The sequence below is a fragment of the Rutidosis leptorrhynchoides genome, chromosome 2, assembly GCF_046630445.1.
Source record: "Rutidosis leptorrhynchoides isolate AG116_Rl617_1_P2 chromosome 2, CSIRO_AGI_Rlap_v1, whole genome shotgun sequence".
Taxonomy (NCBI): domain Eukaryota; kingdom Viridiplantae; phylum Streptophyta; class Magnoliopsida; order Asterales; family Asteraceae; genus Rutidosis; species Rutidosis leptorrhynchoides.
In genome coordinates this window covers 628,107,111-628,179,199 of record NC_092334.1, presented here as the reverse complement: position 1 = coordinate 628,179,199, position 72,089 = coordinate 628,107,111, and the positions used below count along the sequence as shown (strand labels likewise).

Here is a 72,089-nt window from a genome sequence, read left to right as displayed (position 1 = left end):
CAAATCACAAAGACTAAATCAGCCTTCAAAGAATCCTGATGACTCTGTTTCTGATGAAATCTTTAGCGAATACCTTACTTCTAAATTGCTTTAAATCATTGAGAATGAATTTCTTCATCACACTATGATTCTAAAATTCTAAGATATCATCGTATCTTTCATTATAAATATCCTCGATATTTCTGAAGATATTTTCATAACTATTCTTATCTGAAACTATTTACCTCTTCGCGCTATCTGTGTTACATCATAAAAGAAACTGTTTTAGTTTCTAAATTTTGAAACCTTCGGGTTTAAAGTATGAATGTTCTTGAAGTAGTGTTAGGAACTGAAGCATGAGTTAGTATAATATAATGACACTTGATCAACGTGATTATATTACAGTAAATCATGCTGAGTTTCTAATAAAACGTGATGATTCACAGACCATAACGTCATCACGTGCCATGTTACATAACTCTTTCATTCTGCTTAACTTCTTAACATATCAAGAAAGTATATTTCTATTCTCAGTGATTCAGGTAATTTGACAAATCAAATCGTGCGATTACGTTCTTTCTTGTTTAGAATATTAAGTTCATTCGAGGTTCCATACTTACGAATTCTGGACCGTTACTCGCTTTACTAGAGATCGAGAAGATAATAAAAAGGCAAAGAGCTCCAAAATATAAGGGAAAATATAAAGCCCAACAACAACACCGAAATTACAAACCGTGGATATTAGTGCGTATAGCAATATAAAGACACGGAAGGATTATAAATACAATAATCCCTAGGGCATAGTAGAAATAAACAGATTCTTCCGGTGGGAGTTGGAAAAGAATAACGATCATTACGATAGTCATAATAAGAACAAGGATTAGAACTGGATTAAGCATTATTATAATCTTTTTGATATATGAACTGAGAAAGAAGGTATAGAAATAGTAAGAATAATGGAACGGAAGAGTTTAATTTATAAGGGAAATATCAGACAGAATAATCGAAGCAGATCACCGTATTTAATTATAGAGATCTTAATTTCCTTACTCGTCGAAGAATCAAATCTTTTAGATTTCAAAGATTTTCTTTAATCCCTTGAATGCCGGAATTCAACCCTGGCTACGTCAAAAGCTAAGACGAATCTCTATTTCTTCATTTCACTCTTTTGTGATAACTTCATTCGTACTCTTCGAATACTCGAATTATTTTATCCTTATTACTCTATGGTAATAATACTCTAGTTATCAACTCATAATCATCATGAAAACATTATTATTGTTAGCCATGACGACCTCAATCAAATTTCGGGACGAAATTTCTTTAACGGATAGGTACTGTGACGACCCGGAAATTTCCGACCAAATTTAAACTCTATTCTATTATGGTTTCGACACGATAAGCAAAATCTATAAAATTGAGTCTCAAAATGTGGGAACAGTTTACATGAATGCATTTACCCTTTGACTATTTCCGACGATTCACTAACAATTATTTGTAAATAAATATATATATATATACATAAATGTAATATATATAATAATTTTATATTATAAAATATAATTTAAACATTTAAAATTAAATATGTAAAATAAGATATAAAATAATTAAGTTGTACTTAAAATGAATTTATATATATGTATGATTTTTATAGATAATTATTATAATATGTATATATGAAAGAATTTAATACTCAATGTAAGTTACTATATATATAATTATTAAATATTACATAATTAATAAATTGTATATATAAAGTGTAAATACAAGTTAAGAATATAACCGTTATAATAACCATGTTATTACTTTCATTATTAATACTAATACTAAAATCAAAATAAATATCAGTTTTATGTCTATATTATAATTGTAATCTAAATATTATCAGTTATTATAATTGTTATCATTATGTATTTGTATTATAATTATTGTTAGTATAACTATTATTAAGAATTATAAATATTATGATTATTATTACTTCCATTATGATTAAAAATAAATATTGATATTAATATTAATATCAGTACCACTAATATTACCATATAACATATAAATATAAAGTTTAATATATTCAATTACTATTAATATCACTAATATTATTTTTATCTATACCAATATCATTATTATTATAATTAGTAGTAAAATTATAAATTTAAGTTATTATGATTATTTGTTATTATTTTTTTTCATCAATATTATTATTAGTAGTATTAATATAGTTATATTTATTAGAAAATAATATAATTTATTATATTTATCATTAATAATATTATTAATAGTATTATTTGATAACATTAATATTATTAATACTAATTCTATTATTAATATTATTAGAATTTTAATTATTATTATAATTATAATTATTAATTATTAATATATTATCATACGTACAAATGGGATCAAAATCTGTTTAATGTAACTTTCACACTATTTTTGATTGTCAAAATTCGTACCAATCAATTCCACAAAGAACAAATTCATTTACAATCAAGATTACCTTTTTTTTTATTCCTTCCGTACCCGTTTTTTTGGATTGAAGAATAATATGTCAATTTTTTTATATAATGAACGATTGCCTCAGATTATTGAGAAGGAACTCAATCTCCTAATATCATTATCAAATATACAATTTTCCTATTCCTGTAAATTAAACTGATTCATTTAATTTTTTTCCCAACTTGAACACCTCTATTTTGAACTGTGTTAAGCATTAGTTCGAATTCGAAAAACATTTCAAAAAGTAATAATACAGATGATTTTGAAATCTTCCACTCAAACTTTCTGCAAAGTTACAAGTCTCAATTCATGATATCGAGTGAGAATTTCGAAGTCAAAGTTTTTGATAAAAAAAAGTCAAACAATGTTCAACAATCATATTCGAATTTTCTGTTTTGATTAAAGTTTAATTGGTAATCTAGATAGTTTCTAAAATAGTTTTTCAATCTTTTTCATATTGTAACAATTACCTAAAACGATATCTAAAGTGAAAACATTTTTTTTCTTCTTCCCTTGCAAGCAGCAACGACAGCAACTGCTGCATATATACATATATTTTTTTTTAAATCTATTTTTATCACTAATAATCATTTATGTGTTGGATGATAAATCCTAAACGTGATTTGGTAACTATTTTTAAGGTTTAATGTAACGACCCGGAAATTTCCGATCAAATTTAAATCTTAATCTTTATATGTTTCCGACACGATAAGCAAAATCTGTAATTCTGAGTCTAGAAAATTTGAAATCTAAGTCTTGTAATCATTTGACCTTTGATTTTTTTTTCCCGACGATTCACGAACCATTAGATATATATATATAAATGTATTGTCTAAATAATAATATGTTGTATAAAAAAAAAATAATAATAATAAGATTTTATTATAAATATAGTTATTATAATAATGTCACTATTACTTTCAATATTAATATAAATACTAGTGTTATTAATATTATTTTAAATGTATAATCTACATATACGAATTTGACTTACGTAAATTGTAGTAGTATGATATTATTACCATTAATAATATTGATATCATAATAATTATAATTAGTATTATTATACTTAGTATTATTATTATGGTTAATATGATTAAAAATTTTATAGTTATAATTATCATTATCATTAATAATATTATTATTACTAATATATTATTATAAATTTTATTATTATTTATAATATTGGTAGTTTTATTAAAATAATTATATTTATAAGATTATACATATTAATATAGTTAAAATTAATAAAATTATTAATAATTTATAAATATTAATATAAGAACACAGATATGCTACGTATCCCTATCTGTTTCTATTTTTTTTTTTTTTTTTTTTTTTTTTATTTGTTCTATTAACCCGTGATCTTTTGTCAATGACTAACATAATACAACAATCGACTTTACAGCTATTATATTTATCGTTTTGCAATTTCATCTGTTAAAAAGAGGATACAGAAAGCAATTACATGGAACCTGTCTATTCTCTCTGTTCTTGAACAAAATTGGCAATTATTGGATTTCGTAATTAATTCCAAAAATTATAGATGCAAGGATGATAGGAATCGATCAGTGAAACTTTCAGCAAAATCATAAATCCCAGTTTCTAATATCGAATATGAATTCCTGAGTCAATGTATCGATGTTAAAAGCTATCTGTTGTGTTCTTTATGAAAAATTCGAATTCGTTTATGTGATATAGGATCAGTTAATGAATCGTTTAGTTTACATAAACGATTTAAAACCTTTTCCATATTATAATTTGATCCTAAAACTTTCTAAAACCAATAAATCGATTTCCAGTGGGTGAAGAACACCAACGATGCTATTACAAATTTTTTTTATTTTTTTTTTTTTTTTTTTTCATTTTGTTTGTTGTCTCAAATCAATCTTCATTTGTTCCTGGGTTGTTTATTAACCCTAAAATTAGTTAAAACCTGTTAATAAGTGGGATTGATCCCTGGTTCGATTTCTGGGTTGTGAGGAAGAAAGGAATTAGGGTAACAGAAAGAAGGGATAAGTAAATTTGGGGGCGGTTTTAATCAGATATGACAAGTTAGAAGAATGGTTTAAGTGGTGTGTGGTTAAGCGGGTTGACACGGGTTCGAGCCTGTCTGGTGTCATTTTTTTAAAACAGCTGATATGAGGTAGTCTTTTTGAAAATTCTTGTTACTATTATTGTTACCATCAATATTATATGTATTATGCTCATTATTATTATTATCATCACTAAAATAAGAATTAGTTACCACTTATTACTAATGTTATTATTATTATTATTACTAATATTATTATTAAGCAAAAGTATTTTTTAACAAAATCATTATTATTATTAACATTATTTTTTTTTTAAGTTATTTGTAACTAATTAATATCAAAACCATCATTTTTGGAACAAATAAATATTTTGAACCTTAAACCTAATTATTTTACATATTATAGTAATAGTTTATATATTTATATAACAAACATATTAACCTTAATAATATAGATATGTATATGTAACAAGTTATGATTTTTTTTAATCAATCATATATATATATATATATATATATATATATATATATATATATATATATATATATATATATATTAAGATAATTAAATATATAGATATTAATCATTCTAATTACATATATATATATATAATATAATTTACAATATAATATAAGTAATTAATGGAATTTGGTATAACCTATATATAACTAAAAACATATTGATAATATATACTAATAAAGGAAAGTTTATGATTTCATTAAATGTTTTAACAAATATACAATTAATATAGGTTCGTGAATCCGAGGCCAACCTTATAAGTTATCAGTGGTGTTATATGTATTTTACTACAAAATACATTAGGTGAGTATATAGTCCCCTTTTAAACTTTAAATATTTTTGGGCTGAGAATACATGCGCTGTTTTTATAAATGATTTACGTTATGGACACAAGTGACTAAAATTACGTTCTACATGGGTTTGAATCAAAAATCCCCTAGCTTGGTAACTTTAACTATTGGTTTATGAACTGGTAGGCGCGAATCCTAAAGATAGATCTATCGGGTTTTACACCCCCACCCAGATGTTGTTCTAGTCACTACTAAACTAGAAGAACGGGTGTTTAGTACTTCGAGGTTAACGAAACGCACTTGATTCGGTGCACATATTATTATAACTCAGGGGTACACACTCTTGTTAAGGCTAGTTACCGGGTGCCCACTGCTTGGAATGCTTTTCATACACTTGCGAGTGTATTATGTTTTTATATATGAAATCTTGTGGTCCATAGTTATAACGCTGCTAGCATCAAACCTATATATCTCACCAACTTTATGTTGACTTTTTAAAGCATGTTATTCTCAGGTACGAATTAAGTCTTCCGCTGTGCATTAGTTCAAATTAAGGATTTTACTTGGAGTCGATCATCGCAATGGAACCAACTGTTGAAGACTCCGTCCGGGAGGATTAGTCGCGGACATTTCAGTTGGTATCAGAGCGTTGGTCTTAGCGAACCAGGTCTCCCATTAGTGTGTCTAACTGGTAGTTGTTCGGATACATTAGTGAGTCTGGACTTTGACCATGTCTGCCTGTCAAAAGTTTTGCTTATCATTTCTAGTCGGAAATCATCTGCTTATCATCCTTAGGGAATTGTCTGCCTATCATTCTCAAGTCTAGACACGTCCTACTGCATTTAGTGCATCAATAGTGTATAGACAAAATTCATATCTTAGCGTATCTGATAACTCATATTTTAGCGCATCTGTAGACTTGCCTGACAAATGCCGTAGGTTCCTCTGTATTCTATGAAATCTTTAGTGATATATATAGATATTCTATATAGCTGGAATACCATCCGATATCCGAAAATCATTTCACGTCGAATATCCATTCCATCCACCGAATTGCCCTATTGACGATAAACCTGAAGCATTTACCGGCGAACCTGATCGAGAAACCATTTACCCTCTCATTTCTAGAGTATCCCGTTACGATTATATATTATCCTATATTTCGAATCTTACTTAACCGTTAGTTTCAATCGTCAATCATTCCGACATAATATCAGAAGTTAACGAACTACGTGCTCGAGTAATGGTTTCGGAGAATTTGGTGCGGATGATTACAAACACCAGCAGCAGCACCAGCAGCATAATCCGTATTATCGTCATCAACGCCGACAATACTCTTAACACCCCAATCACGTCGTAAATCTCAACATCATGATCTGTACCTCGAATATCAACATCACACGCCTCAATATTACCATCTGTACTTCGAATATGATCTTCGTGACACATATCGTTCTACATCGATTACCTTCGCTTTACGTAACGTTCTACCTCATATATCCTCGTTCGACATGGTGATTATGAAATCTCTAATGTTTTAGAGATCATGTAATTCAGTATTAATGATAGATCAAATGAGTATAATATCTTATTGACTCATTAAATCCATGATTACATCCGATGAAAATATATATGCAAGTATATTTTCATAAAGATTGTAATTAAAAATTATTTCGTACAAACTGTTAATGATGAAAACATTTAACGGGTGGGTAGTACCCGAGGAATATTTGGATTTCACATTAATAAGTTACATTGTACATTCTCCGAATCTGATTCAACGATCATTTACTATCCTACTTACAATCACCGATAAAGGTATTCGTTCACCACAGAATAACCATTTTCATTCAAATTTCATATTTGGATTTTGATCTATCAGAATCCAACAAGTGGCATAACGAAGAAAACAATGGACAAAATAAAAAGTGTTAGAAACAGACGAATTAACTAATTAAAATTTGGTTAGGATTACACGCTAACTGTTCCGGCTAACTGCTCCCAGCTAACTGATTAACATTTAATTTATCGCAATTTACATTCTCGCAATTTTATTTATCGTCATTTAATTTCTGTTATTTACTTTTACGCACTATAAATAACGGGACACGTATGCAAGGTTTCGACTTATCATATCGATCCATCTATATATATATTTCGGAACGACCATAGACACTCTATAGTTGGCTATACAGGGTTGAGGTGGATTCCAAAATATATATATGGTTTGAGTTGTGATCAATACTGAGACCGGTACACGGGTCACGATACGTATTAATTTGAATATTATATATATAACTGTATATGAACCATTGGACTATTGAACTGCTAACTTTGGACAATTAAAATGAATTAAAATGTTGATTATAATATATGAAACTAAATAATTCTTCAAGTTTGCCACTTGATCCTAAACCTCACCTGTATCTCGACAATTACAATTCGTTTTCAAATCTTCCATGATTCTTGAAAACACCTCGATCGAGAAGTTGAACCAGCCGCACCTCGTCTATGGAAGAAAGATTCATGCATACAGTTATGCACCTGAAAAACTTTCGAAACCGAAGTTATAGTTAAAACCTATCCGCGTCGAATTCCTTATCATTCATTAACAAAAACAACCGTACGATTCCTTTTCAAGAAGCTAATTTTGTCACAGCTCCACTGTAACTTCTCAGTAAAACTAGTCTTATTATCACCTCGATATAAATACGTTATCTTTTCGCCGTCGTGACCGGAAAACCTTTTATATTCCGCGACAACAACAGCAGATGTACCAGCAGCTCGTTATCTCTTCGACGGAATCCGCAATTAGTATTTTGAAAATCTCGCAGCACTTCTCCAGTTATATCTACAACGTCTATCCCTAAGAATATCATACCTCGAATGTGAAGTTTCTGAAAAACACCCTGAACTGCGAACTAGTTCTTGAAGTGCTGATGAAGCAGCAAAAACTGTAAACGACTTTAACAAGTTAAAAGTTTACTAAAAAGTATAGTGTGTTGGAAAAGCGCAGAAAAAGGGAAGGGTTAGAACTGGAAAACGGATTGAGCAAAGTATGAAAGAGGTTGTGGATAAATCACAAAGACTGAACCTGCCTTCAAAGGATCCAAATGATTCCGTACCTGCTAAAATCATTAGCAAACACCTTACTCCTCATTCTAAACCTTCACCGACAAATCTTCTTCATCATCCATCGATGATAGAAAATCTAAGATATCATCATGCCTTTCATTATAAATATCCTCGATATTTCTGAAAATATTCCATAAGCATCTGAGATCATGTATCTCTCCGTGATATCTGCGTTACAACATAAAAGAAATTGTGTTAGTTTCTAAATTCTGAAAACTTCAAGGAATGTTTTGAAGTAGTGTTGGGAACTGATGCATGAATTAGTATAATATAATGACACTTGATCAACGTCATTATATTACAGTAATCCATGTTGAGTTTCTAATGGAATGTGATGATTCACAGTACCATCATCATGTGCCATGTTACACGACTCTTTCATTCTATTTGATTTCTAAGCATATCATGGAAATATTTCCTTGATATTTCTGTTCTTCCGTAATTCCAACAGTTGCTAATGATTCGTGCTAATATATTTCCTTTCTATTTAGAAGATTTTCTTTAATTCCATAAATTCCGGGAATCAATCATAATTACGTCATCGGTTAAACGAATATACGATCACTCATCTCACTCTTTTGCGATAGCTTCATTCATATCTTTCGTCTAATCGAATCGTTTTATCTATATCTCTTAATAATGATAAAACTTCATTATCACCTCATATACGTCATGAAAACATTTTTATTGTTAACCATGACGACCTCTATCAAATTTCGGGGACGAAATTTATTTAACGGGTGGGTACTGTAACGACCCGGAAATTTCCGATCAAATTTAAATCTTAATCTTTATATGTTTCCGACACGATAAGCAAAATCTGTAATTCTGAGTCTAGAAAATTTGAAATCTAAGTCTTGTAATCATTTGACCTTTGATTTTTTTTCCCGACGATTCACGAACCATTAGATATATATATATAAATGTATTGTCTAAATAATAATATGTTGTATAAAAAAAAATAATAATAATAAGATTTTATTATAAATATAGTTATTATAATAATGTCACTATTACTTTCAATATTAATATAAATACTAGTGTTATTAATATTATTTTAAATGTATAATCTACATATACGAATTTGACTTACGTAAATTGTAGTAGTATGATATTATTACCATTAATAATATTGATATCATAATAATTATAATTAGTATTATTATACTTAGTATTATTATTATGGTTAATATGATTAAAAATTTTATAGTTATAATTATCATTATCATTAATAATATTATTATTACTAATATATTATTATAAATTTTATTATTATTTATAATATTGGTAGTTTTATTAAAATAATTATATTTATAAGATTATACATATTAATATAGTTAAAATTAATAAAATTATTAATAATTTATAAATATTAATATAAGAACACAGATATGCTACGTATCCCTATCTGTTTCTATTTTTTTTTTTTTTTTTTTTTTTTTTATTTGTTCTATTAACCCGTGATCTTTTGTCAATGACTAACATAATACAACAATCGACTTTACAGCTATTATATTTATCGTTTTGCAATTTCATCTGTTAAAAAGAGGATACAGAAAGCAATTACATGGAACCTGTCTATTCTCTCTGTTCTTGAACAAAATTGGCAATTATTGGATTTCGTAATTAATTCCAAAAATTATAGATGCAAGGATGATAGGAATCGATCAGTGAAACTTTCAGCAAAATCATAAATCCCAGTTTCTAATATCGAATATGAATTCCTGAGTCAATGTATCGATGTTAAAAGCTATATGTTGTGTTCTTTATGAAAAATTCGAATTCGTTTATGTGATATAGGATCAGTTAATGAATCGTTTAGTTTACATAAACGATTTAAAACCTTTTCCATATTATAATTTGATCCTAAAACTTTCTAAAACCAATAAATCGATTTCCAGTGGGTGAAGAACACCAACGATGCTATTACAAATTTTTTTTATTTTTTTTTTTTTTTTTTTTCATTTTGTTTGTTGTCTCAAATCAATCTTCATTTGTTCCTGGGTTGTTTATTAACCCTAAAATTAGTTAAAACCTGTTAATAAGTGGGATTGATCCCTGGTTCGATTTCTGGGTTGTGAGGAAGAAAGGAATTAGGGTAACAGAAAGAAGGGATAAGTAAATTTGGGGGCGGTTTTAATCAGATATGACAAGTTAGAAGAATGGTTTAAGTGGTGTGTGGTTAAGCGGGTTGACACGGGTTCGAGCCTGTCTGGTGTCATTTTTTTAAAACAGCTGATATGAGGTAGTCTTTTTGAAAATTCTTGTTACTATTATTGTTACCATCAATATTATATGTATTATGCTCATTATTATTATTATCATCACTAAAATAAGAATTAGTTACCACTTATTACTAATGTTATTATTATTATTATTACTAATATTATTATTAAGCAAAAGTATTTTTTAACAAAATCATTATTATTATTAACATTATTTTTTTTTAAGTTATTTGTAACTAATTAATATCAAAACCATCATTTTTGGAACAAATAAATATTTTGAACCTTAAACCTAATTATTTTACATATTATAGTAATAGTTTATATATTTATATAACAAACATATTAACCTTAATAATATAGATATGTATATGTAACAAGTTATGATTTTTTTTAATCAATCATATATATATATATATATATATATATATATATATATATATATATATATATATATATATATATTAAGATAATTAAATATATAGATATTAATCATTCTAATTACATATATATATATATATAATATAATTTACAATATAATATAAGTAATTAATGGAATTTGGTATAACCTATATATAACTAAAAACATATTGATAATATATACTAATAAAGGAAAGTTTATGATTTCATTAAATGTTTTAACAAATATACAATTAATATAGGTTCGTGAATCCGAGGCCAACCTTATAAGTTATCAGTGGTGTTATATGTATTTTACTACAAAATACATTAGGTGAGTATATAGTCCCCTTTTAAACTTTAAATATTTTTGGGCTGAGAATACATGCGCTGTTTTTATAAATGATTTACGTTATGGACACAAGTGACTAAAATTACGTTCTACATGGGTTTGAATCAAAAATCCCCTAGCTTGGTAACTTTAACTATTGGTTTATGAACTGGTAGGCGCGAATCCTAAAGATAGATCTATCGGGTTTTACACCCCCACCCAGATGTTGTTCTAGTCACTACTAAACTAGAAGAACGGGTGTTTAGTACTTCGAGGTTAACGAAACGCACTTGATTCGGTGCACATATTATTATAACTCAGGGGTACACACTCTTGTTAAGGCTAGTTACCGGGTGCCCACTGCTTGGAATGCTTTTCATACACTTGCGAGTGTATTATGTTTTTATATATGAAATCTTGTGGTCCATAGTTATAACGCTGCTAGCATCAAACCTATATATCTCACCAACTTTATGTTGACTTTTTAAAGCATGTTATTCTCAGGTACGAATTAAGTCTTCCGCTGTGCATTAGTTCAAATTAAGGATTTTACTTGGAGTCGATCATCGCAATGGAACCAACTGTTGAAGACTCCGTCCGGGAGGATTAGTCGCGGACATTTCATTTAAGGGATTGGGTTAACCAATTATTGAATGAAGAAGATGAAGTTGAGCATAAAATCAATTACGGGTTATATATTTATTAATAGTTTATTAAAACAGAAAGACAGCATTGGAGGAACAGTTTGAGGGGGATGTCGGGGAAGGAGAGGTTACGGGTTCGAGTCTCGTATGGAGCAATTCTTTTTAGAATGATTTTTTTTAAAAAGGGTATACATTCCTATCTTATTTTCTAATTATTATTGTTATTATTTATTGTTAATATTTATTATTATTATTATTTTGATCATTAGTAATGTTGTGTTATTATTAGTATTAAGTATTATAATTAGTAATATTGTTATTATTATTACAAATACAAGTATTAATTATCATTATTATATTATTATGATTATAGTTACAAATTTGAATATTATTATTATCATTATTATTATTATTATTATTATTATTATTATTATTATTATTATTATTATTATTATTTTTATTATTATTATTATTATTATTTTTATTATTATTATTATTATTATTATTATTATTATTATGATTAAGATTAAGATTAAGATTAAGATTAAGATTATTGTTATTATTAATGTATTATCATTAATATTGTTAATATTGTTATCCTTATTAATATCATTAAAAGTATTATTATGGAAATTTTAGAATTATCATTGTTATTAATATAGGTATTAATATTATTACTATGATTATAACTATTAATATTGTTAATATTATTAGGAAAATGATACAAATCATTATTATTTTCACTAATATGAGTATTAGTATCATTTTTATAAATATTATTATTATTATTATTATTATTATTATTATTATTATTATTATAATTATTATTATTAAAATAAGTATCACTATTAACAATATTATTATTTTTATTAGTATTATCATTATTAATAATAAAGTTAGTATTATCATTATTAGTAAAGTATTACTATCAAAAACTATCATATTTTGTACATAAAGTATATTTGTTACATATACTATAATTATATTAAAATTTCACATAACTATATATATCAAACCTATTAATATTATTTATCTAAATACATATAAATAACAAACTCTCGATTTTTAAATATAATATTAGACAATTATGTATATAAATATGGATATATTAATATAACTATATAAATATTAACCATTATAAATATATACACAAATTAAACATAAATAATATATAAATTAAAGATGTAATAAATAAATTTGTTCAGTTACGATTATATGTTTTAATATATATATACAAATGATATAGGTTCGTGAATTCAAGGCCAACCCTGCACTGTTCAGTTTCATCATATGTATTTTTACTACAAAATACATTATGGTGATTTTCATTTGCTCCCTTTTTAAATGCTTTTGCAATATATATTTTGGGGACTGAGAATACATGCGCTGCTTTTATAACGGTTTTACGAAATAGACACAAGTAATTGAAACTACATTATATGGTTGAATGATCGAAATCGAATATGTCCCTTTTTAGCCTGGTAATCTAAGAATTAGGGAACAGACACCCTAATTGACGCGAATCCTAAAGATAGATCTATCGGGCCCAACAAGCCCCATCCAAAGTACCGAATGTTTTAGTACTTCGAAATTTATCATGTCCGAAGGGAGTCCCGGAATGATGGGGATATTCTATATGCATCTTGTGAATGTTGATTACCAGGTGTTCAATCCATATGAATGATTTTTGTCTCTATGTATGGGACGTATATTTATGAGAAATGGAAATGAAAATCTTGTTTTCTATTAAAATGATGGAAATGATCGATTATGATAAACTAATGAACTCACCAACCTTTTGGTTGACACTTTAAAGCATGTTTATTCTCAGGTATGAAAGAAATCTTCCGCTGTGCATTTGCTCATTTTAAAGATATTGCTTGAAGTCATTCATGACATATTTCAAAAGACGTTGCATTCGAGTCGTTGAGTTCATCAAGATTATTGTTAAGCCAATTATAGTTGGATATATTATGAAATGGTATGGATGCCGTCAACTTTCGATGTAAAGAAAGTTTGTCTTTTAAAAATGAATGCAATGTTTGTAAAATGTATCATATAGAGGTCAAATACCTCGCAATGAAATCAACTATTGTGAATCGTTTATAATCGGTATGAACGGGTCCCTTCATTTAGAATTAACTAAACTATATTCTAGTGATTACAAGTTATATTCTTCGAATAAGATAGTTATATTTATATGAATCGAATGATGTTATGAACATCTTTACTACCTCAAGTATAGTAGGTAAACCTACTGGAAATGATGAAAAAATAACTTGAGCTTCAAAGGATCTTTGATGGCTTGGAAGTTCTTGAAGTAAAATCATGACACGAAAACAAGTTCAAGTAAGATTACTACTTGAATTAAGATAGTTATGGTTATAGAAATCGAATCAAAGTTTGAATATGAATATTACCTTGAATTTAAAAGATAACCTACTGTAAATAACAAAGGATTCTTGATCTTAGATGATTACTTGGAATGGATTTGAAAGCTTGGAAGTAATCTAGTAAACTTGAAAGTGTTCTTGATGTGTTCTTGAGTAGTTGTTTTGTAAGTTGTTTTATGTTTGGATTTTTGAACTAGATTGATGTAGATTTTGATGAAGATGATGAAGAACACTTAGAACATGAAGAGAGAACTTGAGAGAGATGTGTTTGATGCATGAAATTTGGAATCAAAATGTGTTTATGGTTGGTGAAAGTTCACGTGAAATTGGAGTCAAGATATAGGCTCCATAAGTTTGTATTTTTGTTAGATATTTCATGTTAGATGTTAAATGATGGTTCCCACATGTTTTGGTGACTCATTAAGGCTGATAAGAGCTGATCATTGAAGTGTATATACCAATAGTATGTACATCTAAAAGCTGGGTATAATACGAGTACGAATACTGAATGAGTACGAGTAGAATTATTGATGTAAACGAATGGGAATGTAATTGTAACCATTTTTGTTAAGTATGAGTGTCTTGATATATGTCTTGAATTCCTTCAAATGTGTATTCATACATCTTAATATACTATATATATATACATTTTAATTAAGTCGTAATCTCATCGTTAGTCGTTACATGTATGTGTTGTTTCGAAACCTATAAGTTAACGATCTCATTAAATGTAATTAATCCCATTGTTATTATACCTAATGAGATGTTAAATTGTTATGTTTATCATGATAACATAGTGTGTTATTATAACTTAACATGGTATATAAAAATTAAGACGTTATTACAACGATAGTCGTTACATATATAACTCGTTTCGAAATCCTTAAGTTAGTAGTCTTGTTTACATATGTAGTTCATTGTTAATACACTTAATGATATATTTAACTATCATTTTATCATGTTAGTCATAGTGTATTAATATCTTAATACAATACATATATATTTATTTTAATTAAGACGTTGTTATAACGATAATCGTTATATATATATATATATATATATTGTTTCGAGTTTCTTAATTCGGTGGTCTCATTTTATGCATATAACTTATTGTTAATATACTTAGTGAGATACTTACTTATCATACAATCATGTTATATATATATATATATATATATATATATATATATATATATATATATATATATATATATATATATATATATATATATATATATATATATATATATATGTAATGTCGTTATTACAAGTTTTAACGTTCGTGAAACGCCGGACAAATTGGGTGTCAATTGTCTACATAAAACTCATTTCAATTAATCAAGTCTTAACAAGTTTGATTGCTTAACATGTTGGAAACATTTAATCATGTAAATACGAATCTCATATAATATATAATCATGAAAAAATTCGGGTCACTACATCTAGAGGGTGTCGGGAATTCGATGGGAGTTTGGTAACCGACGGAAGTACTGAGCTAGTGGGAGTTTGACGACTAATGGGAGTTATGGAGACGGTTATGCAACGTGGGTCTCTGGTATTCACAATATTAGTTCCTATAACACTAGGGTACTTGGATGCTGCAAGTATACCCTCAAATGGTAAAGAGAATTGCAACTGACCATGGTATGAACCAGATTCTTCTCAGATAGCCGCAGTTTATTTCTTACTCGTACAGTGGGAGCGTGCTTGGGATGAGAAGATAGGATTTGTGAAATTCATAGCTATGAGGAGGTCAGTGTACCAGCGAGAAAGTGGAAAGTTGAAAAGGTGGTAGATTTCGAGGTTGTTCTCACACGAGCCTTGATGAATAGTCTACAAAGGCGTCTGTTGGGGTTTTCTGACTGCTGGGAAGGAAAATCACAGATAGACTGAAATTCTGTACGAGTGATTGTTGACACGGGTTTGATAGGATTGTACGTGTTTAGAGCGATGGGTGAGGCGGTGTTGTCTCATGAAAGAATCATGTAATTAAAGTTTCGCATACTTCAATTGATCTTCTTGTGTAAGAAGATGGTGGTGCAAGAAACTGAGAGTACCCTTGTAAGTAACTGGAGAACGGGTTGAAGCTTAGAGGTTTTGATGTCGAAAGACTTCCTTCCCTCTGGTGTGGAAGAGTGGCGTGACCTGGATGTTTGATTCTGGCGATATCAAAAGTCGTAGCTGAGAGGAAACCGGGAGTTGCTATGGGTGTTGAACAACATTGACAGTTGAGGCGGTTATTGATTTCTAGTTCCGACAAGTAGTGTTGAAGACCTTGTATCGAAAGTCTGCTTATCCGAAAAATGTGATAAGAGTGTGAGTGTCCCAAATGGAGTTTGGCGGTATAATGGTGGTTTGACTTTCTTGGATGGAATGGACATTGATGTTCGGGTTTGTTCAAAATCTTCAAGTGGGAGATAGTTGAGTAATGAAGAGTTTGATCAAAGTCTTCAAGTGGGAGATTGTTGAGTAGTGTGAAGAGTTTGATCAAAGGAATAAGTCAAAGAGAGCTTGACTTGGTTAACAAGTCCTAGGGAGCTTGACTTGGTGAACAAGTCGTAGGGAGCTTGACTTGGTGAACAAGTCGTAGAGATCTTGTTGCCTTAATTAAATCTTCTAGTAGGAATGAAGTATGGAGCAAGTAATAGATATTTATGGAATGTCTTTTGCTTAAAGGACAAGTTTAACTTGGTGTACAAGTTTAACTTTTCCTATAAATTGTAACCCCTAGCCTCATTGTAATGTGTGCACAATAATATAATAAAATCTCTGGTTTGCGCCAGTGGAGTAAACCCTTCTCCGCGTTTTGGAGTTGAGATATAACCACGTTAAATACCCGTGTCATTTGTATTTTATTTATCGTTTTAATTCGTTTGTCGTTCGTGGGTTAATGATTGAGATCAATCGCTTGTCTTGTTGGGGCCTTCCTAATTCCTAACAATTCAAACGAATGGTGTATTCGAAAAAGTGTATCTAGGCTAATTTCCCAAAGTTTTATATGGGCACAAGTAGATACAATGCTAGTTAAATTTGTTATTTCTGTAGTTATCCTTGTTCTAAGCTTCTTTGAAGCAACTTTCTAACCATGCTCAAGTCATAATATGTATTGCTCAAATTTACAAAATACAATCTTCAATAGAAAACATTTAAGATTGTGAACACATGTTTCCTATCGACCATACAATATTGTTATTGTCTGTTTATCAACTGATGAAAAAGATTTATGTCCATGAAAGTATTCTTCAGTGAAAAAAGCAGGCTGTTTAGGTTCAGGTAATGTGCTCTCGCTAACCAACATAAGAACCACTGACAACATAGTAGGCCTATCTTCTGCATGATGCTGCACGCATAGTAGTGCAACGTGTATCGATCTTAATACTTCTGAGACGATACATGAAGCGCGTAAAGATTCACAAATTAGTTCAGTACCTTTGTTTTCTTTATACAGTCTCCATGCCTACATTAAACAACCAAACTCATATTTCAAGTATTGACATACTAAATAAAGGGTATTCTTTATATAATCATTTGTATCTAAGTATATAACATTAGTACATTACTTACATGTCCAAGAAGGTTGTCTCCGTGGTTTTCGTGGGTGAATTCTCTGTTTTTCTTTCCACAAATTATCTCCAACACCAAAACGCCAAAACTAAATACATCCGACTTTATAGAGAAACGCCCGTGTACTGCATACTCCGGAGAAATGTAACCACTGCAGCAGAGTTTATAACAAAATAGTTTATAGTTTATAGTATAAATAAAAAGATAATAAGGTTCATGAACTCTTACTATGTTCCAACAACTTTTTTTGTCTTTGCGTTGTCGTCATGGCCTACAAACTTTCTAGCAAGGCCGAAGTCAGATATTTTAGGATTCATGTTACTGTCTAATAGAATATTACCCGCCTTTAAATCTCTGTGAATAATTTGAAGTCGTGAATCTTGATGTAGATATAGTATACCTCGAGCCATACCATTGATAATGACAAAACGCTTAGGCCAGTCAAGCATTAAACTTCTGGCTTCATCTGCTAAAAAGTTTCTACCAATCAAGCCTAGTTATAATTTTATAATAATATTTCAAAATCAAGATACTAATTGAAGTTATAGAGACGAAATCGAACCAAAGAGAGAAAAGTCCAAGCTATTATTAGGCATATATTCATAAATCAAAAGCAGTTCGTATTCATGAATGCAGTATCCAAGAAGCTTCACAAGATTTCGATGCTGAAGTTTGGCAATACAAGTGAGTTCATTTTTGAACTCATCAAGCCCTTGCTGAGATGTTTCTGACAACCGCTTCACTGCTACTTCTTGACCGTCTTCTAAAACACCCTAAAAATATTAACACTTAGAGTTTATGATACTGATAAGCATATCTTCTGTTCAAAAAGCATTTAAAACAACATATTAATACCTTGTAAACAGGACCAAAACCACCTTCTCCAATTTTATTGGAGACATTGAAGTTATCTGTGGCCCTGGCTACTTCTGTTAGATTAAAAAACTGCAAATTATCAAGAAGTTCCATCCGCATACTTGTTTTCTTGTCATCAAACATGTATCTAGTGTGTCCTATAATAAGATGATATGTTGGATTAATCTTATCTTAGTTACATCTATTTTTAGAAATTACTAACTTGTGTTACCTCGTCTTTTCATGTAAGTCCCTTTCTTCATCTTTCTACTTGCATATGCTAACGCAGGCAGCAGTAGAAACAAAGACATCAACAAGAATACAATGACTATCATGTTCCACTTGTTGGGGCCAGACTGATGTACCACCTGACCTATCATTATGAAAAAATACTCGTTAAGTTTGGGGGTGTTTGTGACAGTGGCGAAGCCAGGATTTCAAATCATTGGTGTCAAAAAATAATACCCGTATTAAAATATATCAAGTCGCAAAAAAATTAATTGACTAAATATGATTCACTAAAGATATCAAACATGAAGTTATCATCCGTCGCAAAATTTCCTTAAGACTAGTAAACCCTAAAAATTCAAAGTTGAATGATCAAAAAATTGAGCATATACTGTAACTTAAGTTTACCCAAAAACTTAAAGACTAGTAAACCATAAAATTTTAGGTAGCGCACTAAAAAATATATTAATAAGTGATTAATAATATTAATGGTGATTCACGCTTGACTCTCTCCGGCCTCTACTTCGATGGAAAGATGGATGAAAACTATTTTGTAAACCTACATCAATTTTTATTTACTATGTACGGAGTATTATTTATTCATTCATTGTCCAGTGTAATTGAGGCTTCTGAAAATAACGGTTTGCTTCATATAAAATAGTTGGGTTGTATTTTACAGAGTATTAATTAATTTGGGCTATGTTTTTGATGTACTCCAATTTCCGTCCCCTATAAGTTCCTTGAATGGGTTTTTTAGTAAATGGAATGGGTTTCTTAATAAATGGAATGGGGTCAAATCTAATAATCCTAACTTTCGCCTGTGTTAAACTATAAAACTACATGTTAACAAAACAAATTTTGATGGTGTCAGCTGACCCCATAATACATCATGTGGCTACGCCACTGGTTTGTGACAGTAGACGTGTATACTTGTATATATATTTTGCAACTGTATGGTACTTAATATTAGGAGATCGGGATCATATCACTTCCTATTAGGGATGGCATCGAGTCGGATTGGGTTTAGGTAGTCCCAGACCCGAACTCTATTAAGAAACCTTGTCTCAAACCAGAACCCATACCCGTCGAGTCCCCATTTACTTACTAACTGTTGGGTTATCGGGTTTCTCCACAGATAAACGGGATCCCTATTTACTTACTAACTCTGGAATAACATATTTTTCCTCGAGTATCGAATATCCCTTATTTAGTCATTCTCATTCACCTACTTCCATTTTTGTTTCAATAATGCTGTTAAAATGAATACTAAATTTGAATGACCATATATAAACATCGAACAATAGTTAATAGCAAATTGAGCATATATTATTATTATTTTTATTATTAAGTTTTATTATTGTTATTATTAAAATTGAAATCCTCATCGGGTCGGGAATTCCAGTTTGTATCTAAACCCGTTCCAAACCCGAACCTGCACAAAAAATTTAAATCATCAAATCTTCTTTCTCCTCCTGATACCTTCACCATGACTGATTCAGAGTTTCTTCACTGTGTTCAGTCATGTTTCGGGTGGGTTTGTTACCCATTAAGTTTTCGTCTACTACAATTTACAAACTTATATAAGCAATCTTAAACACCCTCTTTTTTGAGTGTTTATGCCTACTGAAAAGAAGATAAGCAGTTATGTATAAAAAGTAAGTAATAAGCAGATAAACACTTATATAAGCAATCTTAAACACCCTCTTTAGTCCATTAGCTAGAAAGACAAAGGCAATCCAATTCAAAAATTTGAACTCTTAAAAATGTGCAGACTATTCTCACTATAACATGTGTACCTTGTAACTCAGATGCGGCCATTTTTAGGTAAAGATCTTGCTTTGAATCATACTCTCTCGTATCCATAAGCTCATGAAACCACAACAGACAACCACTTCCACCATTGCTAATATCTAAACTTGCGTAGGCTGTACAAGAACAATCCCTTTTACACGTCATCTCACATTCTCCTAAACTCATGCTCACGTTATAATATGACTTTCTCGTATCTGGTACTTTGACTCCTCCTGCAATTTTACGAAACCCGTCCGTATTCCCACAATTTAAAGCCTTTTTACGTTTACACCCACTTGACCAATCGGATGCATCCCATTGTTGTTGGTTTTTTGGTACAAACCCTTCCATACAACTACAAGGTGGATGCGTATTAATGCTGCAGCTACCATAAGGACCACATAATGCAAATCGGCCACAACTATCAACACTTGCATCACCATACACAACCCACTCTTGAATTCGCTCAATCCAATGAAGAACCAGAGTCTTTCCCTCCCATGTCAATACTACCCTCATGATAACCGAACTTTTAAGTTCATATTTATAATACACATCTTTTTCATTATTAACAAACTCAACTGAGTAAATTGCGTTTGATATGTCGGTAGGAAAACCACTAAACCCAAGACCATTCCATGGTCCAAATCTCGCTATTACATCTTCACCCCGCCACGTGAGTATTTGTGGATATCCTTTAATCTCTACATAATAGTGATACACACCCGGTGCCGGATCATCCGGACTCTTCCAAGATGTCAACCGCCACTCGATACCCGTTTCAAAATTCTTCCCAAATTTCATTCCGGGTAGATATGTGTCACCAGGGTAATCAAAACTTTGCCAAATAAGGTTTCGGTTGGGGTCTTTTTTTTTATCCCACACAACAAGATTTCCAGTATCCAAAAGCTGCACCTCTACCACAAGAGCATTACCACTAGCGGCGGTTGAATTGGATGACCACACTACCGTGTTGCCGCCGCCACTGAGAATTATCAAATTTCCCTCTTTGGTAACCTTAAAGATGCTTGATTTATCGGTTATTGGTGTCCCCCTGTTAGCAACCCATACAACAGTACACGTTGATATCTTCTTGTACCATATTCCCAAGTATCGGTTTTTTGAATTTCCCGGGCTAAAGAAGCCCATTTCATACATCTCCCCTTGAGAAACAATGGTTTCACCATCTTTGATTTCTTGATTTGCAGATATGGTATCACGTGATGCACATTCTGATACAAGTATGATCAAAAAAATAAAGATGATTATTATAAGTATGGAATGGGCCTCCATTGATGATGATCCAGACGAATGAATGATCGTATTTGATGTTTTATTATTAAAATCACATAAAATAAATGTGAAAAGTACCTTTAGTTGGTTTTGAATGGTGAATTAAAATCGTTGAATATTCAAAATATTTTGACATATTCTTAGATCAGTTTTCGTCAACACAAAGTATGACCTTAATAATTTCATAATCAGGACTTGCTCCTCTATTTCAATAATTCTTATTTAAATTGTTCGAGGGCCAGTTTTGACTTATACTCATGGACTAATATTGTTGTGTGTATGTCATGTCAAGTTTTAATTAGAAAACTCTTAAACATACTTTTTAAATTGACTACGTCAGTCTCATAAAATCTATATATTTTTATATTTTTTATATTTATTTTTTTGGCGAAAAACAAAACTCAGATAGAAACGAGATAGTTTTTCTTTGGAAAACGCCCTCAACAAAGATTACAAAAAAATAAGGGGAATTGAAACTCGCGCCTAGAAAGCAGCCATCTAAAACAAAAACTATCTATAAACAGTCTTCCCTAACAATGAATATCTATATAGAATATAGAATATAGATAATAACATCAATAAATATCTAATTCAAATTATCAATTAAACAATACTCTGTATGTGGAAGTTTTATACTAGGCACACAGATACATTGCTAGTTTAATATATTAGTTTTGTAACTTTCTAACGGGCTATTGACCAAATTGCCCGTTTTATCAACGAAGTATAATCATTCGCCCTCAAAATAAGTTATTTGCCAAATGCCCGCGCAAGTCAAAAGCATCCTGCGACTATGTGACTCGTGATTTTTTAGTCATGGTCGTTGGAATTCAAGTCGGTGAATGAGACATGTACTTTTGTCCGGTCTTCTTCCGAGTCGCACATTCACATGCACAACTTGTGAGTTGCGACTCAGCGTGCTGCGTGTGTAAAACGATGTTGTTGAACGAATTACAATATTCGCAAGGTCAACCTTGCGACTCGAGACATGGTTTTTACCTGTTTTTCCGAGTTTTGTCAATGTTTACATGTTTTTGCAACTGTTTTTACATAAATTGAACACAATTCACATAAATCAAACACAATTTGTTTACCACTGTTTTTGCCACTGAAGTCAACTACAGTCAAAGATACATAATCAAACACAATTTACACTCACAATCAAACATACATAATTCTAAGAATTTAAAATGTACATAATGAAACACAAATTCTTAAATTAAACTGTACATAATCAAACACTAATTGTTAGTTTTCAGACGATTATCAAATACAAGTTTTAACCTAACAATCAAACATTTTGTTCAGATGGGGGATTAAGTTGATGTTCCCGGCCCTGATGGGTTTAAGTTTAAATTCTTTAAACTTTATTGGGAGTTAGTTAAGGAGGATCTAATGAACGCTTTGAATTGGTTTTGGTTGTAACGCCTCGTTCGTGACACTCATTCCTAAAAAGAAGGACCCGTTGGGGCTTAACGATTTCCATCGAACTAGTTTGATAGGATGTTATTATAAGATACTTGCAAAAATGTTATCAATGCGCATACGTAAGGTTATTCCGAATCTTATAGGTGAAGAGCAAAGCGCGTTCACTAAGGGTCGATATATTCTAGACGGGGTTCTAATTGCCAATGAAGCCATCAATTATCTCAAAAAGAAGAAAAAGAAAAGCCTTGTTTTTAAGGTTGACTTCGAAAAGGCGTTCGCTAGCTTAAGTTGGAGCTTTCTCTTAAAGATGATGAAGAGGATGGGGTTTGGTGTTCGATGGATTAAATGGATTATGGCTTGTCTTAGCTCGGCTTCAATTTCGGTGTTAGTGAACGGATTGCCAACAAATGAATTCAATATCGAAAGAGGTGTTAGACAAGGCGACCCGCTCTCCCCTTTTTTGTTTATCATCGCCGCGGAAGGTCTTAATTACCTTACCAAAAAAAGCATCTCAATGTGCTTATTTAAAGGCGTGAGTATCAGGTCGAATAATGTTACAATCTCGCACTTACAATACGCGGATGATACCGTTTTCATGGGTGAATGGAATAGACAAAACTTTTGCAACCTCATGAAATTACTTAAATGCTTTGAAAATATTTTCGGGACTCAAAATCAATTTTCATAAAAGTCTACTTTTCGGGTTGGGAGTTTCAAAGATAGAAGTCGAAAACCTTGCATCTCGTGTCGGTTGTAAAATTGGAGATTTTCCATTTATCTACCTTGGCCTTCCCGTTGGTCAAAATATGAATAACGTGGAGAGTTGGAATCCGGTTATCGAAATTCAAATCTAAACTCGGTGATTGGAAAGCTAAAGCGGTTTCTTATGGTGGAAGGCTCACGCTCGTCAAGTCGGTCCTTAGTAGCTTGCTGTTATATTACTTCTTCCTATTACGTGCCCCGTTGAGCGTTTTAAAAAATTTTGAGAGTATTAGATGTAATTTTTTTTTGGGTGGGACGGGCGAGAATTCCAAATTGGTGTGGGTTAAATGGGAAGATTCTCTCTTGCCTTATGGTGAGGGAGGCCTTAACATTGGGTCACTTCGGGGTAAAAATCTCGCTTTATTGGGTAAATAGTTTTAGAGGGCCAAAACCGAGCAAGACTCTCTTTGGGTCTCGGTCATTAAGAGTATCCACGGTGCTAACGGGCTACTCCCTCCCACGGGCCCACGTGGCCCAAGTGGATCGAGTAGCGTTTGGTTGAATATTTTACGTGCAAGTCATAACATCGAGTCATTGGGAGTTAACTTTGCAAACTCCTTCTCAAAAATAATTGGTGATGGCGCATATACAAGCTTCTGGAACGATTCATGGTTGATTGATGGGCCGTTAAAAGACAAATTCAAGCGGCTATTTTATTTCGAAGAAAACAGAGAATGCAACGTTCGGGATAGACTTACTTGGACTGACGATTGCTATTTGCAAAACTGGAGCTGGAACAGAACTGTCACAGGTCGAGCACAAGCTGAGCTAGGTAACCTCATCGAATTGATTAATTCATATGCTAAGCATGACAAAGACGTGGACTTTTGGGTTTGGAAGTTGGATCCGTCCGGGTTATTTACAACAAAAAAACTTTCGAGGATAATTGATTATGCTACAATTGGTGCAAATGTTAATTCACAAAACGAGACGCTCAAAAACTACTTGGTTCCGAAAAAAGTAGAACTTCTCATATGGAGAGTGCTAAAAAGACGGGTCCCGGTCCGTATCGAGCTTGATAAGCGCGGTATTGATCTTGATTCCGTTAGGTGCCCTCTATGTGATGATGTCGTTGAAACAATTGAACATGCTTTTATCTTTTGTCGACATTCGATGGACTTGTGGGAGCGGGTTTATAATTGGCTGGGTTTCAGCTCATTTCAAGTCTAAGCCTCAACGAAGTTTTTAGAGGTAATTGTAATCGAGTCATCTCTTCTTTGGAGGCCTTGGTGTTGCAAGCAATCAAATGGTCATGTGGGTATTTTATATGGTTTATACGAAATCGTAAGGTTTTTTTCTAATTCTAGCTCGAGTTCATTTACGGCGTTAATGGAAATTCAATTAAAGTCGTTCGAGTGGGTTTCAAATCATATTAGAAACAAGAAGTTGGAGTGGTTGAAGTGGCTTTCGGATCCATGGAATTGTCTTGCTTAGCGTGGATAAATCGGGTCGTTAGGTTGCTTGCTCGGCAACCACATTCACGTGCTTTTCATTTTCGTTATTTTCACTATGTTTCCAGAATTTCTCTTACAGTAGCATTTGTGAAGCGTCCCGTTCATATCGATTATAAACGTTACGTACTTATTGGTGTCATTGCGAGGTATTGACCCCTATATGTGACATTTTTCAAAATCTGCATACGTTTTTATGATACAAACCATAACCTTTATTATAACCAAAGGCTTAAACAACATAATAATGATTATCGTTTAGTGATAATCTTAGTCTTACAAACTTTACATTTGATAATAACAATACGATTTCCAATATATTTCACATTACAAATCTTTCGGTATGCAGTTTTATTTTTGACACAAATATGCATACTCCAAATCTTGCTTAAATTCGGCATAATGCAGCGGAAGCTTTTATTTATCACCTGAGAATAAACATGCTTAAAACGTCAACATAAAGTTGGTGAGATATAGGTTTAATGCTAGCAGCGTTATAAATATAGACCACAAGATTTCATATACATAAACGTTTTAATAAAAATATTCTAAGTGGTTGAGCACTTGATAACCATACTTAACATTTAATCAACGTCGCATATTCCCTTTATTATGAAATCTCACTACACTGTACCAAGTGTAGTCACCGAAACAAAGTACTGTGCAACCGTTGAATACTGGTCGTCCAGTCCGGTTGGGGTTGTCAGGCCAGATAGATCTATCAACAGGATTCGCGTTTACAATACCACATGTAAATAATAGTTACCAAGCTACAGGGAAGTATGCCAGTGGTACAACTCAACGTAGAATATATTTTTTTATCACTTGTGTCCATAACGTAAATCATAAAATGCATGTATTCTCATCCTGAAATATTTAGAGTTTAAAAGTGGGACTATATACTCACTTTTGCCTTGAAGATATATAACACGACCTGGTCTCCGATAGATATCACGAACCTAACCATATATAATATATCAACATATTTTCTTTTCAAATAATCGTTACATGTATACTTATAATACTTTTAATATCTAATAGTCCGTAGTTAGCAGTCCGATGTTAGTAGTCCACAATTAGTTGTTCAATAAAATAAATAAAGACCCCATCGTATTCGTATTGATCGGAATTAATCTCGACCCATGGTACCGTGTTGTCAAATGACGTGTTGCGTACATAAAGTACCGTGTTGTCAAATGACGTGTTGCGTACAATCATGAGGTCTTATAATTAATTCTCTCGTGTTGTTTACGGGTGGTCCTGAAATATATAAAATTAAATCATAAGTAAATATATATAAAATATCATATTAATTAGCAAAGATATGATTAGTTTAGTTTTACTCCAATTAATTTCATAGCTAAACTAGTTTCGGATACCCAATTTTGTTTTAGCCGTAGTTTCTTCAATACAACTCCGTTTTTGTTGGTTCAACTTGCCACTTCACTTCCTTGGATCGAGCCATTATTTATGAATATGGACAGTAAATACCTTAGTTTGTATTTGAAATCATAGGTTATAGGTCAAACTTTGGTGAATCTTAAGAAAGTGATCATTTCCGTCGTAAAAACAACATCTAGATGATCATTTTTACAAAAATACTTACACTTTGAGTTACACCATGAGATTTTTATATATTAACATATTCATAAGAAATCAAGTTTTCCAGAATATAAACTTCCAATTCAAAGTTTAAGATGGTTTTTAATTATCCAACCCAAAACAGCCCCCGGTTGCACTCCGACGACGTAAATTCAGTTTTAAGGTGTTCTTTGTAAAATCAAGTTGTATCTTGTTAAGTTAGCATATTATTATGATATATTACAGGTCTTGAAGTGTTTTAAAAGTCAAGTTAGAAGGATCTATTTAGTTTGCGAACAAGTTTGAAATCATTCAAACTATGTTCTTATTGTTATAATTTGTAACTCAAAATAAGATAGCTATATGAATATGAATCGAATAAGATTATAAATAAGGTTACTACCTCAAGTTACTTGGATAAAGCTACTGGAAAGGAAGTATAACTCTTGATCCTAAAGAGTGGTGAAGTTGGATTGAAAGATTGGAAGTAATATTGCAACTTCTTGATTCTAGGTTGTTTTTATGATGATTAAAGCTTGTAATTGAAGCTAAATGATGGAGAAAATGCTTGGAGATGATCAAGTATGAAGTTAGGAGTGTTTTGAGAGAGAAATGGAAGTGTAAGTATGAGAAAATGGAATGAAGAAATGGTGTTCATGCATAAAAACGTTTTTAGTTTATAAAGAAAGAAAAGATTCCTAATTTTGTTTTCTTGCTAAATAATTCATGCTACTTGACAAATGGTTGGTTCCACATGTTCCTTAATCATTTAAGGCTGCTAAGAATGATAATTAATGTGTATATACCAATAGTATATACATCTAGAAGTTGCGTACAATACGGTTACATATACCCTAGGTATACGTGTAGAAATCTTGAGGAAACGGAACGAGAATTCAAATATAGCTATCTTTTGTAAATATACTTATATTGTTTTATGTATATAAGCCCTTTAAAAGTGATTAAATACATATTTATACGATACTTGTATAAGAATTATAAGTTATAGGTATATATGTCAAAGAACGTTACATATAGTTATCGTTTTGAAAACTTAAGTTAGTAGTCTCAAAGTATACTTATAACTCATTGTTATTAGTACACAATGATATGTTAAACCATCCTTAGATCATGTTAAATATGTATAAATACGTATATGTACACAATCGTATAATTATCGTATGTTATATAGTTCGTGATATCATCGGTCATATTGGACGGTCAAACGTTGTGTAAAACTCTTTTCGAAAACACAAGACTCAACAATTTGGATTGCTTATCATGTTGGTAATGTTTAATTTATGTAAATATTAATCTCATATGTATAAAACGATCGAAAAAAAATTCGGGTCGTTACAATTTGTAATCCTTTAGTGTGTTATTGGGCTTCTCTTAGCCCATTCGTGTACTGGGTCAGGCCCCATAAAGCCTATTTTCGTGATTAATGATTTGCTTTTCGAAAAAAAAAAGGTTGTTGTTGTTCCAGTTGGGGAATAGGTTCGGGAGCCAGTTGGAGATTGAATTTAGCTTTAAGAAAATTATTTGTCATTCTTTCCCTATATTCTTTTGCCTCCTCCTCGGGGTCACCCAGAGAAGAGGTAAACCGACATACTACTCGCTCCATATGCTTACATACCCATACCCCACAATCACCGAGTAGACCAGCCTGCTGAGGGACTTTGACATAGTCAGTCCTCCACTCAGTGGTGTCTTTCCTTTCGTAGTAATCACGCAGTCTGGTTTACGGTTTTACCTCAAAGTACTGAATTGCGTTCAAGTACATCGGTAATATTCCTAACTTGTTTATCTCGTCTTCTCGTTCTTTTTTGGTCCCTGCGCTAGGCAAGCTGTCATAAACCAAGACTTTTTCTCCATCTAGAGACACAACTAAAAGTATATAATGCTCGTGTCCTTCAACCTAACTGGGAATAAAATCTGTGACAATTACACATTGTTAAAATAGTGAACATAAGCGTTAGAAAATGTAATTATAAACAAAAATAATATATATATATATATATATATATATATATATATATATATAATGATACACATACTCGATTAGCTCGTGTTGCGCATCAGACATACATTGCCATGCATGTCACACCAACATAGCGTGCCAAAGTGGTCCAGCGCGAGATCAAGGGCCTGGCGCAACACCTTTACTTGCGTTGGGATGACGTATGCGTGTCAGGAGAAGTTGTACCTTGCAAGGTGTATATGACAGACAGGAATCAGGCCTGACAAAATGCTTTTTACTTTTGTCGGACCACCTCACACAAAGAAGCACTATTGACAGGCCACGATCCTCCAACCTTGTTACGTGGCAATAGAAGACAAAAAGAGTTGCCCTATAAATAAAGGATCAAAGCCACATCAAAATGGACATTCACACTCACTCTGATTAATACATATACTATCTTTAGTATCGAAGCATAACAGAGATAACAACGCTTCTCTTCTAGCGCAGTCTTTACCCGCGCTACCGGATTTACAGCACATCACTAGACTTACTCTTGATCTGCAGGTAACGTTCTATGAACATAAATCCTACAATTCAACCCGAGCCATCAACAACCGGCTATCCCGTTTATGGTGGGTCTACATTTAATCACCCCTGTTGAGATCCTCATATTGCAAGGGGTTATTCACGGTACTCCAGACCGAAGAGTTAAACTCAAATGAACCTTAAATCCCTCTCTATTGTTGATAATCATGGACCGGACCTGACCCCTCTATTCTATGCTAATATATATATATATATATATATATATATATATATATATATATATATATATATATATATATATATATATATATGTATGTATATATATATACATATGTATATATATATTTATACATATATACATACATACATACATACATACATACATACATACATACATACATACATACATACATACATATATACATATAGGGTAAGGATCCAACGCTAAGTGGGTGTTGGTGGGATAAGGAGATAAGTAATTTTGTGATTTTTATATCTTTAGTTCTACAACTCCGATTAAAAAAAAATGTTGGTATCAATTTTCATTGTGTAGATTCAGAAACTTTTTTTTTAACTGGATCTTTAACATACATATGATGCATGTTAGCTGCTATTCATGCATCAGATGTATGTTAACAAAAAAAAAAAAAAAAAAAAAAAAGAGAGAGAGAGAGAGAAAAAATGACTTTTGATTAATGAAAAACAGTGTTTAGGGTTTAGTAATTACGGTTTAGAAATTAGGGTTTAGGGTTTAGAGTTTAGATTTATGGTAATGAGTTTTTAATACGAACGATTTAGAGTTTAAGGTTTAGGGGTTAGGGTTTAGAGTATAGTGTTTTGGGTTTAATGTTTAAATTGGAGCTCTATAACTAAAGATATAATAAAGAAAAATCACTTATACTCACTTGATCAACATTTGACCATGCAGGGTAGAGCTCATCAGATCCGTCTCCTATCCCAATCAAGTACATGTAATCCAATGAATCCGATTGACCCGTGATCTGGCATTCTGGCTCGGTCAATGCTGGTGCGGGTACCGGGTTCTTTTTCTGCTTCGGCTCTTGTGGCGGTGGATTATCGTACGTCTGGAACTTCACTAAATGGTCCAAGAATCCCATGGGCATGATCATCCATCTAGTTCCGAACCATGACGGGGTCACTCGGCTGGGCCACTTCCAGCCATCTACAAACCCATATACTCACCCTTTGTCTTCACAAGCCGATTGCGCCATGATATCCAAAAGCATGCCCAAGCATCAATATGTTGTAATACAAATAATTTGTAATCAGAAAGCATGCCCAAGCATCACACACACACATATACACACACACACACACACACACACACACACATATATATATATATATATATATATATATATATATATATATATATATATATATATATATATATATATATATATATATATATATATATATATATATATGTAGGGGAAGTAACCAATCGGGGGGAAGCGGGGGGAAGCAAAAAAAAATTTTTAGTTTTTTTTGGATTTTTTTCCGGCATCAAGATCACACGAAAATATGAACATTTAGAAGAGACACTTCGTGATGAATGTTATTATTTAGGCGGGAAAACGATCGACAAAAATAACATTCAAGATAATAATTTTCGTGAAGAATATGAACGGTTTTTTTTCTTCATGTTTTGTGAAGTAAAATTTAGCCCGATTTAGAGTTTAGGGTTTAGGGTTTAGGGTTTGGTGTTTTGGGTTTATTCCATAAACCCAAAACACCAAACCCTAAACCCTAAACCCTAAACTCTAAACCGTTTGTGTTAAAAACTCAATCTAAATCCTAAATCTAAACCCTAAATCTAAACCCTAAACCCTAAATTTCTAAACCCTAATATTTAAACCCTATAAACCCTAATATCTAAACCCTAATATCTAATCCCCAATAGCTAAAACCTCAACATACGCTCGAAAAACACGATAATTGTTATATATTACTTCTTCGAGCGTTTTTCCGCCAAAATAAAAACATTTATCACAAAGTGTATTTACTAAATGTTCATATTTTCATCCCATCTATAATGTTAGTGAACAAGATTTTTTCAAAAAACGAAAAAGAAAAAAAAAGTTTTGCTTCCCCCTGCTTCCCCTCGATTGGTTACTTCCCTCTTGATCCTACCACTATATAGGGGCAGGATCAATGGGGAAGTAACCAATCGGGGGGGAAGCAAAAAAAAATTCGTTTTTTTTGGATTTTTTTTTTCCGGCATCAAGATCACACGAAAATATGAACATTTAGAAGAGACACTTCGTGATGAATGTTATTATTTAGGCGGGAAAACGATCGACAAAAATAACATTCAAGATAATATTGTTCGTGAAGAATATGAACGTTTTTTTTCTTCATTTTTGTGAAGTAAAATTTAGCCCGATTTAGAGTTTAGGGTTTAGGGTTTGGTGTTTTGGGTTTATTCCATAAAGCCAAAACACCAAACCCTAAACCCTAAACTCTAAACTGTTCGTGTTAAAAACTCAATCTAAATCCTAAATCTAAACCCTAAACCCTAAATTTCTAAACCCTAATATCTAAACCCTATAAACCCTAATATATAAACCCTAATATCTAAACCCCAATAGCTAAAACCTCAACATACGCTCGAAAAACACGATAATTGTTATATATTACTTCTTCGAGCGTTTTTCCGCCAAAATAAAAACATTTATCACAAAGTGTCTCTACTAAATGTTCATATTTTCATCTCATCTATAATGTTCGTGAACAAAGTTTTTTCAAAAAACAAAAAAAAAAAAAGTTTTTGCTTCCCCCCGATTGGTTACTTCCCCATTGATCCTGCCCATATATATATATATATATATATATATATATATATATATATATATATATATATATATATATATATATAGGAAGCAAATAAATTTTTTATTTTATTTTTATTTTTGGAATTTTTTTTCCGGCATCAAGATCACACAAAAATATGAGCATTTAGAAGAGACACTTTGTGATGAATGTTATTACTTAGGCGGGAAAACGATCGACAAAAATAACATTCAAGATAATATTGTTCGTGAAGAATGTGAACGTTTTTTTTTTCATGTTTTGTGAAGTAAAAATTTAGCCCGATTTAGAGTTTAGGGTTTAGGGTTTAGGGTTTGGTGTTTTGGGTTTATTCCATAAACCCAAAACACCAAACCCTAAACCCTAAACTCTAAACCGTTCGTGTTAAAAACTCAATCTAAATCCTAAATCTAAACCCTAAATCTAAACGCTAAACCCTAAATTTCTAAACCCTAATATCTAAACCTTATAAACCCTAATATCTAAACTCTAACATCTAAAACCTCAACATACGCTCGAAAAACACGATAATTGTTATATATTACTTCTTCGAGCGTTATCCCGCCAAAATGAAAACATTTATCACAAAGTGTCTCTACTAAATGTTATTTTCATCCAATCTATAATGTTCGTGAACAAAGTTTTTTCAAAAAAAGAAGAAAAAAAAAATTTGCTTCCCCCTCTTCCCCCCGATTGGTTACTTCCCCCTTGATCCTACCAATATATATATATATATATATATATATATATATATATATATATATATATATATATATATATATATATATATATATATATATATATATATATATATATATGTAACTTACGTTGTTCTCCAAATATCCGAAATATGATAGTCCAACTGTCCAAGCAATGTGCTCCAGAACTCCGAACCGACGAACATATAATACATATTATACATAATGATGCGCATAACGGATACCCTTATCCGTTAACCGTAAAATCACGAAAAACGTCCCAAAGAGATACGCTCACGGCATACGGTAGCCGGATGACGTATAGTCAACGTCATCACCCGAACCTCATAAGGTCAGGTCCGTCAACCGGGACGCGTCACCGCGCCACGTCTACATGCAATGTACGAATGTAAGCCTGTCAGGAGGCAAGGAGTGCATGTAAGCCCGTAAACCGGCAGTGCGTATATGCAAGACCGTCAGCCGCCAGTATACGCACATAAGCCCGTCTGCAGTCAATGTACGAATATAAGCCCGTCACTCCGCAAGGAGTACATGTAAGCCCGTCCAGCGGTAGTGTCCACGCATAAGCCCGTCTGCAGGGTACACTGTAGGCCTGTCAACCGGCAAGCCATACTACACGTAGGAAGCAGTTTGCCTTTAAGGCAATAGCAACATCTACAGGTATATAGGTCTCCATATTGAAATAAAAAATATATTACTCCGTCCCAAAATTTATTTCCCTTACCAAATTTTATTGGATTCAAAATAGGTTTAATAATTGTCAATTTTGCACTCAAAAATTCAAGTCAAGACAAGATTAATTGAAGGATTTTATTTAGAAATAAATGATTGAGATTAATAAATAAGGATACATCGGGGAGTTTAATGATATGTAGTACACTAGTTATTTTTTAAGCGAACAATTATTTGATATTTTGATATGCTTCGGTTGAAGCTTTTTTTAGCCAACCACAAGTTTCTTTGACTTTGACTTTGAAAGGTGGTGGCCTGAGGGGATATAATTTATCCTTACATGCTAAAACTCGTGGGATTGAAGGTCCAGACAAATTTTCTGTCTTTTCACAAATTGGTTTCGCACTAGGGGTCTTCATTCAATTGATTTATGGTTTATGTGGTTTATTCGGTTTGATTTATTCGGTTTTCAAAAATATTTTTGAAAACCAATAACCGAACCAAATTTGACAAAACCAAATAAATCCAACCAAATAAGAAATCGGTTTACATGGTTCGGTTTCGGTTAAACCAAATTAAAACTCATTGATAAAATAGTGTGTAGTTTTTTTTTATAAAGAAAAGCAAACATATTTTATTGATTAAACTATAAGTACACAATTTATACAATATTTAATGTCAATCATGCACTATAACCTATATTTACAATCTAAACTATATCAACGAACCGTGCAAAAAACTAGTAGCATAGAAATAAAAACGAAAACAATAGCAACTAAATTTCCAGGTACAAAAAATTCACAGTATGGAATAATGGATAAAAATTAGGTACATGGTTTCAATTTTACACAATATCAATATAGATAAAAATAAATTAAATATTTAATATATTTAATATACAGTATATATACCATAAATAGTAGTAGTATATTTTGGTTTTTCGGTTTGAAACCAAATGATCATTTTACAAACCAAATCCAAACCGAAAACCATTAATATTTTCAGGTGAAACCAGAAAACCAAACCAAAACCAAATAAGCCAACCACTTTAACCAAATCAATTTGGTTCGGTCGGTTTCGTGGTCGAAACCGTTTAATGCACACCCCTATTTCGCACTACAAATATTTTTACGAACAAAACGAGACTAACTAAGTTCGAAACGGACACTTTTTCAAAAATGATGACCAAACCTACATCTAAAACGAATCGTAACACATGACCCGTTTCCGTCTCTGTACATACACAACGCTACATTATATGAGTATGAATGCCGAAAGTCTCCGCCGCATCGCGCAGGCCGATCGGGACTAGTAATTATTAAAGGGAAGGCTATAATACTAGAGGCAGGGGTGGATCTATCATGTATGCCCAACATGATAAATATATGTTTCACTACAAAAAAATATCGGTTTTTTGACGCTTATTACATTGATTTTTGACATTTAAAATTGCGAGAAATAAAAATCTTGACGCTTCTTCTTTGCGTGGAAAATATGGGTGTCAGAAATAGTTTGAAATTTGTGACGTTTTATTGTATCAAAAACAATTCCTTTTTTTGACGATTTTGTTCGTTAACATGGAATTAGTTTTTGACACTTCCAAATGTTAGAAAGCATCTAAGTTTTTGACACTTCCCTATGTCAAAAGCTATATTTTTTTTTGACGCATCCAGATGTCAAGAAGCTCAATTACATCACGTGCTTGACTAATTCTATTTTGACACTTTGACAAAGCGTCAAAAACTTAAATTCACATTTTTAATATATTTAATATATACGGAATATTAAATATTAAATATGTATTATATATTGTATAATATACTAAAAATCATAGCAGCAACATCTGAATTATATATGAACTAATCTATCAAAATCTAAAAAAACTAGTTACATATATATAAAACAGAGAATGATTTTGAATTTGGTTTACAGAGAACGATTTTGAAACAGAGAATTACATCATAACAAAACAATCCAGTTTCATCTCATAACAAAACAACTCAGTTTCATCTCATAATAAAAGCTACCCAAATATCTTAAAATCACCTTTACAAAAATTCACCATCTTTATTGTCACATGACTACATCCCACCTTATTACCCTGCATCAAATAGATAAAAAAAAAATTATAAAATGTCTAACAAAGAATATATAATAAAATATGAACTATCAGAATAGAAACCAAATAGTCAGAAATTAAGCTAGTGCAATGCAAATATAAGCAAACTTATCATCCTGAGAAACAATTTCAAACATTACAGGGTGAAGGTTGACCCATTTGCAGGTTGCAGGTGAAACAATTTAGGCAGATCTAAAATTCACAAATTTTCTCAAAATTGTCCAAGCATCTACATTGACATATTGTTTGGTACAAAAACAAATTCTAACCTGAACAATATGTGACCTGCAAAGCTGCTCGCCTAATCAATTCTAACGCGGTGCACCACTAGTCAGAAAAACACAAAACAAGTGATAGATTAACCAAAGGCTACATGACATCATTCTCACAAACAAGAAATTCAGATCTACGAAAAACACATAACAAGTTACTCAACGTATCTAAACCATCCGAAAACTGAGCTGTGAATATTTGACCTAGTGTATCTAAACATCTATTTGTTGGGAAATTACGGTCTCACTAATTCCCACCACCCAGCCCAACAATAATAGTAAAGAAATAAGAACAATACACAACACAAGATTTAACGTGGAAACTCCAAAACAGGAGAAAAACCACCGGCCCCCAAAGAGAGAAATACACTATATCACAAATTGTTACAATGATATAGACGACTCTCTTAAGCCAACTACACTCTCCAAAATATTTAACTAATACAACTCTCAAACAAGGGTAAGAAAGAAAGAAATAATCAAATACTTAAAGTGTATTGATTGGTGCAATTTGGAATGAAGACTTAGCCCCTCTTATATAACCAAGTCACTCACCCCTCACATCTTCCTCCCACCAATGTGGGATAAACATATCTTCTACTAGCCAAAATAAACCAACAAATCTCCACCTTTTGGATAGAAGAAGATAACCATGCTTCCACATTGCAAGGATAACCGATGTAGACGCTTCCTCGACGACAACTTCAAGATCCTCATCTTCATGCCGTTGACATTATCTCCCAAGAGACAAAACTTGCATCTTCATCGAACATTGTCTAAACCGACAATCATTGTCATCACAGACAATCATAACTCTTAACAAGAATTATCATACTCCACCATTAAGAGTATAGCACTTAGAATATCACTTTCCAAGCATTTCACCTCGGCACATGTTGTTGAACAACCAGCTGAAACTTTATGGTGCAACTTCCCTGTTTGGCTTTCCCGAAAGTCCCATCAGCTACAACATCAGTTTCCACCACACAGCCTGCATCAACGCCAAACCAATGCCCATGTGTAATTGTGGAACCGCTAACGAACATCCCTTTCCACGGTGGCGCGGACACACCATGAGGATGACGTGACTTCAGAGGAATTCGTCACTCTCTGTAACAACAGAGACAATGTTAGCGTCTTTGGAGCCATTTGCCGGATTAGCTCCACCGGGACAATTAACCCTTACATGCCCAGTCTTCCCGCACTTCCGGCATGTCAGATTCTTTCTAGAGTTTCTCTTCTGCCTATCCGAACACAACACTATCGTATCTCCTGATGACGAGACCCCGTTACCTTCCAGTCTTTTCTCCTCGGATAGGAGCTTGCTAGTAACGTCTTCAAACTTCAGAGTTTTCTTCCCATACATCAAAATAGGTTTCATGTGTTCATAAGACGATGATAAAGATAATATCAACCTCAAAGCTTTATCTTCATCATCCGTTTTAACTCCAATAGCCTCCAGTTCTGAAACAATACCGTTAAGGATACTTAGATGATCTGAAATCTTTGAACCCCCATCCATACGCAGAGTATGAAATTGTTCTTTAAGACACAACCGATTTGAGATGCCCTTGCCCTGGTACAACTGCTCTAGTTTAACCCAAAGCTCATTTGCCGTTGATAACCCGTGCACATTTGCAAGCACGTTCTTTGCAAGACACAAACGAATCGCACTTGCCGCCCTCAAATCCATATCATCCCATTCTTCTTCATCGAACTTCTTGCTAGAATCACTGCCGGGAACAAGGGTGGGTTTACCCTTCAAAGCCTTGTGTAAACCAGACTGAATCAACACATCCTTGACTTGAACCTGCCATAAGCCAAAATTGATCCTCCCATCAAATTTCTCAACATCAAACCTCATTGGACTGAACTTCGACATCGTATCCATATCCTATAAACAACACTTTCTCTGATTTTGCTCACGTTTCGAATAGCCAAAAGATGTAGCAGGTAGCCAGGACCCTTTAAATCGGAAATCCACAACTAGGCCACTAACAAATCCAACTATTACTACGAATCAGAAAAAATATTGTCTAACCAGATACCCTATACGATCAATAGAACTCGTTTCTGATGTGAACGATCCACTCACGTGGCAACCACAGAGCATACTCCGACTCCTATAACCGAGACCCCCGTCAAACCTGACTCTCTGATACCAGTTGTTGGGAAATTACGGTCTCACTAATTCCCAACACCCAGCCCAACAATAATAGTAAAGAAATAAGAACAATACACAACACAAGATTTAACGTGGAAACTCCAAAACAGGAGAAAAACCACCGGCCCCCAAAGAGAGAAATACACTATATCACAAATTGTTACAATGATATAGACGACTCTCTTAAGCCAACTACACTCTCCAAAATATTTAACTAATACAACTCTCAAACAAGGGTAAGAAAGAAAGAAATAATCAAATACTTAAAGTGTATTGATTGGTGCAATTTGGAATGAAGACTTAGCCCCTCTTATATAACCAAGTCACTCACCCCTCACATCTTCCTCCCACCAATGTGGGATAAACATATCTTCTACTAGCCAAAATAAACCAACACTATTTTCATATTTCAGTAAGATAATCAAAGATTAAAAAAGTTAACATTTAAAATCATGTAACAAGACAATCAAACATCTATTTTATGTAACCACTTATCATTCCAACAGTCAAGCTAACTATGAGAGATGATATTTCATCGACACTTGCAAAACCTAAATGGTGTGCTTGATCCAGAACTCATTTTAACCGACCCAAATCCGACCCAACCCAATTGCCAAGTATATAAAAACAACCATGGAAGATGGTAATGAACAGGAACATTTATAAGAGTTAAAAAGTCTAACCTGTGTTCCCGATATTTCTCCCTGTAAGCTATGGAAGATATCCCCCGATGTAGAAGCACCATATGCGCCTTGAAAAGCAGTTCTAAACACCCTAAGCTCTCCGGTACAATCATCAATTTTTTTTTCCATAATCTTCATCTGTCTGCTTTGCATTTCTATCTGTCTGCTCTGCATTTCCATCTGTTTTCTTTGCATTTCTATCTGGTTATTTTGATTTTCAATCTTTTTGTTTTGATATTCCACTTTATCCAACAAAAAACGATTTTCTCTTGTTACAACATCACCCCACATTCTTCTTAAATCAAACGCAAATTTAGTAACTTGAGTTTTAGTCACCCCATGCCCATATAGATGAGCTTGTCCAGGCTTATTAGGACCCATCAACTCTATCATCACTTCTCATGCAATATCTTACTGCTTTTCGGGATTCATAGGTTCGGATTTCTCAAGAGCCAATACCTTTTTTGAAATTCGAGCACTTGCTTGTTCCTGAAAATTTAAAAAGTTCAAACCCAAGCATGGTTGCAAAACTCGGCCAACTCGACCGAGTAATCGGCGATTACTCCTCTGGAAGAACAAAACGAGTAATCGGTGTCTAACTCGTCCATTTACTCGGTCAACGCCGGTCAACATCGGTCAATGCCGGTCAACGGCGTCGGAAAACTCAGTGAAAAGATGAAGGAAAACAGGAGACGATTAATCTGAGTTCAATAAGGTTTTGATCGACGTCCAACTCCCTAATTTCTCCAACAACTTTCTCGTCCAACTTTTTTCAGAATTGAAATTAAGAGTTCTGAATCGATTTGATGTGTTTGTTTGTTTAGATAGAACAAATTGAAGGAACATACCTGTAATGTCTCGATTTCCATCCATGAAGAGAACAAACAATTTAGGGTTTGGTGACTGAGCGGTTGAAGAAGAAGAAGTGGGTAGCGTGACTGCTACTGCTAGGGTTTCTGAGTCATTTTATTATTTTTTAACTTACATTCAAACCCCCTAAAGTTTAACTGTTATTTATTTTAACACCTCAAGTTTAGTTTTTCTTTCAACTTCATTATTAAATATATACAAATCTAACCCCTCCAATTAAAATAAATATTTATATGTAACTAAACTTTACATATTTAACATATATATTTATAAATTTTATATATTTAACATATATATATTCTTAAAAATGTTTGTTTATAGCTAATATATATATTATATATCTATAATATATTGAAAATATTTAGTTATATTAGAAAAGTCAACAAAAGTCAACATCCGAGTACTCCCCGAGTCGCCGATTACTCCTCAAAAACCTCCGGCCGAGTACTCCCCGAGTCGCGAGTTTTACAACCTTGACAACAAGAGATTAACTTTATTTCAGTGTACCATGATACCTTGCTAAAAACTATATATAAATGTACTTTACATACCACGAGCTCTCTTGATGTGTCTGTAACATATGACCCATCTTCTTTTTCATAAACAAATTTATAGAACTCAAGATCATTAGGCTCTCTATTGTGTTTCAACTTCTTTAAATCAAACAAAAATAATAATGAGTGTTGAAACTTAGGACAGTATCTTATAATATTCAATAAACACGGGATAGTACAATATTGAAGACGATATTTAAGTAACACCAGATATTTTCCTATATTTTCCTCATGGTCTGGTGTATTTGCTTGGTTAGATGGAAGGGTATGCACTTCTCAAGTGAAGCAATGTGTGGGTCAGGGCTGTTGGGTAAACATACCAAACGCCAAAAGATTTAATTTAATGCTGGTCAAATTGGGTCGGGTCGGGTCAGGTTGCATGGATCTGTTCATAAACTCTTAATTCGTAACAGTACGTTAAATTTATGATATCTGCTTGTTCTTGCTATTAAAAAACAAGTTACAGGTTGTCATGTGTCTGCTTTCGGTCGCTTTTAAAAATTCATAGGAAGCTGTCATGGTGAAACATTGTAGAAGAAAATTTGGCATCCTCCAGCTTAATACTAAAAAAGACTAAAAAGGACAGCCCTTGCTGAAAAAAATAACTACATAGTTTTAATCACAATTCACGTCCTTTATCAATAGAGATTTATGAATCAATAACTAAAAATAGTAATTTATGAGCCAAACATATTTTACACAAATTATACGGGTACAAGGTGTTTGGTAACTTACAAACTCATCTCTCTTCATTGCGAAGCTGCAACCACCAGTAGTGTGATGATGGATTTGATCCGCCCTTGCTCTCTTCTCACAACGTGATAGTTTCTAAAGTTCATTTATTAGAGGATCATACAAAAATAGTAAAATTGAAAAGTGAGTCTTTCAACTAAACTTTATTGTTTGAATGTGGTTGATAACCACATGGTTGATAATCACATTCAAAAATCATTTTACTTATTAAATTATACCCAAAAGTTAGGTTGATATAGATCATTTTTTACCTTTGCAGTTTGTGATAAAAGATGTAATTTATACAAATTCCATTGAGAATCTGTGAAGTTAGGTGGTGCTTCGATCAAGTCAAGTCCTTCCAAAAGCTCATCTTCTGTATATACTCTACCATGTGCAACATCATCATCCATGTAATTAACTTTGTTTAATTCTTCAGCAACTGATTTAAACAACTTTTTCTTTAGATTATGTTTTACGCTCCTAAACGCGTGATCCCAAGTAGCAAAAAGGACTCTATCCATATTTTCACTTTGAGGTAAGCTGAATCTTCGCTGCAACAGTATCAAATATTAACAACAATATATCAGGTCAAACAATACAGTAAGTACTAAGTAACTAGCAACAGTATTCTCAATTCAACCAATGTCAGAAAGATGAAAGATTTAGCAAGAAAACCAACTGCAGTTGTTTTCAAAAAACAAAACCATGTTCTAAACATTCAAGCAGAATCAGTGCATGAAAATCAAAATCCAGTTTCTAAACATTCAAGTAAACCAACTGCAGTTGTTTTCAAAAAACAATACCAACTTTCAAGTACAAAGTTTACCCAGAGTTCTGTCATAAGTTTACACCGCAAGCTGCTTTGCATTCTCGCCAGTCTCTAGCGCTAGGGAGACTCGTGTTCGGTTCTTGAAGAAGATAGGTCATGAACCTACCACATAGACCTCCGGCAAATTTGATTGGTTGATCAAAATTATTTACATGAACCAGAATCTTCTCCCCTACATTAAGCAAGTGCACATCTTTTGTTCTCATCTTTACGACCCTGATTATATTTCCTTTATCATCTATGAGATTAGTGAGATAATGTTAGATTAAAATAACACGATTATTTAATAGCTACTAGATGCTTTAACTTACCTATAATCTCAACTTCCTTTTGTAGCTTCTTTTCATAATCGTTGATTTCATTTTCTTCATAACTAGAAACGTGACTGGAAGATTCAGAATGTAAAGTTGCCGTGGATGGTTCAGAATGCAAAGTTGTCGATGGTTCAGAATGTATAGATTGTGAATGACTAGTAGACGATGATGATGAATACTTTTGGCGAAGGCCTGGGTGTCTGAAGAAAAGGTGACGCTTCATGAGATGGAAATTGTGTTGAGATAAGTGATGTCGTAGGCTCCATAAGTTTTCTTGAGTGTTGTTGCATGGCTGATTTTGATGCATACATGTTCCAATTGTTTTTTAATCCTGTCAAATAGTTCTGTGTTAGAAATGAATCAAATATATTATCAGTTATAACAAATAAAATATAATCCTATCAAACAGTTATGTGAACTTACAAATTACAAGAGTTGATGCACCTTTGTTGAACTTATTAGTAAGCGCTATAATCTTCCTGACCTTCAAAAAGATTAAATTTTTAATCAGTAGCAAAACAGAGATATAGATGCTCTACTTAACTGTACTTAAATGGTAAATACACTGTAGTACATGTATATTCATATCACATTATCTATCGTACGCCAACTCGTCTCATTAACATCATCGATCATTGGAATATAAGGCATGATCGATGAGAACAAAAAATTTAAGACTAGTGAAAGCTGAATGCTACCGGCACAATTGTTGTTTCAAAAGATATATCCCAAAATTTTATCAGGCTACCAGCTTATGAATGGGTCAGCCTAGCTACTTCTATACTGAACGCTATCTAATTACGCTTGATGTGGGACCAAAGCACACAAGTGTTTGGCTTAGCACTTTGAAAAATGATTATGCGTTTTAAATAATCATAATCAAATAATCAGCTGTATCAAAACGTGATTTAGTTTAATGTTGTTTGGATTTGATTAGGTTGTTTGATATCGCAATAATTAGATAATTGATTTTTTGAGTGTTTGGAATATCAGATTATTTGATAACTTACCATGTAAAATTACCAAAAGGGGTATTCCTTTTAAATAATAAATTTACATATCTTATATGTAATAAAACATTTTGTAATTTAAGGGTATTCCTTTTAAATAATAAATTTACATATCTTATATGTAATAAAACATTTTGTAATTTAAGTAGTATACGGTATACATATATTAGTAAAAACGTGTATGTACATTTTACTATTAAAAGATAATATAAAACAAAATATAAATAAATTAATGGGTGCAGTAAGCTTTTGGTGTGGCAATACGTAGCGGGTAAAATTGCCACGTAGCATAAGGCATGAGTCTTTGAGGGTACATAAGTAAAATTGACAAGAAATAGATAATGCGTTTTGGTTGCAGTAAGGCCTATGTCACTGTTTCAAAACAGCGATTTGAGGCAATTAAAACGCAGAAAAGCAAGTTTAATTTTTTCTTCCCAAACACTGAAAAAAAATTATCCACGTCTTGCAATCGCAATAATTAAAAAATCACCCTCAAATCGCTAAGCCAAACACCCCCCAAAGTGTTTCATTATTCTACACGATTGTTTTGCAACTAAACAAATGTCACATTTAGCAGCATTATATATTTGGTATTTACTTCACAAAGAATTTTTTTTCTTATAAATTAGCTGTTTCAGTTGTTGGTAGATTATTCAGAAATTACATCCATCTATCTATAATAGAATTCATCCTAAGAAAGAAACAAATGGATAGCCCTCTTAAATATATCAGATATTACTAAACAACTCATGTGTTTTATATGCTGATTCTACGAAACTAAATAAGTAAAGATAGCATAAATGGTAACCAAATTGAAAGCTCTAGTCATTAACATCTTCATCCACAGAGTACTAGTGATATTCACTATCCAAATATTCAGAAACATCAGTAATATATATAGTGCATTTACCTTTTAATTAAATCGAACTAAATTGCACTATATTTGTAGTTCAATCCACATGCCTTGGTTGCTTGCTCCAAGAGTCAGTTACGAATCTCAGTGATCAAGCAAAATCAGTGTTTCGATGTATGAATTCGCTGTGGATGTAAACCTGGCAACAGAAACACCTGCATTTTGTTCACCATTTCTATCAAACATTTCAATAATAGGTTCACCGGTTTTCCTGAAGTCAAAGAACTTACACCAAACATTTCACTAATATCTCCATCAACAGTTGGATCTATTTCTTGTTCATAATCAGAAGGCAAAGAACTTACACCTAAGATATCGTGAATTAAACCTGTTATGTCATCTTGACCCAAAGACGTTTCTTGAACAATACTCGAATGAGATAGTGGTGGACATTCCACATGTTCCCCATGAAACGTCCATGTTGTATATCCCGTTAAAAATCCAGAACGAAGTATGTGAGCATGAACCGTATCAACATTATGCCATTTAGAATTGCAACATTTACGACATGGACATACAATTGATCCTCTAATAGACTTAACACGAGCAAAATCAATAAAATTCTGGACTCCATCTTTAAAAGTGTTGCTTTTTATTTGAGCTTGAATCCAACTTTTGTCCATTATTTTAACTTAATTACCTATAAATGTATGATTACCATAATAGCAAATTAGTACTATATTTGATCCCTTTATATCAACATTATCTATAAGAACAAAATGACTCAGAACAATGTGAATCAACATATGCAATCAAAATGACATTCAATCAGCGAACACAATGACTCGAATACCACAAAGGAATAGGAGAAGTTCAAGTAAAGCCGTAAATAGAAAAAATAAAAATAAACTGACCAAAAGTTATCTTCAATAAAAATGTAAGTCAGCATAACAGCAACATATAACACAATATGATAAACAAACTACACAATTATGCATAAAAAAACAACACAAGTTACCTAGATGATATAGGCATTCATCTTAATCAAACACTGACCAGAAGTTATCAGCCTTTCTCTTATCTGCAACAACACGCAAAACTTACGAAATCTCAAATTACATTACATTACACGAAATAACGATAACATTATGTACAAATTATACCGCTTATGAGATGAAGTGATAGATAATTAGACGAAATCGTAACTCAACTAATTAACAGAAAAATTGATGAAACCCTAACTAGTTGATAGATATAACGAACTCGTGAAACCCTAACTTACCTGCGAACGAAATGAACGCTTAAATCAATCGGTGAAGAAGCCAAACTAATCGTGCATTTGTGAATCGCTGAAATAATCAGGAGAGAAGAACAACTAAACGTGAATCGAACGTATAAAGGATGATGAAGAAAAACAGATCAAATGAACTATTATATTTATATGAATTTTTTAAAATAATAGAAAAGTATAATGAGAAATATCAAATATGAAATCAACTAAACGTGTTAAGGGAATCGTGCGTGAGAATGGATATTTAACGGGTCAAATAATATCCGGTCAAACTCATGGAGTTTTTGACTAAAGTATGCGTCAAAAATAAAAGATAAAATTTCATTCCTCGTCCCTGAACTTTATATCGATTTTGACTTCCGGTCCTTTTTCTTTTTTTTGTGCATTCCTCGTCCCTAAACTATTAAAAGAGTACAACCCTCGTCCCCCGTCTAGATTCTGTCAATTTCAATCGTATGTGCAAAGCATGTGAGGGTAATTTGGTCTTTTTATTTTATTTCTTTTGTTTATTATTTAACTTATCTTTTCACCCTCATCCTCATCATCTCATGTTTATCATTCCCAAATAAAAAACCCTAATTTTATACTTTTATAAAATCAACAAATCAAACTCTCGCCATTTGTGCTTGTTACTTGATCACTGCTGCTGTTTTTAATCATATAAACACACCACAGTTCATCATATTCAAGTAGCTTATTCATCACCATAGTTCACCATATTCAAGCTAAAACACCAAAACCAAATATGAACACGAAATCGAAGCTAGAAACCGCAACAAAAGTGGTATCATAGTGTCAGAGCTCTTCCTCATCGATCCAAGCTTTGATTTCGTTGTTTATTTTGGTGAAAATCGATTCTTAGATCCGTTTGACTTTCTTTGACTTTTTGGTGAGTTTTGATTCCGATGTGTTTTAATCAAATTTGAAAAAGTAGAAATGTTCACAATCCGCTAGTGATCATTTCCCTAAAATTTTAGGATTTAATTCGCCCAATTGAACCCAGAATTGTTGATGAAGATTGATGAAGAACATGAAGAACTTCAAAAACTAAAATCGTGATCTGATGAGTTTTAGGTTGTGAATCATTCGTGAAAGATGCTTAAAAACTTCATCTGAATCCTCGAAAATCACTGGTAACATCGGTAAGCCACCAAATCGTTCCAATTGAATCTTTGACCAAAAAACTTTGAAGTTTGACTTTAAGATTTAAATCACTGTGATGTTTCTCAACTTGATTTATACTTCACGAAGCTTGAGTAAGTTATTAGAAACCTGAATATATGCTCAATTTGAACTTGTAGAAGCTGTACTAATCCAGGAGTCTCAACATCTCTGTTACTGTATATATGCTCAATTTGATTCCGATGTGATTTGAAATTTTACTTGAAAAGTTTGTTGATGTTAATCACAAAGGAAGATCAACGAAGCATTGATTTAGGATTAGAATCAGTTCACTGATCTTGAATTATGTAGATGATCATCATTTGAAGATGTAATTTGATGCTAAGATGATGATGAAGATATACAAGTACTGTAGCAGTTCATGATTTGATTCTGAATTTGTGTTGAACTGTGTATATGAATTGGGGTTTTTTATGATAGAAGAAGAAAAAACAATGACAAAAATACCCTCACATGACATGCACGTGATAAGGGGTAACGGCAGGTTTTGACAGAAAGTAGACGGGGGGACGAGGGTTGTACTCTTTTAATAGTTTAGGGACGAGGAATGCACAAAAAAAAGAAAAAAGACCGGGAGTCAAAATCGATGTAAAGTTCAGGGACGAGGAATGAAATTTTGTCAAAATAAAATACATTCCATTTATTTTCTTGAAATTTTTTGACGCTTTCATAAGTCAGGAATTTATTCTATTTTTGACAGCTAAGCCTGTCTAGATCTATTTAACAGTGTTGAGTGTCAAAAATATCTCATGGATGTGTCATCAATTTCTATACCGCCATAAACGTCAAAAAGTATAAAAATTTTTGGCGGTTGTATAAATCGTGAAAAAATAACCATCAACATCTTAACATTTTTTTGTAGTGTTTGTATTATTTGTAATATGAAGATGTAAATGAGCTATCAGAATATGGTCAGAGGCGAAAATGGTATGGGGCAAGGGGGGCGGCCGCCCCCAGTGGATTTTTTTTTTCAGTGTACAAATTTTGGGTTTTTCGACTTTGCCCCCGGTGGATTTTTTTTTTTGCCCCCAAACCTACATATTTTGCCCCAAAACCTTCAAATTTTGCCCCAAATTCTCCAACTTTTGCCCTAAAATCTTCAAATTTTGCCCAAAAAAATTGCTACGGTTTAAATTTTTTTTTTTTGCCCCCGGTGAAAAAAATCATAGTTTCGCCTCTGAATATGGATGTAATGCTCCATGAGAAATTGGGTCCTCAATCCACACTATCTTAACAAATACTTGTTGTACAGAATTAAATAGCACGCCAAGTCCCGTCCCTGTGGTTTATAAAAAAATTCAGGTTGCTAATTCTGGACAGGTCAAGTTAGCTAAACGTGTGGCCAGGACAAAAGTACCCGACCTGAACACAGCATATATAATCCGTTTAGGTAAGCAATATAAACATGTTGATTGCTTGGCGGGTTGGTTTGACATGAAACAGATCAAAGTTGATGAAATAGTTTCGGGTTAAAATTTAGTACTCCATAATAAACAGCAAGTTAAAAACAAAACATCAAGTTTTCTCAAGGGACCACATGTTTTTGCACCAAATTCATCCTGTTTCTCTGAAACAATATTTTAAAATTTAAAAATGATTTATTCTGTACTATACAAGTAAACTGATAAACAAATCAAACATTTTCAATTCAACAAATCCCAATTCTTTTATGTCTTTAAATTACATTACAACAGAAAAATCCATGACAATGGGAGCAAATGTTGACTGATTTGACTCGTGCAAAGAAAGCAAAAGCAAAGTTTAAAGTATCATCTTCTACCATCAAAGATTACTGCATTTTACATTCCCAATGTTCATCTTTTATTAAGGTATAACCTCGTCTTTATTATATTGTATCAAAAGATTAATATGTTTCTCTCTTTTTCACCCAACATGAGTAAGTATGAGAAAAAATTGTGAATACGATGAAATTTAAGGTTGCCCGTTTGACATCAGTAAAGGGAAAGGGGCTATAACCATGTTGAGCATCTTTACTAATTTCCTATACTATCCACTAAAACCAACACATCTGATTGTCGAGACTCACTTTCATATGAAACAGTCGTACCCGCTTGTTTCTGCAAGAAAGCAGCAGCAGCTGGACTTACGATGGTGAAGTAGAATTATACCTGGCAAATGGGTCAGATTGGGTCGGTTTGGGTAACGGGTCAAAATGGTTTTGGTTTCGAATGGGTCAAACGGGTCAAATTTTTGAACGGGTCCAAATGGGTCATGTTGGTCCAGGTTGGGTAAAGGGTCGAAACGGGTCAAATGAGTCTAAACGGGTCATATACATTTACATTTGAATTTTACATTTATGATTACGTTTTACATTTGTACTTGTACATTTGATTTTAACATTTATGATTATGTTTGACGGTGAAACTTATTATGATCATTATGCTCAACCCATTTGACCCGCTCACAAGACCCATTAGACCTATCCATATGTATTGAGCTTTAGGAAATGATACCCAATTGACTAGTTCCTTCATATTTTGTATGGGACCTAATAGGTTAGAGGGAAACCCATTGAACATTTTTTAAGTTTTAGTTTACAGACCTAATATTTCATAAGACCCAGTTGACCTGAAAGTTTGACCTAATTAACCCAAATTTGAGAGTATGGGTCTCAATTATCAGGCATAAGCACAATAAACAAAGAGAGGGACAAACCTACCATGGTGAAACACCCAAAATAGCGACCACACCAAAAGACCGAAACCACCACCTAAAAAACGTTGCCAAAAACTCCATTTGTCGCTGGAAAAACAGCCGACGCAGATTGCAATTAAATAAGCGGAAGACTAACGGAGAGGAGGCAAAAGGCGGATGAATGAAGCGGCAAGGATGAGAAGATAAGGCGGCCAAAGGAGGATACGCAAATGAGGAGATACGATCGAGAAGATGCGAAGGGAGGAAGTTGTAGGTGGCGAGATGAGCCACCGCAAAGTGTGAAGATGTGGGTCACTAAATTAAACAATGTGTGGAAGTTTTATAGCAGCACACGTGGATACAATGATAGTTAAATTTATTAGTTTTGTAGTTAAATTTACTAGTTCTGTTACTATCTTAGTACTAAGTTTCTTTGAAACAACTTTCAAACCATGTTCAAATCCTATTATGTATCGCCCAAAATATTACTCCGTCAGATAGGATATCGGCAACAAAGAGACCTAACTCCACCTAAGACCTCAAGGGATAGAATCTAATGGACAAAACATGTTAGGAGATGTATGAAAAGGAGTGCAACACATCGAGCCATTGAGCCAGACAGGAAACCAACCAATTGCCGAAGAAACCGAGAAAGTGACGACTACCCAACAGAACCGGGTGTACATCAAACCGGTTTAGGAACCTAACGATTACAAGGATACCACCTCAGAAAAGCGATAATCGAAGAAAATAATGGGTGAAGTAGCCTATATTTAGCCATCAACCAACCAAACTATGAACCCAAAAACTGATAAAAGTCACCCAAACACCAGAAAAAGCTGGACACGACAAATCTGTCGGCCAAACACCATCGTAAACCCTAAATCAAACTAAAGTATCAACAAACCATCAATAACATAACCAATACAAACCGCAAACTAAACCAAAACAGAAACTTACCCTAACTACAACCAAAACCATAAAAAAGCCAATATACGAACCCAAAACTAAATAACAGATTATTCCTGGCTGTAGGTTGACATCATGGAACTGACCAAATGGGTTGTTATAGCGTTAAGCCAAGCATTTCCTACATGCACTTGAACATCTACCCTGTTATAAACTCATGTTACCTATCGACCATACAAAATTGTTATTGTCTGTTTATCAACTGATGAAAAAGGCTTATTATGTCCATGAAAGAAGTCTTCAGTGAAAAAAGCAGGTTGTTTAGGTTCAGGTAATGCGCTCTCGCTAACTAACATAAGAACAACTGACAACATAGTTGGCCTATCATCCGCATGATGTTGCACACATAGTAGCGCAACATGTATTGATCGTAGTACTTCAGAGACAATACATGAAGCTCGTAAAGATTCACATATCAGTTCAATACCTTTGTTTTCTTTGTAAAGTCTCCATGCCTAAATCAAACAACCAAACTCATATTTCAAGTATATATTTACATACTATATAAAGGGTATTGTTTATAAAAATAACTTGTAATTAAAATTACGTACATGTCCAAGAAGGTTGTCTCTGTGGTTTTCGTGGGTGAATTCTCTGTTTTTCTTTCCGCAAATTATCTCCAACACCAAAACGCCAAAACTAAATACATCCGACTTTATAGAGAAACGCCCGTGTACTGCGTACTCTGGAGCAATGTAACCACTGCAGAAGAGTTCATAACATATATAAATATATATATATATATATATATATATATATATATATATATATATATATATACTGATTACTAGTATTATATTTTGACTTTCATTTTTAAATAATTTAATAGAAAATGATTCATGAATTCTTACTATGTTCCAACAACTCTTTTTGTCTTTGCGTTGTCGTCATGGCCTACAAACTTTCTAGCCAGGCCGAAGTCAGATATTTTAGGATTCATGTTACCGTCTAGTAGAATATTAGCCGCCTTCAGATCTCTATGAATAATTTGAAGGCGCGAATCTTGATGTAGATACAGAATACCTCGAGCCATCCCATGAATAATCACAAAACGCTTAGGCCAGTCAAGCGTCAAACTTCTGGTTTCATCTGCAGAAAATTTGCTACAAATCAAGACTAGTAATTATTAATTTACTTTATAAAATCAAGATAATAGTTGAAGTTATTATAGAGACGAAAATCGAACCAAAGAGAAAATAGTCCAGGCTATTATTAGGCATGTATTCGTAAATTAAAATCAGTTCGTATTCGTGAATGCAGTATCCAAGAAGCTTCACAAGATTTCGATGCTGAAGTTTGGCAATACAAGTGAGTTCATTTTTGAACTCATCAAGACCTTGTTGGGATGTTTCTGACAGCCGCTTCACTGCTATTTCTTGACCATCCTCCAAAACACCCTAAAAAATATTAACATTTACATTTTATGATACTAATAAGCATATCTCCTGTTCAAAAAGCATTTAGAGCAATATAATAATACCTTGTAAACAGGACCAAAACCACCTTCTCCAATTTTATTGGAGACATTGAAGTTATCTGTGGCCCTGGCTACTTCCGTTAGATTATAAAAGTGCAAATTATCAAGATGTTCCATTCGCAAACTTGTTTTCTTTTTATCAAGCACAAATCCATTGTTTCCTGTTAGATGATGATGATATATGTTACATTAATCTTAGTTACTTCACTTTTTCAGAAATTAATAATAATTTGTGTTACCTCGTCTTTTTATGTAATTCCTTTTCTTCACCTTTCTACATGCATATACTAACGCAGGCAGCAGTACAAACAAAGACATCAACAAGAATACGATGACTACTACGTTCCGTTCGTTGGGGCCAACGTGGTGTACCACCTGACCTATCATCATTATGGAAAAATACTCGGTAAGTTTAGGGGGTGTTTGTGACAGTAGACGTGTTTAACTGTACATATATTTAGCAAATTTATTGTACTAATTACTAGGAGATCAGGATTATATCACTTCATATGAAGAAGAAAAACGGTTGTACATTGTATTTTGTATATATATTTGCCTATGAATGAGAAGCACGATTTCAATAACTTTTAGTTTGCAACTGCTTATCTTAAGTGGCTTCTCTGACTAGAAAATAAGCACGCATTGGATCGCTTTAGCCCAACATGTCCTACATATAAGTATGTTCCTTAATACTATTGAACCAATCGGTGATAGAGGGAAGTTACCACAAGCTTATAAGCATACATTTGTTTCTTTCAATATCCGATGTGGGACTTTGGTTTACAACCCAACAAACCCAGTCGTGATTCTAGAAACAAAACTTAATGGGGTCCCGAATTTTTTTCAGTACTAATTATATTTGAATGCTACTTAGTGGTTGTTTACCTAGAAAAAATTAAACAAAAAATACGAGGTTCGATAGTTAAAAATAGTAGTGTCCTATACAATTTGAAGAATACAGTGGTTGTTTACAAAAGAAAACTACAAATCTAACAATACACGGGGTCCTTTAGTTAAATTTAATGGTGTCCCATAAAATTTGAAAAGTACTTTGTAATAAAAATTTCAAACTAGTGGTGTCCCGTGACCCCGCGGGTCTCCATGTAGAGTCGCCATCAAACAAACCTCCCCTCAAAGCCAAGTCCATCTGGGCCACCCCTTCAACGATAGTCCGGATCCAACCTAATTCAGTACCACTGGTTGCTTGGAACTCTAAACCTGACTGGGCACGGATCAAGGAGACATTCGATACAAGGGATGAACTCATCGTCTTTCTATTGAGAGTGCGCCACCGTGTGCGCTAACTGAAATCGAGTGGCGCGCCACCGCGCCATCCACATCTGGGCTATGATACCATTTGTTGGATCGCTTTAGCCCAACAAATGTCCTACATATAAGCCATGAGTTCTACTCTAAAACTAATTGTTGATAGAGGGAGGTTGTCACCTTATAAGCATACATTTGTATCTTTCAATATTCAATGTGTGACTTTGGTTTTTAACCCAACGGCACGGACCAACCTACTTTTTAAGTGCTTATGCCTAATGAAAAGAAGATAAGCAGTTTGTTTTTGCTTATATGCATAAAAAATAAGTAATGAGCAGATAAACACTTAAATAAACAATCACAAACACCCCCTTTAGTCCATTAGTTTGAAAGACAACGATAATCTAATTCACACTTTGACTTTTGAAAATATGCAGATTATTCTCAAAAAAAATGTGTACCTTGTAACTCAGATGCGGCCATTTTTAGGTAAAGATCTTGCTTTGAATCATACTCTCTTGTATCCATAAGCTCATGAAACCACAACAGACATCCACTTCCACCATTACTGATATCTAAACTTGTGTAAGCTCTACAAGAACAATCTCGTCTGCAGACCTTCTCACATTCTCCTAAAGTCATGCTTGCGTTATAATTCGACTTTCTCGTATCCGGTACTTTCACTCCGGAAATTTTTCGAAACCCATCCGTAATCCCACTCCCATACCCACAATTTAAAGCCTTTTTACGTTTACACCCACCTGACCAATCAGATGCATCCCATTGTTCCTGATTTTTTGGCTCAAACCCTTCCATACAACTACAAGGTGGATGCTTGTTAATGCTACAACTTCCATAGGGACCACATAACGCAAGTCGTCCACAACTATCAACGCTGACATCAGCATACTCCAACCACTCTTGAGTTCGCTCAATCCAATGCAGAATCAAAGTCTTTCCATCCCATGTCAATACTATCCTCCTAATTACTGAACTTTTCAGTTCGTATTTATGATATATTTCTTTATCATTAACAACAAACTCAACTGAGTAAATTGGATTTGGTATGTCAGTAGGAAAGCCACTGAACCCTAGACCATTCCATGGTCCAAGTCTTGATAATTTTTCCTGACCCCGCCACCCGAATATTTGTGGATATCCGTTTGTGTCTACATGATTATGATACAGACCCGGTGCAGGATCATCCGGACTCTTCCATGATGTCATGCACCGTTCAATACCCGTTACAAAATCCTTCCCAAATTTCATTCCCGGTAGAAACGTGTCACCTGGGTAATCAAAACTTTGCCAAATAAGGTTTCGATTGGTGTCATTTTGATCCCACACAATAAGATTTCCAGTATCCAGAAGCTGCACCTCCACCACACGATCATTACCCTTCACTGTTGAGTCGGATGACCAGACTACCGTTTTGCCGCCGCTGAGAATTAACAAATTTCCCTCTTTGGTAACCTTAAAGACGCTTAATTTATCGGTAATTGGTGTCTCCCTGTTAGCAACCCATACAACTGTACCTGTTGATATCTTCTTGTACCATATTCCCAAGTATCTATTTTTTGAATTTCCCGGGCTAAAGAAGCCCATTTCAAACCTCTCTCCTTGAGAAACAATGGTTTCACCATCTTTGATTTCTTGATTTGCAGATATAGTATCATGTGCTGCACATTCTGATAGCAGCAAGATCAAAGAAATAGAGAGGGTTAAAAGTAGGGAATGATCCTCCATTCAAAACAATGATCATGTTTGATTTCTATTATTAACCTTATAACTAATAACTTATAACTATAAATTATAGAAAATGAAAGTACCTTTCATTAGATTTAAAAATACATTAGTTACTTAAAATGATTGAATAAGCAAGCATCAAAAGTCAACTTAATTAAAACTAGTCTTTTACACCTGTGACTTGTTCCTTGAATAATACTTTAAATTAATCTAATACCTGTTTTGACTGTTACTTGGGCTGCTGAGGTGATTTACTTCTAGAAGAATTATTAAAAGTGCATAGTTTTGTTTGATTATTATTATATAATTAATTTGAAAATGTATATGTTCATACTCGAAGAGTCAAAGTCGTGTCGAATTTTGTTATGATCTACTGTATTATACTTAACCAAACTTTTATTTGTAGTTCTATAGAATTCAATTAACCCTAATTCAACTTTGTTTCCCCCTAAATATGTATCAGTCAGAAATCAAAAATTACAACTTACAAGTTCTCCAAAAGAAATTTGTATCTCTGGATCAACATCAATTAATTAATTGCATATGCCTGCTCCACCAGCTAGACCTAGAGCCGATTACGATTACGTCATTAAACTCTTTTTAATCGGAGATACAGTGGTAGGCATGTATGTATATTTATGGATATATTGATTTACGGATTCTGATTTAGTAGCAACAAATGTGTATACCAACCTTATTTCAGTTTGCTGCGACTCTTTCAGTTTGCTCGTCGGAGACCTCAGCGATGGTGTGGTGTTGGTGGGCGGTGATCCGGTGGATATAAATTGCAATTGAATTTACCGTAGTAGGGTTGAACTGAGAATCATTTGTATGTTTTTGTATTGATCCAAGTTTATTGCATTGTTAATATTTAGGCAGATTAGAAAGTAAACTTACGTATTTATTTAAATATTATCTCCAATTTTTCCTTTATCTAATAAGCAACATTATTTTTGTTGTGCGTAAGATAATGTTAAATTTCATAGAAACAACAGGATTAACACAATAATCAACAATATTTTAAGAATCTGTTATCGGCTGAATCATACAAAATCCTTGAATAATAAAACCAGAAATAATCAAGAGATAAAAACAATCTCAAGATTCAAACAAGATAAAGAATACCTAATACAAATTGCTCACAATATATGAACAATAACAAAATACATTATCAAATTATAATGAAGAACAGAAAATATGAGAGAAAAGAAGTTGTGATTTGGTCCGACGGTTGGGGCATGCCTCCTTTGGGAAGGTCAGGAGTTCGACCCCCGTTGGCTACATATTAACCCACAATTTCATCTATGCCATGAAGTTCCACCCATGGCACATTTCCCACATCGCGTTGGGGGTAAAAGGGAGGGGGATTTTACCGTTCATGCCCCGTATGAGATTGGTGCGGGTTTCCTCCTGGGCACGCAGTTGGGGCGGGTATAACTGTGTAGGAGATGAACGCGTGGGTGGTTAAGTCCCCCTGGATGATCTAACAGCTGTCCAAGAAAAATATATGAGAGAAAAGGATGATTTCAGTTATAATGAAACGTAAACCCTAATTGGGTTATAAACACACTTTAGACTTGGTCCCCGAGTACTCCTTCAATCTTCTGAAAATAACATACATGCCTTTGCACTTGGTTCGAGCTTTAATAAGTATGTAAAAAAACACTTTTGACCCCTAATAGTTCCAGATGTAACATGTGAAGTCCTGAAACTAAAACAAACTAAGTTAGAGCCAGATAAAATAAAGTTAAGGATATGATTGAACATATAAATTTAACATGATCCCTCAATCTTATCCTTGAAACAATCTAATAAACCCAACTTCTTAGTTAGAACATTATGCTGCAGTTTAGATAACCCTTTTGTAATTATGTCTACAGTTTGATTTGGAGAGTCAATTGACACAATTTCAATAACACCAGACATACATTTTTCCCTTACAATCTCAACATCAATTTCAAAGTGTTTTGACCTTTTATGGAAAACATGATTAGCAACAAGCATACGAACAGAAGAGTTATCACACATTAGTTTCACAGGTAAAAGATTATTCAAACCAAAAATCAAACAAAAAATTTAAACCCCAAATAATCTCACAAGTAGTAGCAGCCAGTGCTCTATATTCAGATTCAGTGGAAGATCTGGAAATAGTAGGTTGTTTATTGCTCTTCCAAGATAGACTTTTTTGCTCAGTTGGTCCCTCTATTATACCCCAAATCGCTGGTTTGGTCCCTCAGTTTTTAATTTGGCAATCAGAGTCCCTTTATTATTTTAATTTTGCAATTGGAGTCCCTCCGTCAACTGGACATCCAAATCGAACGTTAACTATCATCATGTGAGTTACACGTGATGGGTATTATCGGAATTAAATTTTTTTTTTTTGGTATTTAATAACGCCAACGGGTAAGGTCCCCATTTTCATCCTCCGCTTTTCACTCTCTTCTCACTTGAAACCCTAATTCATTTACATAACGTATTAATCAGAAATTGGAGCTACAAATCGATAACAATGGAATGCTGGTGTGGTCGACCTTGTGTAATTCGAATATCTGGCACTGAATCTAACCCTGGACGTCGATTCTATACATGTGAAAAAAAGGTAAGATTGTTTATGTTGTTTCGAATTTTATGAAATAATTAACAAGATGTTAGCATTTCCTGTTTATGTTGTTGCTCAGATCACTAGGTGCGACTTCTTTGCTTGGTATGATCCTCCAAATACAATCAATGCCCTAGCTACACTTATGAATGCCAAAATGGAAGTGGATGAAAAGCTCAAAGATGCAGAAAAAAGAGGGACGAATTGGAAGATGATGTGTATATTTAGCTGGATTGTGTTTGGTATTTATTTTTTTAGTCATTGAAATTGTGGTGTATGTATGATGTACTTTGTAAAATGGTAATGGTAATGGAATGAAGGTTGTTTTGTTAAATTTTGCATCTGTTTTATATGTGTATCAGTAACCTTACAACACAAGACAATGACTCCAAGTGTAGACAATAAATTGTAACCAAAGTCATACAGTGTAACTAAAAACACAAGACAATACATTGTAACTAAAGTGAAATGACAAACATACAGACAATACATTGTAACTAAAGTGAAATGACAAACATACAAGCATTACCAAATGTCATAGATTCCAAAAGTCAACATAAGTACGTAGTACCAGTTACCAAATGTGCTTAAACTTACCAAAAGACAACAACACACCTTAATAAAATACAAACATTGTACCAAGTCACATAACAAGTTTTAAGTAGACATAAAACACATGATTAAAACACAAACCACCACCAACATTCACTTCTTCTTCTTCCCTTTTCCAACTACCATTGTCTTCTTTGAAGATAGCTTAACTTTCACTGTCTTTTTTGTCCACTTGTTATCCACATTCCCACTTCTTTTCTTCTCACCTGTACAAGTACTCTTATTGTGTCCATAAGTACCACATGTGCCACACTTCTTTAGCTTGCCTATAAATATTAACAAAATAAATACCATATTAATTGAAATGGTACTAGATGTAATTAATAAATAAAATGAGCATACCTTTTGAGCTAAGTTTACCACTATCACCAATGACATCAACTTCATTTTTGGACAACCTTCTTTTCTTTTTTGGACGACCAGGTGTGGAAATAGTCTTTGGTGATACCAGAGTGAACATGCCTTCTGCCTTTGGCCATAAGCTTCTCCCATTCAATGGCTCAATGGTGTATTGGTAAGTTTTGATCCATGTATCTAACAAATACACTGGATGAACCCATGTTTCTGGTTCACCAGTTTCCAAACCATTTTCACTCATGTTATAAAACACTGCAATTGCATGCTTACAAGGTATCCCTGTTAGTTCCCACTTTCTACAAGCACATGATCTAGTCTCCATATCCACAACATATTGATTAACTTTTCCACTCACTTGGTACCTTTGATCTCCACCCCATAAGACAGTACACTGGTGAGCCTCAGATTTGATTTTGTCAAACAATTTGGTGGCTGCAGGTGTTAAAGGGCCATTAGTCTTGGAAATGTTTTTCTTTACATTAACAATTCTCTTCATGCAATACTCTCGGATGTATTCTAAAGCTGTAACTATGGGTTTGTCACGTGCATCAACTAACCATCTGTTGAAACACTCACACATGTTACTGAGCAACACATCTGATACAGCCCTTCCTGTAAAATGACTCCTTGCCCACTGATGGGCAGGAATTTTAGCTAACCAAACAAAAGCTTCATTATCAAACTCCTTCAATTGTTGCATAGCCTGCTCAAACTCAGGAACTGTTGTTACACTAGCACATCTCCACAAGTGATTCTTATAAGCAACACCCCTGAAATCCCCTTTCATATTCCCATGAATATGTCTAAGGCAATGTCTATGCTCAGCACAAGGAAACACATTTGTAACAGCTTGTATTAAACCCTAACAGCATAAAACAATAAAAGTTAAAGTAACTAACCATTAACAAATGTAATGTAATTAAATTAAATATGAATTAAACAAGTAATTTTTACCTTTTGCCTGTCACTGATAAAAGTAAAGTTAGAATTGGTAGACAAGTCAAGATCTTGACCCAAGCACTCTAAGAACCAAGTCCAGGATGAACCACACTCTTGTTCAACAATGGCATATGCTACAGGATATATGCCATTGTTTGAATCAACCCCTACAGCACTCAAAATACAACCAGTTGCAGGTTGTTTCATAAAAGCACCATCCAACCCAAGTAGATCTCTACCTATTGCTTTAAAACCCTTCTTCAATGGTCCCAAACAAATGTAAATTCTCTTGAAAACCCTAGTTTCAGACTTTAGGGTTCCTGGCTCAACCTCAAACTTAACAGTAGTATCAACATTACCTCTCTTTAATTCACAAACATAATCTCTGAGCTCAGCATACTGAGATTTATAATCCCCTTGAATCATCTTTGTTGCCTTTCTCACAGCACGATATGCTTTATGCTCACTGATGATTAATTCAGTTTCTGTTTCCAAATATGATCTGACAGCTTTAATTGGTATCTTTGGATTCTTTTGAATTTGAGGTACCAACCGATTTGATAAAAATTGGTAAGTGCAGAATTTTAGTATTCTTGCAGGTTGACATTCATGTTGGTGTCTGTAGGTTCTAACCTCCCATTCTTCACTATCTTTTTCTTTGGATACCAACAACACCCACTCACAAACAATGTGTAATTCCCTTTTTGCCCATTTGTTAGTCTTCCCACTACAAGATTCCCCTGCTTTTTTAATTTGACTAGTCACTTTCTCTTTACTCTTCCCAACTACACCACCTTTAACTCTTAATTTACTGGGCCCCACATCACATTTTGTCTTCTTTGACAAATCACTTTGACTAACTATCTCACCACCTTTTGAATTTATACACAACCCTTCACATTTAACCCTAATTCTTCTTTTGTCATTCTTAACAATAACTAGCTTTCTCCTAGTTTCAATAGCATGCATTCTCACAGCTTGCCTAACCTCTGATTTACTTTCAAACTTTTGTCCAAGATAGAAGATAGTTTTTCCCACTTGAACACTACCTTCAACCTCCTTTTTATGATTACGAATTCTCTTCTTCCTTACCCCTTCTTCATCACTTTGAGAATCATAGCTTTCAAAACCATCATTGTTCAACACTTCCAATTCTGTACCCTCAATATTGACCTCATCATCTTCAAATGAGTTACAGCCATTTCCCATAAACTCTACATTCTTATCAATGTTAAAATTAAAATCTTTCATCTCTACATGAACATCCAAAATCTCATTTTCATCATCAACAATGTAATCACTATCCTCAGAGTCACTACCTTCACTGTTATCACCCTCTACTAAGCTCCCATCACTGTGAACACCACCAACTACTAAGTTATCTCTATTAATTTGTTCTGACCATAACCTCTTCCCTTTCATATCCTCATGTTCAGCATACACATCAATTTGCCTATAAATCACATCACCATCTTCTAGACAACTAAGCAAATAGTCCCTATGTTCATTATCATTTAAAAGATTTAACCCAGTATCCATGTTTGTATTGGGTTTAAGAAAACGATATACCACAGACCTGGTGGGATCATAACCTAATTCTTGCATGACTGAATCCAGTTGTCCTAAACAAAACTTTTCAATGTCAAAACAATCAATGTAATCAATTTTACCTTCTGTGTACACAACTTCACTACCCATTCTAAAATATCCACCATGATGTAACACAATCGTGAACAAATCAGGGTATACATCTGAAAAATGTGTAAAAAATTAAAGTTAACAAAACAATTACCTAATAATATTTAGGGTTCCACAGAATTATGAGCTTTGGGTGCATAAAACATACCGTATAATTGGTCGATAGCCTTTTGATCAGTTTCTGATGTACGAATAGTCCATGAATCATCCATTGAATCATCCATTGATAATCAATTTTGCTTTTAGGTTTTACTTCGTGGTTAACACTATTTGGAGGGATGAGTGTGAAAATCGGTGGATAATAGTGGGGGACCATACCCGTTTGGGTTTATTCAGTACCAAGAATTAAAATTAATTCCGATATTACCCATCACGTGTAACTCACGTGATGGGAGTTAACGTTCGATTTGGATGTCCGTTAGACGGAAGACTCCAATTGCAAAATTAAAATAATAAAGGGACTCTGATTGCCAAATTAAAAACTGAGGGACCAAACCAGCGATTTGGGGTATAATAGAGGGACCAACTGAGCAAAAAAGTCTCCAAGATATAAGAGAACCACATAAGAATAAACAATAACCAGTAACAGCCCTTCTATTTATCAAACACTTACCCCGATCAGCATCAAAATATGCAGTTAAAGAAAACAAACCTGAAGTTTTAGCAAATGAATTCCTTTTCCAGATGAACCTTTTTAATATCTCAAAACCCTAAAGGAAGCTTTGACATGAGATTCAAAAGGAGCATGCATGTGTTAACTTAGGGTTTGAACAGAATATGAGATGTCGGGTATGGTGTGAGTAAGATAGATAAGTTTACCAATTAACTTTTGATATTTAGTGATGTTAGGAATTAATTTATCATTATTAGTAGGCTCAGAAGACAAAACTGTATTAACTTCAAGAGGAGTATCAGTAGGTTTGCACCCTAACATACCAAAATCACTTAATAAATTAAGACAATACTTCCTTTGAGACAAACATAGACCATTATCAGTATCAACAACTTCAATCTCCAAAAAATATTTCAACTTACCTAGATCTTTATTCATAAATTTTATATTCGAAACATTTTAACTTTGTTAACCTCATCATCATTATTACTACTAATAATGATATCATCAACATACACAAGGAGTGCAGTAAACACATAATCTTTAGACAAGATATAGAAAGAATAATCATTAATACTTTGTTTAAAACCATATTCAACAAGAGAAGATGTTAACTTAGCATTCCACATTCTAGGTGCTTGTTTAAGACCATACAAAGATTTAGTTAACTTACAAACCCTAGTTTCATTTTGACTGAAAAAACCCTCAGGTAAAGTCATGTATACATCCTCAATCAAATCTCCATATAAAAAAGCATTGTTAACATCTAACTAATAGCAAGACCAACCATAATAGACATACAAGTTGAGCAAACATCTAACACTTACCATTTTAATCATAGGACTAAAGGTTTCTTCATAATCAATACCCTCTCTTTGACTATATCCATTTGGCAACAAGTCTTGCTTTATACCTTTCAATTTCACCTTTAGATTTGTATTTAATATTATAAATCCATTTAAAACCTATATGCTTTTTTTCAGCAGGTAAATCAGTCAAAATCCAAGTATTATTTCTATTAAGAGCACTCATTTCATTATTCATAGCCTCTTGTCAGTTTTTGTCACTACAAGCTTCATTATAAGTTTGAGGTTCTTTAGACTTATCCATATTAGAAATAAAACACATAAAATTATTACTAATCTTAGAGTAATGATATCGGCCAAAAAGTCACGTTTTTATCCCCGATATTGGGCCCTAAAACCCATAAAGTTCCAAACTTTATCGCAAAAATAATTGCTTTGTGTGGTTTATTTTGTAGATTAAGTAATTACAAAGGCGATGCAAAAAGAATCAAGTAAAACGGAGCTAAAATGAAGAATCTAGAGCGAAAACGGTGAAAGACAAGAAATCAAGTTACGATCCAGTGAAAATCAGCTGACCAAGCAGACCAAACGGCTTGCCAAACGGCCTTCCAAACGGACTGCCTGGCTCAGAAACGGCCTGCCAAATGACCAGATCAAACGGCCCCTGCAAACGACTTGCCTTGGCAAACGGCCCCTGCAAACGGCCTGCCAAACGACCTGCCAGCCGTTTGCAAGCAAAAATTCAAGTCTATTTAAAGGGCCTTCTCCATCCATTTCAACACACACTCAATTTACAATTCATTTTATATTTTCAAGTTTTAGTTAGTTTTTAGTAGTAGCTAGCTTAGCTTTTATTTTCCGGAGGATATCCCGGCGAGTCCCTGCGATCTCGGGCAGATTTCTTCAGCCTTTTCAGGTTTTTATCCGAAACGATTGTCTTTTGTATTAAACATGTATTCTCACCTTTTATGTTTAATAATGCATTCCGATATTGCCATGATAGCTTAATTAATCTGTATGTTGCCATGATAGAAGTTTGGGTTAGCGTGATTATGTTAAATTAGTATGGTTATCGTTGTTATGCTGAACTACGAAGTCTGATAGATTTGTATGCTAGCATCTTAAGGATTGACCAACCTAGGTTGTGATCAGGACTTGTCCACCTATATGAACTTAGCTACTTCATAGGATTAAGACCCCTGGTTATACTGTATCTGAAGATTCTATGAACTCGGTATGGCCGGAGTTCCCGAGAGACATTTAATGCGCTTTTAGGACACGGAACTTAGGAATTGAGACATGAATGACCTAGTATACCTATTGACTGTTCCGAAGAGACTTCTTAGGAGCTGTTAAGATCTAGCTAGTGCCCTGACTGTATGACCCAAACCTATTGCATGTTCTTGTTTGATTGTTGCCCTAAGATTAAGTCATATCAACTGTTTAGGTACCTGTTAGGTTTCTATCTGCTTTACTTTCAATGTATCAACTTTAATGCTGTATAATGTTTGTCTTGGTTTGATCTCATTAGTATGATGAAATGGTTGTTAGTTTTCATTTAAGGTTTGGTCAACATAACCCGACGGACTCCTTCCGTTTATGATCAGTGTTCAATCAACACGGCACGTTGTTATTCAGTTAACCAAACTGATAACGAGGGTTAGGATTAGAACTCAACCCACTAATAAACCTAGTGCTTTACCAAGGATAACCGCCGAGGTATAGTCACGTTTCAATTATACAACCACGTGATATACTTTTCACTACTCAACGAGAACTCTGAGAGTCTAGAGATAAGTAGGTCTGTGTAATTGGCTCATCCAACCAGATCTACACCATTTCAATCATAAGCTTTAACATCAACATAATTACCTTTCCCTAGCCCAAACTAATATCTTGGTCAACATTTCCTTGATCTGCACACTCCGGACATCCTTCCACTTTATTTACCTTTCCGCAATTAGGACTTTAGCTTAAACCAACTACTATCCTTTATCCAGGCAATTTAAATAAAAGACAATTGATCATATACATAGCATTGTATATGTATATTTTATTGGCTAAAGGCCAAAGGCAAAACTACGCGAATTATAATGCAAAGCTATGGAATATTCGCTGAAAATAAGTACAGCGGTTATGTTTTCGCATTAATGCAAGATCGCGGTTTAATCCGCTGAGTTTCCGCGGATAGTTAAGTAACTCGCAGACCGCAGATATTTCGAATCCTATAAATAGGGAGCTTGGCCTCTCATTTATAGGTTGTTGATTCTCTGCCATTTTGCCCAAGCCTTTGTAATTTCCACTTGTGATCTTGCCCAAGGGATTTTTACATCACGCAAAGGTGAAATATACAAATTAACAATCAAGACCGGGTCGGGGTGGTTAATCACTTGATAGTTAAAGTGAAAGACGATCATCGGGGCCCAAAATAATCATCAAACATTCCATCTTCCATTACAATCTTATTGCACTCAATCCGTAATTAAGTAACATCATTAATTAAGGATTGATCAATTGGCGCCATCCGTGGGACGCGTTTTTCGAATTAAACTGAAATTTTTTTGTTTTATGCCGTTAAACAATTAATTCGACGGTTTAATTTCAATCGTGTTTTTGTTGTGATAATTTGCAGGAAAATACGTTTGAAATTGGCGGTAAGTTGCAAGATTACTTAAAACAGTGAGTAACATTGGAAACGATAGTGATAAAGCGGTCGCTATGCGAGCGAATGCCCAAAAAAGAGGAAAAAAAGCGAAAATCCCCTAAAATGTATCATAATTGGCAACTTGCGCCAATTACTTTTCTGAAAATGCAGAGCGATGATTTTTCTGAAATGCCGATAGTAGTATCGTGCAAAATCGCGGACGCTGATATTACAGTCATAAAAGTTCATGTTGACAATGGCAGTAGCGTCGATATTATTTACGAACAATGCTTCGCTCAATTGCCAGAAAGTATTAAAACAAACCTGCATACAACCGCAGTTTCGCTAACCGGTTTTGCAGGAGAATCTTCATTACCTATAGGTGTTTTGCCATTAAACATCGAGTTAGCTGATGTTAATGATGACGCTTTGGTGCGACAAGCGCGATTAGATTTTTATGTTATGCGAGCCTCATCTCGCTATAACATGTTGCTGGGAAGAACCGCTATAAGTAAATTTGGAATTGTCCCGTCCACAATTCATGGCATGATTAAGTTTCCAACATATAAGGGAGTCGCCACAATATGTTCAATGAGCATAATACCTATTTGTGCGGCTGTTAACGTAAAAACCGCAGGGCAAGAACCTGTTGATGGTGCGGATGCTATGGAAATAATTAATCCCGCATATCCAGAGCAGAAAATCAAAGTAGGACGCAATGTTAGCGCAGATACTAGGAAGCAAATTGTACAATTACTTGTCCAGTATATGGATGTTTTTGCCTGGTGCGAAAACGATATGACTGGTGTTCCGCGTTGCGGAACACAGGCTCAATGTAAATCCAGCTCTAAAGCCTGTAGTGCAAAAGCGAAGGGGTATGGCTCCAGAACGCGTAACATGGCTGTGTGAAGAAATCACAAAATTGGTGCGAGTTGGAATTTTGCGCGAAGTCTAATACCAATCTTGGATTGTGAATCCAGTGTTGGTGAAAAAACCTGATGGTTCTTGGAGAATGTGTATTGATTACAAAGATTTGAATAAAGCGTGCCCCAAGGATAACTATCCGCTTCCAGAAATCGATTTAAAAGTAGAATCTTTACATGCTTTTCCATATAAATGTTTTCTGGACGTGGCAAGAGGTTATCATCAGATTCCTATGGCGCAAGAAGACGCAGATAAAACCGCATTTCATACGGGCAAAGGCATATATTGCTATATAATGATGCCTTTCGGTTTAATCAATGCGGGTGCGACATATCAACGGTTGATTGATACCGCGTTTGATAAACAAATAGGGCGTAATCTTGAAGCTTATGTAGATGATTTAGTCATCAAAAGCACGACGCAAGAGCGAATCATTGAAGATATGCGCGAAACATTTGACAAGTTGCAAAAAATAAACATGAATCTTAATCCGCTAAAATGTAGTTTTGGCGAAACGGAGGGGAAATTTTTGGGATATCTTGTTACAGAACAAGGTATTCAAGCAAATCCAAAAAAGATCGCGGCCATAGAAAATATGATCGCGCCAAAAACGGTTAAGGAAATGCAAAGTTTGACGGGCAAATTAGCAGCATTAACGTGTTTCTTGTCTAAAGCCGCTGAACGGCAATTGCCATTTTTCAAAACCCTAAAAGGTTGCTTGAAACAAAAGAATTTTGTTTGGTCCAGCGAAGCAAAATCTGCGTTTCAAGAGATGAAAAAGTTGTTAAAAACTTTGCCTACACTAACAGCGCCGGTTCATGGCGAAACTCTTTATCTTTATATCTCAGTAGCAAACGAAGCTTTTGGCTCAGTTTTGATCGCGGAAAGGAACAAAATACAAAAGCCAGTGTATTTTGTTAGTAAAGCTCTTACGGGAAGTGAAATAAACTATGCGCCGATTGAAAAGTTTGTGTATGCGCTCATTTTAACAACGCGAAGGCTACGAAGATATTTTCAAGGGCATCCGGTGCATGTATTAACTAATCTGCCAATCAGGAAAGTCTTAACAAAGCCAGAGATATCTGGTAGACTCACATTATGGGCGGTAGAATTAGGTGCTTATCAAATATCTTACCTTCCGCGAAGCGCTGAAAAAGGACAAGTTATGGCAGATTATCTCGCTGAACTGTCTGGAGAGTTGGAGGTGATTAACGAGCGAACCGCACTAAAACCTGAACACGGCGAAACTTGGGATTTATTTACTGATGGTGCTTCATGTGCAGAAGGTGCAGGTGTGGGTTTAGTTTTGGTAAGTTCAAGTGGTGAGGAGCATACTTACGCATTACGGTTTAATTTTGACGTGACAAACAATGAGGCAGAGTATGAGGCATTGCTTGCAGGCTTAAATATTGCGCGAAAGATGAATATTGTTAAGTTACGTGCATTCACGGATTCGCAGCTAGTAGCAAATCAGTTTAGCGGAACTTTTGAAGCACATGATCCTTCTATGCAGAAGTACTTGCAGTTATTAAAGGAAACTGCAGTGCGTTTTGAACATTTTGAACTCGCTCAAGTGCCAAGAAGTCAAAACAAGAAAGCGGATGCTTTAAGCAAATTAGCCGCTTTAACTTTTTCGCATTTTCAAAAGCAAGTATGGGTTGAAGAATTGCCAAGTAAGTCGATAGATAGTGACTTGTTGGTTGCATCTGTTATAGAAGAACAGCCAAACTGGATGGAGCCAATCCTACAATATATCCGCAGTAATATTCTGCCAGAGGATAGTCGCGAAGCTTGTTTAGTGCGAGAGCGAGCGCCAATGTATATCATTCAAGATGATATCTTATATCGCAAATCATACTGCGGACCAATGATGCGATGTGTTGGCCCAATCGAGGCAGAAATGATTGTTGAAGAAGTACATAATGGTACTTGTGCACTGCATTCTGGTTACAAAACTATTACAGCAAAAATTATGCGGAGGGGATACTTTTGGCCATCCATATACCGCGATGTAGCTAAAATTGTTAAACGCTGTAAAAGTTGCCAACGGCATGCTCCGCAGAATCGAATGCCGCGACATGACATGATCCCCGTTAATTCGCCGTGGCCATTTAATAAATGGGCTATTGACATTGTAGGGCCATTTCCTGCAGGGTCCGGCAATGTTAAATTTCTCATCGTTGCAATCGATTATTTTACCAAATGGTTTGAAGCTAAGGCGGTTCTCACTATTACTGGTGTGCAAGTGCGAAATTTTATTTTGGAGTACATTGTTTGCAGGTTTGGTATTCCGCGAGAATTGGTTAGCGATAACGGTGCACAAATAGCGAAAGATCCTTTCAAGACATGGTGCGCTGATCTAAATATAATACAAAAGTTTACGTCAGTGGCGCACCCGTAAGCCAATGGATTGTGCGAAGTAACCAACCGTGATATTGTCAGCGGTATTAAAAAGAGGTTATGTGAAAGGCGAACTGGTTGGGTAGATGAATTACCCAATGTGTTATGGGCACATCGCACTACTTTCAAAAAGAGTACAGGCGAAACACCTTTTAGTTTGGTGTATGGTTCTGAGGCAGTAATCCCCGCAGAAATTCTGGTACCAACGCATCGAATTGCTAACTTTGATGACGAAGCAAATGATGCTGCGTTGAGCAAAAATCTAAATTTCATAGAAGAGCGGAGATTAATGGCGGCTACAAGAGAAGCGAATAATAAACAGCAAATCGCTAAATATTATAATAAAAGAGTGCTTGCTTTATCCTTCGCTATAGGTGAATGGGTACTGCGAAATAATGAAGCAAGCAGAGCAGAAAAGCCTGGTAAATTGGGTCCTAATTGGGAAGGCCCTTATCAGATTGTGGCAATTAATGCGGCAGGATCATATAAGCTCGCAGATATGGAAGGGTGAACTTTACCTAATGCATGGCATGCTGTTTTGTTAAAGCGATATTATGCATAGTTTTGCGGAAACTATCAGATATATATGTATAAAGTGCGAAATTGGATACAAGGCATATGGCTAATGTACTTATTAAGTGTTCTTGTTTTTAATTTTTTGCAAGTCTTGATCACACTTAACGAAATTTCAAAAATAAACACTTATAAAAGTATGCGAAAAGCTTATATATGAAATGCGAATAGTTATGAAACGTTTTGCAGTCTGTTTCATAATGTTATAGTATTTCGCAGTGTTTAAAAAGCAAAGTGATGAAATTGCCCACTTTAGCATGCATATTATTGCGAAAGGGGTGATATATCCTAAATATTTGATCTTGCCAATATTTAGATGTTTCGCAATGCTAATTAATAGCCTAAGGATCATTTCGGCGGACTTAGAAGATTCATAACGTATAAGCATATACGCATACAGATTGTTTCGCAAAAGTACGCATTTATTATGTGCACAATAATATATGTTGGAAGTTGCAAAGGACAAGTTTGTGTTATGAATATTGATGATAAAAGCGCTATATAAATAAAGAGTACTCGCGAATAAATATGAAAAAATAAAGTTGCATTGATAACGGCACAGAGATAGCTGCGCGCTAATTTCTACAATGTTTTATTCTAGCTTAGACAAGTCAAGATCAAAGATGTCTTTTAAAGTGGCATCATCTTGTTGACTTATTGCAGTAACTTTGTCGATTGGAATATCCGCTAAGCTTGCTTATGCAGTAGCAGCTGCTTCGCGTGCATCTGCAAGTGAACAAACGCGATCTCCAATGACGGGAGGTAATGGATCTGGTATGGTGCAATGTGGAGCAATTTCATCCAGAAACTCTACTCTCTCGCGCAGTCGTAAAGCATCTGCATAAGTGGAAAACAGAACATTCACGGGACGTGAATTGAGAACCTTTTTAGCAAACTCCGGTAGGTATTGGCAGAGTTGCGTGAACTCAAGCTTCGCGAAAGCTGCTGCGGCCACAGCGGTGTCTCTCTCTGCAGTAAGCCTTGAAACCTCCTCTTGCAATGAAGAGATTGTGGTTTCAAAATTCTTTTGTTTGTCAGCTGCAGTAGACACCTGTAGTTTCAATTCATCTAACGCGGTTTTGGCTGCGGTAAGCTCGTAGGAGAGGTCAACACAGCGTTTCTCGCTATTTTCAGCCTTGATTCTCTCAGCATTGTACTTTTGCTGTTCAGCTCCAAGCACATTGAAAAATTGTTCTTGCCAGCATATCATATCGTATGCCGAGTTGAAGCACATATAGAAGTTTTGCACGAAACTGTTGTGCGCATCAAGCGTAGAAAGTTTGGAGAATTCGCGGCGAAGCTCGCCGGGAATTGCTAATTTCATTTGCTGACGCTGATCCAGAGCAGCGCTAGCAGATGCATAGGTATAACCGGATAGGCCGTCAATCCGCACTCTATAAGAATCAGGGGGAGTGCGGAGTAGCTCGGTGATTTGTGCCACAGAATCTGGGCTAGGAAACACCGGGTTAAAGGGCGAGTCTCCTGCAAAAAATGCAAATGTTATATCAATAAACGTACATATTTCATAAAATGATATGCGCTAAACATGATTGATTCATACCAGTTTGCTGGCCTCCTTCATAATCCGTTATGACCGGATTATCGTATAAAGGAGTGCTTTGCTTGAGCTTCTTGCTCTGCGTTGATGGAGGTGTTTGAAATGGTCGTTTTGCAGAGCCTGTTTGTGATGACGGTGACTTTGTCGTCAAATCAACAAGGGGAATGGCCTGTTTCTCCTGTTTGATTTGATGACCGGGGGATGTCACCGATTTAGCCTCCGGACTAGTTAGCAATTTGTTAATCAAGGCCTTGGGGTCCACCTTGCGATCGACTTCGTCAATCTTCTTTTTTAATTAAAGTGGAGAGGTTGTGATTGAAGAATTCGTAAGGGTTAAGCGTGAAGGTATGTAATTGCGAATTGTGGTGAGGAAAGCAGATGGAGAATTAAGTGATTATGAGGCACGATATATATAGGGGAAATAAGGACGGTAATTGATTGCGTTAATTAACCGTTGTGACGACTCAAACGGTAATATTGGCTGCAATGGATAAAAATGGTAACTTTTTCTATAACGGTAACTAGGTTAATGCGAAATTCCTCAATGCGAATATTGGCTGCGATAACTGCGAATTTTTAGAGTTTCTCATGATACATTTGTTTCGCAATATGTATCATAATAAACTGGGGGGACTTGATCATATACATAGCATTGTATATGTATATTTTATTGGCTAAAGGCCAAGGCAAAACTACGTGAATTATAATGCAAAGCTATGGAATATTCGCTGAAAATAAGTACAGCGGTTATGTTTTCACATTAATGCAAGATCGCGGTTTATTCCGCTAAGTTTCCGCAGATAGTTAAGTAACTCGCAGACCGCGGATATTTCGAATCCTATAAATAGGGAGCTTGGCCTCTCATTTATAGGTTATTGATTCTCTGCCATTTTGCCCAAGCCTTTGTAATTTCCACTTGTGATCTTGCCCAAGGGATTTTTACATCGCGCAAAGGTGAAATATGCAAATTAACAATCAAGACCGGGTCGGGGTGGTTGATCACTTGATAGTTAAAGTGAAAGACGATCATCGGAGCCCAAAATAATCATCAAACATTCCATCCTCCATTACAATCTTATTGCACTCAATCCGTAATTAAGTAACATCATTAATTAAGGATTGATCAACAATTATCCACTTGATCTTCAATTCGTTAAACCATTCAAAAGCACGACCCTAGGTTAACTTACACCTTCTACATTAGAAAGTTAAAAGTAAATTTAGGCCTAGCACAATATAAATTAA

At 33.9% G+C, this 72,089-nt stretch overlaps 5 protein-coding genes and 1 long non-coding RNA gene across 11 annotated transcripts; 1 reads left to right on the top strand and 5 right to left on the bottom strand.

Moving 5' to 3' along the window:
• Positions 1–17,539: 17,539 nt before the first annotated feature.
• On the bottom strand, positions 17,540–22,239 carry LOC139893629 (G-type lectin S-receptor-like serine/threonine-protein kinase At4g27290). Of its 2 annotated transcripts, XM_071876802.1 has the most exons (8): positions 20,891–22,239; positions 19,099–19,239; positions 18,867–19,024; positions 18,574–18,784; positions 18,240–18,477; positions 18,012–18,162; positions 17,877–17,904; positions 17,635–17,787 (listed from the first exon to the last, which is right to left on the bottom strand). In XM_071876802.1, the coding sequence occupies exons 1-8, from the start codon at positions 22,176–22,178 to the stop codon at positions 17,771–17,773; spliced, it is 2,232 nt and encodes a 743-aa protein (XP_071732903.1). In that variant the 5' UTR covers positions 22,179–22,239; the 3' UTR covers positions 17,635–17,770. The 2 variants fall into 2 exon arrangements, with proteins under 2 accessions (XP_071732902.1, XP_071732903.1); XM_071876801.1 differs by having other exon boundaries at positions 17,540–17,904; positions 20,891–22,233.
• Positions 22,240–23,706: 1,467 nt separating this feature from the next.
• On the top strand, positions 23,707–25,538 carry LOC139890077 (uncharacterized). The gene is made up of 2 exons (XM_071872979.1): positions 23,707–24,138; positions 24,750–25,538. The coding sequence occupies exons 1-2, from the start codon at positions 23,707–23,709 to the stop codon at positions 25,536–25,538; spliced, it is 1,221 nt and encodes a 406-aa protein (XP_071729080.1).
• A 10,483-nt stretch (positions 25,539–36,021) lies between these two features.
• Positions 36,022–42,855, bottom strand: LOC139893626 (uncharacterized). 3 transcript variants are annotated; one of them, XM_071876798.1, is made up of 8 exons: positions 42,670–42,855; positions 42,356–42,596; positions 41,799–42,080; positions 41,530–41,622; positions 40,792–40,893; positions 39,371–39,859; positions 36,521–36,578; positions 36,022–36,233 (listed from the first exon to the last, which is right to left on the bottom strand). In XM_071876798.1, the coding sequence occupies exons 2-6, from the start codon at positions 42,395–42,397 to the stop codon at positions 39,782–39,784; spliced, it is 597 nt and encodes a 198-aa protein (XP_071732899.1). In that variant the 5' UTR covers positions 42,398–42,596; positions 42,670–42,855; the 3' UTR covers positions 36,022–36,233; positions 36,521–36,578; positions 39,371–39,781. The 3 variants fall into 3 exon arrangements, with proteins under 3 accessions (XP_071732899.1, XP_071732900.1, XP_071732901.1); XM_071876799.1 differs by lacking the exon at positions 36,521–36,578; XM_071876800.1 differs by lacking the exon at positions 40,792–40,893.
• Positions 42,856–42,866: 11 nt separating this feature from the next.
• Positions 42,867–45,965, bottom strand: LOC139893627 (uncharacterized). The gene is made up of 5 exons (XR_011774636.1): positions 45,818–45,965; positions 45,554–45,616; positions 44,646–45,235; positions 43,096–43,156; positions 42,867–43,003 (listed from the first exon to the last, which is right to left on the bottom strand). It is a non-coding gene; the product is annotated as an uncharacterized lncRNA (long non-coding RNA).
• A 4,536-nt stretch (positions 45,966–50,501) lies between these two features.
• On the bottom strand, positions 50,502–55,974 carry LOC139893625 (G-type lectin S-receptor-like serine/threonine-protein kinase At4g27290). Of its 3 annotated transcripts, XM_071876796.1 has the most exons (9): positions 55,815–55,974; positions 55,610–55,686; positions 53,837–55,063; positions 52,349–52,489; positions 52,113–52,270; positions 51,819–52,029; positions 51,484–51,721; positions 51,184–51,334; positions 50,502–51,087 (listed from the first exon to the last, which is right to left on the bottom strand). In XM_071876796.1, exons 3-9 carry the CDS (start codon positions 54,978–54,980, stop codon positions 50,797–50,799), a joined length of 2,334 nt encoding a protein of 777 aa, XP_071732897.1. In that variant the 5' UTR covers positions 54,981–55,063; positions 55,610–55,686; positions 55,815–55,974; the 3' UTR covers positions 50,502–50,796. The 3 variants fall into 3 exon arrangements, with proteins under 3 accessions (XP_071732897.1, XP_071732898.1, XP_071732896.1); XM_071876797.1 differs by having other exon boundaries at positions 55,610–55,974; XM_071876795.1 differs by lacking the exons at positions 55,610–55,686; positions 55,815–55,974 and having other exon boundaries at positions 53,837–55,121.
• A 2,260-nt stretch (positions 55,975–58,234) lies between these two features.
• LOC139894626 (uncharacterized) lies at positions 58,235–61,853 on the bottom strand. The gene is made up of 4 exons (XM_071878030.1): positions 61,475–61,853; positions 59,644–61,379; positions 58,675–59,551; positions 58,235–58,598 (listed from the first exon to the last, which is right to left on the bottom strand). The coding sequence occupies exons 1-4, from the start codon at positions 61,548–61,550 to the stop codon at positions 58,426–58,428; spliced, it is 2,862 nt and encodes a 953-aa protein (XP_071734131.1). The 5' UTR covers positions 61,551–61,853; the 3' UTR covers positions 58,235–58,425.
• Positions 61,854–72,089: the final 10,236 nt, after the last annotated feature.

Excerpts from the sequence above, each read along its gene's own strand:
- LOC139890077 (XM_071872979.1), top strand. The coding sequence starts at position 23,707 with ATGTTATCAATGCGCATACGTAAGGTTATTCCGAATCTTATAGGTGAA. Across the intron at positions 24,139-24,749 it reads CAATGTGCTTATTTAAAGGC|AGGGCCAAAACCGAGCAAGA; the intron begins GTGAGTATCAGG and ends AAATAGTTTTAG.
- LOC139893625 (XM_071876795.1), bottom strand. The coding sequence starts at position 55,121 with ATGGAGGATCATTCCCTACTTTTAACCCTCTCTATTTCTTTGATCTTG. Across the intron at positions 52,490-53,836 it reads GGCCGCATCTGAGTTACAAG|GTCAGGTGGTACACCACGTT; the intron begins GTACACATTTTT and ends TAATGATGATAG. Across the intron at positions 51,722-51,818 it reads CCTGGACTATTTTCTCTTTG|ATGAAACCAGAAGTTTGACG; the intron begins GTTCGATTTTCG and ends AATTTTCTGCAG.
- LOC139893629 (XM_071876801.1), bottom strand. The coding sequence starts at position 22,178 with ATGGAGGCCCATTCCATACTTATAATAATCATCTTTATTTTTTTGATC. Across the intron at positions 19,240-20,890 it reads GGCCGCATCTGAGTTACAAG|GTCAGGTGGTACATCAGTCT; the intron begins GTACACATGTTA and ends TCATAATGATAG. Across the intron at positions 18,785-18,866 it reads GTTTTGGTCCTGTTTACAAG|GGTGTTTTAGAAGACGGTCA; the intron begins GTATTAATATGT and ends TAATATTTTTAG.
- LOC139893626 (XM_071876798.1), bottom strand. The coding sequence starts at position 42,397 with ATGCAAAGCAGCTTGCGGTGTAAACTTATGACAGAACTCTGG. Across the intron at positions 42,081-42,355 it reads AACTTATGACAGAACTCTGG|CGAAGATTCAGCTTACCTCA; the intron begins GTAAACTTTGTA and ends ATACTGTTGCAG. Across the intron at positions 39,860-40,791 it reads ACACATCAAGAGAGCTCGTG|GAACAAGCAAGTGCTCGAAT; the intron begins GTATGTAAAGTA and ends TTAAATTTTCAG.
- LOC139894626 (XM_071878030.1), bottom strand. The coding sequence starts at position 61,550 with ATGGATGATTCAATGGATGATTCATGGACTATTCGTACATCAGAAACT. Across the intron at positions 61,380-61,474 it reads GGCTATCGACCAATTATACG|ATGTATACCCTGATTTGTTC; the intron begins GTATGTTTTATG and ends CACATTTTTCAG. Across the intron at positions 59,552-59,643 it reads TTATCAGTGACAGGCAAAAG|GGTTTAATACAAGCTGTTAC; the intron begins GTAAAAATTACT and ends TTATGCTGTTAG.